Genomic DNA, 72089 nt, shown 5'->3' with positions numbered 1-72089 from the left:
TGTTACGTTTTCAGTTCTATTTGTTTCCATGAATTTTTAAAATTCTTTAATTTCCTGGTTGACCTATTCATTCTTTAATAGGATGCTCTTTAACCTCCATATATTTGTGTTCCTTTCAAATTTTCCCGTGTGATTGAGTTCAAGTTTTAAAACATTGTGGTCTAAAAATATGCAGGGAAAACCCCAGTCTTTTGGTACCGGTTGAGACCTGATTTGTGGCCCAGTATGTGATCTATTCTGGAGAATGTTCCATGTGCACTCAAGAAGAATGTGTATTCTGTTGCTTTAGGATGAAATGCTCTTAATATATCAGTGAAGTCCACCTGGTCCAGTGTGTCATTCAAAGCTCTTGTTTCCTTGTTGATCTTCTGCTTAGATGACCTGTCCATTGCTGTGAGTGGGGTGTTAAAGTCCCCTACTATTATTGTATTATTATCAATGTGTTTCTTTAATTTTGTTATTAATTGGTTTATATAATTGGTTGCTCCCATGTTAGGGGCACAAATATTTGCAATTGTTAGATCTTCTTGTTGGATAGACCCTTTTATTAGGATATAATGTCCTTCTTCATCTCTTATTACAGTCTTTGGTTTAAAATCTAGTTTGTCTGATATAAGGAATGTTACCCCAGTTTTCTTTTGATGTCTATTAGCATGATAAATGGCTCCCCCCACCCCCACTTTCATTCTGGCGGTGTCTTTGGGTCTAATGAGTCTCTTGCAGATAGCAAGGGTCTTGTTTTTTTATCCAATCTGATACCCTGTGTCTTTTGATTGGAGTACTTAGTCCATTTACATTCAGCATAATTATTGAAAGATATTAATTTAATGCCATTGTATTACCTGTAAAGTCACTGTTTCTGCATACTGTCTCTGTTCCTTTCTAATCTTTGTTACTTTTGGGCTCTCTCTTCTCTCAAAGAATCCCCTTTAATATTTCTTGCAGGGCTGGTTTAGTGATCACCAATTCTTTTAGTTTCTGTTTGTCCTGAAACCTTTTTTTTTTTTTTTTAAGGTTTTATTTATTTATTTGAGAGAGAGAATGAGAGCACAAGAGGGAAGAGGGTCAGAGGGAGAAGCAGACCCCCCGCCGAGCAGGGAGCCCGATGCGGGACTCGATCCCGGGACTCCAGGATCATGACCTGAGCCGAAGGCAGTCGCTTAACCGACTGAGCCACCCAGGCGCCCCTGTCCTGAAACCTTTTTATTTCTCCTTCTATTCTGAATGACAGCCTTGCTGGATAAAATATTCTTGGCTACATATTTTTCTCAATTAACACATTGAATATATCATGCAAGTCCTTTGTAGCCTGCCAGATTTCTGTGGACAGGTCTGCTGTCAGCCTTATGTTTCTACCCTTGTAGGTTAAGGACCTCTTATCCTGAGCTGCTTTCAGGATTTTCTCTTTATCTCTGAGATTTGCAAGTTTCACTATTATATGTCAAGGTGTTGACCTATTTTTTATTGATTTTGAGGGGTTTCTCTGAACCTCCTGGACTTGAATGCCTGTTTCCTTCCCCAGATTAGGGAAGTTCTCCACTACAATTTGTTCAAATATATCTTCTGCCCCACCCCCCTTACTCTGGGACCCCTATTATTCTAATATTATTTCACTTTATGGTGTTGCTGATTTCTCAAATCCTCCCTTTGTGATCCAGTAGTTGTTTTTCTTTTTCTCAGCTTCCTTATTTTCCATCATTTTGTCTTCTATATCACTGATTCTCTCTTCTGCCTCATTTATCCTAGTAGTTAAAGCCTCCATTTTTGACTGCATCTCAGTAATAGCCTTTTTTATTTCAGTCTGATTTATTTCTTTTATTTCTACAGTAATGGATTCTCTAGTGTCTCCTATGCTTTTTCCAAGCCCAGCTAGTATCTTTATAATCGTTGTTTTGAATTCTAGTCCCAACATCTTATATCCATAATGATTAAATCCCTGGCAGTGAGTACTGCCTCCTGCTCTTTCTTTTGGGGTGAGTTTCTCAGTCTCGTCATTATGTCCAGAAAAGAATAGATGAAAGAGAGAGAAAATACAAAAATAGCAACAACACCAGAAATATACAAACAAAACAAATCAGAAGAAAACAGAAACAAAAAAAAAAAAAAAAAGAGAGAGAGAGGAAAAAAACAAGAAGTAAAACAGAACACAACAATAAACTAGATCCTGGGTGTATTTTGGTCTATTAGAAGAAACTAGATCCTAAAATAAGAAAGAAAAACATATATATATATATTATATATATATATTATATATATACATATACAAAATAAAATTGAATACAATGAAAGGAAGCAAAAAATGTAAATATATATATATCATAAATGTAAAAGTAAAAATTAAAAAAGACTTAAAAGTAGAATTGATAAAATAAAAAAATAGCTGAAAAGGAAAAAAAAACATGAAAGACTAAAGAATAATAAAAAAAAAAACAATGAATGCTGTAAACTCCCCAAGAGCTGAAATTTTGCAGTTCTCTATGATCAGTAAACTTGGTATTAGCCAGATGTTCCTGCTGGTTTTCTGGGGGAGGGGCCTGTTGTGCTGATTCTCAGGTGTCTTAGCCCTGGGTGGAATTGTACCCCCCACCCCTTGCCAGGGGGCCAGGCTCAGTGTAAGCTGCTCCAGATTGCACTATGTGGCACTGTTTTGCTCCCTGAAAGATTTCAGCACTGATGGGGAGGATGAAAATGGCGATGCCCCAATCTCTAGCCCTGGAGCTGATAGTTTGTGTCCCCTACTCTTCAGTATGCCCTCATAGAAAAGTAATCACTCTTGTCTCCCTGGTTTCTGTCTGCACTCTGTGTTCACCCAGCCTATGACCAAGCATTTTTATCTCAGGCATGTGACCCCATTTTGAGTCTCCAAACTTTACAGACTCCTGTGGTGTGGACCCACGCTGTTCCTCCCATGGGAGGGAGGGGGCTCTCATCATGCTTCTGCCTTTTGCTGGGTCCCTGCTTGGAGGGTGGTTGCCATACTGTGCAGCTGTTTGGGGTTTATAGCAACACCAAGCAGGAAGCTGACACCTAGACAGGCTGTTTGCAGCCGCCTTTCCTGCTCTGGTGTTTGGGAACTCTGCCATACTCAGACACCCTCAATCTTTTTGTGACCCCAGGGATCCTAAGACCACACTGTCTCACCTGGGATTCTGCCTCGCTTCACCACCTGAGCACTTTTTGGGCAGGGACATCCCTCACCAGAGCCAACTTCTAAAGTTCCAATTTTTCACATTGCTGCTTGTATCACTTTCCAGTAGCTGGCTTATGGAGGCTACCTTCCCTCACAGTTTATCTTCCAATATATCACCTTAGATTCACTTCTCCTCATCTCCTATCTTGCAAAGTGGTCACTTTTCTATTTGTAGCATTGTAGCAATTCTTTTCTCAGATCTCAGGTTGATTTCACAGGTGTTGAGAATGATTTTGATAACTATTTAACTGAATTCCAGGGACCAGACGAAATTGGTGTCCCCTACTCCTCTGCCATCTTAACTCCCCCCGCTAAGACTTTCTTGAATTTATCCTTTCATATCATTCACTCATTTGATTATTTCTTTGTCTCATTTACTATACTAGATTATAAACTTTGGGATTCAAAATCCAGTGTTAGTTTATTTGCAATTTCTTACAGTCAAATGTATGTGATTGATATTCAGGATCTTTATAATGCGAAACAAAGGCAAATGAGGCTGTGTAAATTCTCATTCACTACTGAGGTAGAATCAGCATTTTCTAGGACTAATGAAATATCTTCTATGTCTCTGCTTATTTTTCACTGCCATCTACTGGTGCCTGATGTTTTTCACTAAAATCCTTTAAGGAAATTTATCATAAGGACTTCTACAGAGAAAAAAAAAATTATGAAGTCATAAAAATTATTAGAGAAAGTTCCTTTTGAAGGAATAACTGCTTTCTTGATAGGTAAAACTACCTTAAATATATGATAAAAATCACCAACTTCTAAAAAGAAAGTTTCCATTATATCTATTACAATATCCCCTAAGCATCATAAGGGCTGATAAACTTACAGACCATCACCTACAACTTTTAAGGCATAAAATAATTTTAATTTCTAGCCAAAAATTCTTATCACAATTGAATTACTGGCAAACTAATATTTTTTTTTAAAGATTTTATTTATTTATTTGACAGAGAGAGACAGAGCGAGAGAGGGAGGGAACACAAGCAGGGGGAGTGGGAGAGGGAGAAGCAGGCTCCCCGCAGAGCAGGGAGCCCGATGCGGGACTTGATCCCAGGACCCTGGGATCATGACCTGAGCTGAAGGCAGTCACTTAACCAACTGAGCCACCCAGGCGCCCACTGGCAAACTAATATTAAACAAATTTAACTAGTACAATACCTCTGGTTGTTAATTAGAGTATACACTTTATATGTGTGTGTTAGGTTCTGAAAACAGAGGAGGACATAAGAAAGCCATGGCTTATCCTCATGGAAGAAAATTGTAAATTATGGAGGAGAGGAGGTGGAAGAAATTTCTTATTTAGATTTTTCTAAGTTTATACAAAACACATCAACAAAATAAATTCAAAATTTACTTAATCTCTATAGTAAAATAGGTATTTTTTGCATTTTGAATTTATTATAGTTAATACAGATTGAATTAACTTCCCAAGGCCTTAATAGGATTTAGACTTTTTGATATATCTTATTACTGAGTCTGTGTTCTTTTGTGACTATTTCAGAGAGAATAAATTGCTGAGGTATTTTTAAAAATCACAGTATGGTTGACATGGTAATATCCTCAGGTTTTTTAGTAAACTATATGAGATGTTGCTGTTCCAAACCTGGACATTTTATTATATAAATACACATATCACTTTTATAAATCATTAAAAAAATTTTCACCCCTATAACAAAATATCAAGTAAAGGATTTTTAAAACATAGAACTAAGGAAAGCAAGGTTAGAGACTAGTTAGCATTAAGTCTAAGTTTACTCAAAGACAAAGCAAAGATGGTATAGACTTTACCTTCATAATTTTCATGGTAACTAGAGAAAGAGTAGATGTTTTGTAAATTAACTAGTTGTTTTAACATATGTAGGATGAATTGTCTTATTTTCTTGTATTATTGCCTTTCAGTTGGTGACGGCCCTTGATACATCCATATCCACATATACATATATGGCATAAATATAATACATATTTAGTGTCAGAGCCAAATACTTTACTTAATGGACTGCAACAGATACTTGACTGCATAGGTGGGGCTCTTTGTTGGTTAAATGACCTCAGAACCATGTTTTATTAGCCAGAGTTTTATCATTTTATCATTTATTACTCAAAGAATTTGAGTTTACTAAATTTCTGATTTTATATTTTCGAAAAAACCAACACATTTATTTTTTTAAAAAGAGATATAATGACATATAACACTGTATTAGTTTTAAGTGTACATTATAGTGATTTGATGTATGTATATTGTGAAATGATCACCATAAGTCTAATTAATACCCATCATCATACATAGTTGTATTTTTTCTTGTAATGAGAACTTTTAAGATTTACTCTCAGCAACTTTCAAATATGCAATACAGTATTATTAACTATAAGTCACCATGCTGTATATCATAACACCAGGACTTATTTACCTTATAACTGGAAGTTTGTATCTTTTGACTACCTCCACACATTTCACTCCCCTCCCCACCATACCCCGCTTCTGGCAACTACCAATCTGTTCTATGTATCTATGAGTTTCTTTTCTTTTTTTCTCCTAATTGAATAAATTTGACATATAACATTGCATAAATTTAAGGTATACAAATGTGTTACTTTGATACATTTATATATTGAAATATGATTGCCATTATATTATTTATCACATTATAGGACAGTATTATTGTCTATATTTACTATGTTTTAGATCTCTATAGTTTATTTACTACTTGTTACAAGTTTGTACCTTTAAACAACATGTCTTACTCACCCATCCGCCATCCCCTGGTAACCACCATTTTATTCTGCCTTTTTACAGGTTTGACCTTTTTTAGATTCCACTTATAAGTGATAATCATACATTACTTGTCTTTCTCTGACTTATCTCACTTAGCATAATGTGCTCAAAGTCCATCCATGTTATTGCAAATGGCAGGATATCCTTCTTTCTCATGGCTGAGTGATAATCCATTGTGTACATATACATCTTTTTTTTCATTTATCTGTTGATAGGCATTTAGGTTGTTCCCATATCTTGACTATTGTGAATAATGATGCAGTAACATGGGAGTGCATTTATCTTTCTGAAATCCTCATTTCCATTGGGTATATACCCAGAAGTGGGATTGCTAGATCATATGGCAGATTTTGTAATTTTTGTAATTTTGTAATTTTTTGGAGAATCCCCATATTATTTCCCATAGTGGTCAGACCAATTTACATTCTTTTTTGTTTTTTTATTTTTATTTTTTTTAAAAAATTTTTTGAAGATTTTATTTATTTGACAGAGAGAGACACAGTGAGAGAGGGAACACAAGCAGGGGGAGTGGGAGAGGGAGAAGCAGGCTTTCCATGGAGCAGGGAACCCGATGCGGGGCTTGATCCCAGGATGCTGGGATCATGACCTGAGCTGAAGGCAGATGCTTAATGACTGAGCCACCCAGGCGCCCCCTTTACATTCTTTTTTTAAAAAGATTTATTTATTTTCATTTGGGAGAGGGAGAGGAGTGAGGAGCAGAGGGAGAAGGAGAGAGAATTCTCAAGCAGGCTCCATGTTGAGCACAGAGCTTTGAGGTGGGGCTCAATCCCAGGACCTTGAGATCATGACCTGAGCTGAAATCAAGAGTCAGCTGCTTAACAGACTGAGCCACTCAGGTGCCCCCCAATTTACATTCTTTATTTTTTTAAAGATTTTATTTATTTGAGAGAGAGAGAGAGAGAGTGAGAGAGAGCTAGCACACAAGTTGGGGGGAAGAGGGTGCTGCAGGCTCTCCAGCTGAGCAAGGAACCTGATGTGGGACTTGACGCCAGGACCCTGGGATCATGACCTAATCTGAAGGCAGACGCTTAACTGACTGAGCACCCAGGCACTCCAATTTACATTCTTAAAACAGTGTATAAGAGTTCCCTATTAACCATGTCTTCACCAGCACCTGTTGTCCTTTGTCTTGATGACAGTCATTCAAACATATTGATATCTCATTGTGGTTTTAATCTGCATTTCCTTGGTCATTAGGGATGTTGAACATCTTTTCATGTGCCTGTTGCCCATTTTGATTCTAGGAATTTATCCATTTCTTCCAGGTTGTCCAGTTTGTTGGCATTTAGTTTTTCATAATGCTCACTTATTGTTTGTATTTCTGTGGTGTTCTCTCCTCTCTCATTCATGATTTTATTTATTTGGGCTTTTTCTTTTTTTTTTTCCTGATAAGTCTGGCTGGAGGTTTTTCAGTTTTACTGATTCCACTCCCCCCCTCCACCCGAGAACTAGCTCCTGGTTTCATTGATCTGTTCTATTGGTTTTTTTAGTTTCTATAGCATTTATTTCTGCTCTGTTCTTTATTATTTACTTCCTTCTGCTGGTTTTAGGTTTTACCTGTCGTTCTTTTTCTAGCTTCTTTAGGCATTAGGGTTAGGTTGTTTGAGATTTTTCTTGCTTTTCAAGGTAGACCTATATTGCCTTAAAATTTCCCCTTAGAACTGCTTCTGCTGTCTTAAAGGTTTTGAACCATTGTTTTCATTTTTGTTTCCATGTACTTTTTTATTTCTTCTTTGATTTCCTGGTTGACACATTATTTTGTAGCACTTTATTTAACCTCCATGTGTTTGTGATCTTTCCAGATTTTTTCTTATGGTTTATGGTCAGCAAAGATGCATGGTAGGACTTTGATCTTTCCAAATTTGTTGAGGCTTGTTTTTGTGGGCCAATATGTGATCTATTCTGGAGGATGTTCCATGTGCACTTGAAAATAATGTGTATTCTGTTTTAAGATGGATTTTTGGGCACCTGGGTGGCTCAGTTGGTTAAGCGACTGCCTTCAGTTCAGGTCATGATCCCAGGGTTCTGGGATCAAGTCCCGCATCGGGCTCCCTGCAGATGGGAGGACTTTTTTTTTTAAGGTAGGCTCCACGTCCAGCATGGAGCCCAATGAGGGGCTTGCACTCACAACCCTGAGATCAAGACCTGAGCTGAAATCAAGAGTCAGATGCTTAACCAACTAAGCCATCCAGTCACCCATAGGATAGAATGTTCTGAATATATGTTAGATCCATCTGGTCCAGTGTGTCATTCAAAGCCATTGTTTCCTTATTGATTTTTCTGTTTAGCTGGATCTGGCAATTGATGTAAGTGGGGGTGTTAAAGTCTCCTACTAGTGTATTATTATTGATTAGTTCCTTTATGTTTGTTATTAACTGTTTGATATATTTGGGTGCTCCCTTGTTGGGTGCATAAATATTTACAATTGTTGTCTTTCTTGTTGGATTGTCCATTATATAATGGACATTATATAATGTCCTTCTTCTAAAGTCTATTTTGTCTAAGTATTGCTACTCTTGCTTTCTTTTGACATCCATTTGCATGATAGGTATTTCTCCATCCCCTCACTTTTAATCTGCAGGTGCCTTTAGGTCTAAAATGAGTCTCTTGTAGGCAGCATACAGATGGATTTTGTTTTTTTCTTTTAAATCCATTCTGTCACTGTATGTCTTTTGATTATAACATTTAGTCCATTTATATTCAAAGTAATTATTGATAGATCTGTATTTATTGCCATTTTACTTGTTTTGTGGTTGTGTCTGAAGATTTTCTCTGATCCTTTCTTGTCTATTATGGTTTGCTGGTTTTCTTTACTAATATGTTTGGATTTCTTTTTATTCTTTTTTTTTTTTTAATTTCTTTATTTGAGAGAGAATGAGAGAGAGAGAGAGAGCATGGGGGGGGGAAGGTCAGAGGGAGAAGCAGACTCCCTGCTGAGCAGGGAGCCGGATGCGGGACTCGATCCTGGGACTCCAGGATCATGACCTGAGCTGAAGGCTGTCGCTTAACCAACTGAGCCACCCAGGCACCCTCTTTCTCTTTATTCTTTGCATACTTAATGGTTTTTGATATATACTTACCATAGGTTTATATATAACCTCTTCTGCATAGAGCAGTCTGTATTAAGTTGATGGTTGTTTAAATTTGAACCCATTCTTTACTCTTCTCCTCCCCATGGTTTAGGTATATGGTGTCATATTTTACATCCTTTTGAGTTCCTTGACTGATTTTTTACAGAAATATTTTTACTCTTTTGTGTTTCCTACCTTCATGCTTGATTTTTTATCTGCTCTTTCCACTCAGAGTTCCCTTTAATATTCCAGGGCTGGTTTAGTGGTCACGAACTCCTTTTTGTTTGGGAATCTCTTTCCTTCTCCTTCTATTCTTAACAATAGCCTTGATGGATAACGTATTCTTGGCTGCAGGTTTTCCTCAATCAGCACTTTGGATATAACATGACACTCCCTTCTGGCTTGCAAAGTTTCTGCTGAAAAATCTGGTGATAGCCTTATGGGGTTTCCTTTGTATGTAACTCTCTTCCTTTGTCTTGCTGACTTCAATATTTTTATCACTATATTTTGCCATTTTAATTACAATATGTCTTGGTGTGGATCTACTTTTGTTGATTTTGTTGGGGGTTCTCTGTGCCTCTTGGATCTGGATATCTGTTTCCTTCCCCAGATTAGGGAAGTTATCAGCTCTTATTTCTTCAAATAAATTATCTGCCCCCTTTTCTTCTGAATTCCTACAACACTACATTTGATGGAGTCACTGAGTTCCCTCTGTATATTCTTGTTTTGCATAATTTTTCTCTCTTTGGTTCAGCTTAATTACTTTCCATTACTTTGTCTTCTAGGTTATTAATTCATTCTTCTGCTGCTTCTAGCCTGTTCTTTCCACTAAACACGTGTCTCATTTTGTTTATTGAGCCCTTTATCTCTGCTCTATTATTCCTTATCTCTGTGTTAATGGTCTCACTGATGTTCTCCACTCTTTTACCAAATCTGGGTATTATCTTTATGATCATTGCTTTAAATTTTCCATCAGGTACATTCCTTACATCTGTTTCATTTAGATCTCCAGCCTGTTCTTTCATTTGGGAAGAATTCCTCTGTGTTCTCATTTTGTCTAAGTCTCTGTGCCTGTTTATCTGTGTAATGTAAATCAGCCATGTCTCCTGTTCTTGAGGACAATGGCTTTATGAATAGGTCCTGTAGTGCCATGCAGTGTAGTGTCCTTTGTTCTCCAGGGCCTGCTGCTTTGGGGATTATCTCCAGTGTATGCTCTATGTGCCTTGCTGTTGTTCCCTGACCACTTTATCCTTCATGTCAGTCGTCTGCAGAGGCTCTCTTTGCCTGTCACAGGTAGTGTTTGGTCCTTGGCCTGAATGTGGTGCATTTTAACTAGGTGTGCTCTTGTCTGTTCATGAAACGAGACCTGTCACCACCACTACTCGATCCAAGGCCTCAGAAAACTTCTGGGTCAGGGCGCCTGGGCGGCTCAGTTGGTTAAGCGACTGCCTTCGGCTCAGGTCATGATCCTGGAGTCCCGGGATCGAGTCCCGCATCGGGCTCCCTGCTTGGCAGGGAGCCTGCTTCTGCCTCTGACCCTCCCCCCTCTCATGTGCTCTCTCTCTCTCATTCTCTGTCTCAAATAAATAATAAAATCTTAAAAAAAAAAAAAAAAAAAAAGAAAACTTCTGGGTCAGAAATTGTGGTGTTGGCAGGGGTTTGGGCCATTCTTCTGGGGGAGGCCCCCCTCTCCCCCCATGCTGGGACTCAGGTAAACATGACTGGGAAGGTGACAGATCATGGTGTAACTTAGGTAGTGAGTGTGGGTGCTGTGCTGGTTCCCACAGACAGCCCTGTGCTTATGCTGAGGGGATGGGTGAAGGAAATGGCTTTGCCAGTTCCTTTGCTCCTACAGAGATCTCTCTGTGAATACTGCCTCTCTGGAATGTGCTTCAAGATGAACAACTAACCTCACTGTGTGCCCTTTGTGCTCTTCATTAGCTGTTTCCACATTGTGTGTCCATGGGTTGTTTGTCCTTCCTTTTCTCCAAGAGTAGCCCCAATGTCCTCCAAGCTCTCCCAGAGCCAAGCATGCTAACCTTTATAATCAAGGTTTTAAATCCTGCTGGTTTTAAGAACTCATGAAATTCGGATCTTCTCACTTTCCAAGCCAATTACTATGGGGATTCACTTTCCCTGTGTGCTAGCGCGTCTCCTGCCCTTCTCCAGGACTATGGCTCCCTCTCCATTGCAGCAGCCACAATCTGTCTCTCTCCCAAGCTGTGTCTCTGCACTTCCAACCTTCTTTGATGTGGCCTCTTTTCTGCCTTTAGTTGTGGAGTTTGTTCTGCCAGTCTTCAGATCGATTTCTAGGGTATTTAGGATGATTCAGTAGTGATCTAGTTGTATTCGTGGGACACAGCAAGCCTAGGGTCCTCCTACTCTGCTCCCATCTTCCCCTCTCCTCAGAGCTTTCCTTTTTCTTAATGTAGATTTTTGATCACTATAAACATATTGGAACTGCTTTTGCTGCATCCCATAGGATTTACTATGTTGTATTTTCATTTGTTTCAAGGCATTTTTGTTTGACCCACTGATAGTTTGATAGCATGTTTATCTCCATACATATATAATTTTTCTAGTTCTCTTCTTGTTATTTTTAATTTTATACCATTATGGTCAGAAAAGATACTTGAAATATGAAACATCATATTTACTAAAACTTGTTTTGGGCCTAACACATGATCTGACCTGGAAAATGTTCCATTTGAGAATGTCTAGTCTGCTTTTGGGTGGTAAATGCTATTCATCTGGTCTAACTTGTAGTTTAAGTCCAATGTTTTCTGTCTTGATCTTTCTGTCTGATCTATCCATTGATGAAAGTGGGTGGGGACTGTTATACCTTACTATTATTTTATTGCTATCTATTTCTACCTTTAACTCTTTAACATTTGCTCTATGTATTTAGGTGCTCCTAATTTGGGTGCATAAACATTTACAAGTGTTACATCCTGCTTGACCCCTTTATCATTATATAATGACCTTGTCATTTATTACAGTCCTTGTTTTAAAGTATATTTTGTCAGATAAGTATAGCTTTATCAACTTTTGGGTTCCGCTTGTAACAGCTTCCTTCTCTTCATTCCTGAGCTTATGTGTGTCCTTAAAACTGTAGTGTTTCTAGTAGGCAGCATATAGTTGGGTCTTGTTTTTTTCAAGCCATCCAACTATTCTGTGTTTTGATTGGAGAATTCAATTCATTTACATTTAATTATTGATAGGCAAGGCCTTACTAATATTGTTTCATAATTGTTCTCTGGCTGTTTTATAGTTCTCTTGTTCATTTCTTCCTCTCTTGCAGTCTTCCTTTGTGAGCTGATAATTTTCTGTAGTGATTCACTTTAATTCTATTTTTTTTTAAGATTTTGAGAGCGAGCACAAGCAGAGGGTGGAGAGCAGAGGAACAGGGAGAAGCAGACTCTCTGCTGAGCAGAGAGCCTGATGCAGGGCTTGATCCTAGGATCCTGAGATCACAACCCGAGCTGAAGGCAGATGCTTAACTGAGCCACCCAGGCACCCCAACTCTCTTTAGCTTTTGTGCATCTATTATAAGTTTTGCTGTGTGGTTACCATGAATCTTACATAGAACATCTTTAAATCCATCCGTCGATTTATGCTAATAATTTAACTTTCCTATAAAAACTTTACTGCTTTACTCTCCTTTTGTGTATCTGATATGACATTTAAATCTTTAGTATAGATTTATAAATGATGGACCCACCAGCATCACATTAGAGTATTCAGAATCTAAGTATATATTTACTTTGGCCAGTGAGATTGATACTTTCATATGTTTTGTATTTACTAATTAATGCCCTTTCATTTCAGCTTGAAGAGGTCCCTTTAACATCCCTTGTAAGGCTTGTCTAGTGGTGATAAATTCCTTCACCTTTTGCTTATCTCTCTTTTAATTCTGAAGGACAATTTTGCTGCGTATTCTTGGTTGGCATTCGTGAGTTCCCTCGTTGTTGTGGCATTGCGCTGGGGGATGGGGTGTATGAGGAGAGTGTGTCATAGCTTCTTCTGCCCAGACGAATGTGGGTTTTTCTCTCATTAACCTGATGGATATGAGTCACTTGGCTAGTGTCTGGATTTCTTTTAGAGGGAATTGTTTTGTACACGGTGTGGATTCAGTGTGTCCATGGGAGGAGCTGAGTTCAGGAGCCTCTTTTCTCACCATCTTCTACTGGAACCAATTCCTTTTTTTTAATTTGAGGATGTAAAATATTAAAATGTTTAGAATAGCAGTTATTTAATAAAGAGTTCTCTATCAGTAGTTAATATAGAACACTTTTTTGTGCACATTAGCACAGATCTTTTTGAATAGGTTTTTGACCTCTTTTTTTAACAGGACAGCAGGTACTAAGGAATGCACTCAAGTGACCAGTGTAACCAAGTGATCAAGATATCATATTGGCTAGTCTGGCATTAGCCTGCAGCCATAATTTGGGTTAGTCACTTCTCACAAAATAGATCCAACTGCTAACAAGCGGATTGGGTGACAGTATAAGAACCTAAGTGCAAATTTAGTGTTAAATATAAAAAAGACTCAAGTGGCTAATCACTAATACTTTGGTGTATGATCAGTAATACATTTCTACTTAGCCTAGTGGCTAACCTAAATTTTCATTACTCTTACTGACAATAAGCTATTCATCAGAGGAATTTAGGTGTATTTGAAAGTTTTAGTTTATGTGTAAAGTAGCATACTACTTGAAAGATTATTTTCTTCTCATCCTCAGAATCAATTATAGGAATAATTATAGGAAATTTAAAATACATTTTGTTAACCTTGTACTATTTAACAACAGTCACGGTGGACTGAATATGTCTAATTTAAGACATCTGAGTTTGGTAGACCTATGGCCTAATTATACAAAAAAAATCTGTCTTAAAAGGGCTGAAAAATATTACCTCATTAAAACTTTTCATATTCTAAGTATCTTTGTAAATGTGTCCCACAGGAAACAACAACACAGCAATTCTGATAACTGTACTTAAGAAAACTCCTGCTTTGAACACTGTTAGAAAACAAAGCATAAATTTAAAGAAAACTTTTACAATATAAAAATAATTTCATTTTCCTTTATCTTAATCATATACCTTAAGTAAAAAAGATATAAAAAATCTTAAATAGAATTTGGGAAAATGGAATAGGTAAGCATCATTAATATCAAAAACACAAACTCCAAACTGTTTTATATAGCCACATATTTAAATATTTAATTTTCAAATACAGTTGCCTGATAGAATACTCTCTAGTCTGCTAGAAATGGTGCTCTGTTACCCAAGGGCAGTTGCACACAAAAATGGTGTTGCTGAGAGAAATGGCACGTTTTACCTGGCACTCTTCAGAGGTGCTCTACTGCACTTACATGGCTGTTAAAACCTTTAATTCTGCCAGCTGTTCTTGAGATACTCAATGACACTTATTTTTGCAGAAAATAGCCTCCAGTTGGATACTGTAGGATAAATATTTAATAGAACTCCCAGTAGCCCTGGCTTTAGAGCCAATTCCATAGGCACATACTTAGACCAAGTTACAGGATACATAATGTTTGCTTTTTTTTTTTTTTACTGCCTAAAATGTTTCTCAGTAAGTTTGGAATTGCATTTATAGGTAGTAGTACAGGTACCTATAAACCTATTTATGGGTTCAGTGTCAGACCTGTGAATTACAGACACTTGGGAGACAGGAACCAACCCTTGGATTCCTTCTAAACATGCTTCAGTGTCCAGCACAGTGGTATTTGCATAACTGGTACATTAATTCAATAAACAGTTACCAAGACTTCTTTAGGTCTTCCATTTTGGGATTATTGTGGAAAGCCAATTTTGAGATTTCTAGGCAGTGAAAATTTAACACATGAAAGGCACTTGCCATTACTAATCATATTTCAAAAAGGTGGTATTAAAGTTAGAAGTGGCAATTGGTCTGTAACTGCCCACATAAGTGAACTGGAATCCAAGGGTAGTAGGACTGAAAGGATTCAACTGAAGCAAAATGGGAGAATATGAGTTAAGGTTAGACTTGAAAATAAAATTTGTCTTTGTAGATACTGCAGTGGTAAAATAATTATCTTTATGAGGAAATATTGGGAAGGACATAGTTACATTAAAAAAATAAAACTCTTCTAATATAATAAAGCATAATCCTAATAAGTTTTTGGGATAACTTTTCAATTTGCTGACCTCTTTTGATCAACTGGAGTTTTTACCATTCCATACACTCTGAATTGTAACTAAACAACTGCACGTTGACATGTTTTGTTTAGATGCAAGGAAAATTTTGGATTCTTTTAGTCCGAACAACTGAGAAATGAAAAGATCCCATCCTTAGATTTATATACTTGATTTTCTTACAAAAATAAGTTCAGTTATGCCAATATTTGTCTGAAAATGGTAGCATTCAACAGCAAACTAATAAATGGAATAACTGCAGTGTCAATATGAACTACAGTGAAACAAAGCTGCAAAGTTACTTTTCCGATTTGAATAATGAAGAAATCAGACTAGTGAAAAACCACAGCTATGGGGAGGTGGAGGGAGGGGAGAAGGCAAATGTAAATAAAGGATCTGTATCAAAACAAAGTCCAGAAGGCAAAACTATAAGTATTAGAACAATACTTCAAAAGTCAATTACTATCACAGGATAAAACTTTTAAGAAAGCAATTCAGAAAATAAATGAACACATATGTTTAAAATACAGACCTCTAAATACTTGATATATTTGAGATATTCTACAGTGCCCAGCTAATAGCTACAAATATTGTTTTCCTCAGGTATTTCTAGATGCTGTAGAAATCTACTGGGTTTATTTATTATTACAAAATCAGTTCAGCCTTTAGAAAGGAAAGAAAATGAAAAATCGCTTCACTATAATACAGCATGAAAATAGGGTATGTTTGCCACAACTTGTGTTTTTTAAATGAAACAGAATCCATTTCATCCAATATTTAGAACAGGCAGTCGACTAAAACCAAGTTATTTCTTTTCAGGCCAGCCACAAAACTTTAAGGAATAGAGTCCAGTTTTGTACAACTTAGACATGTATGTACATAATAGAGCAGGCTCATGTTTGAGCCAGCCAGTTTTAACGTCATTTCCAGGGGTCAGTAATCTGTGGCCTGTTTGTGTATGGCCCTGAGCTAAGAATCGTTTTTGCATTTTTTTAAGGGTTGTAAACAAAAAAACAGAATATGTGACAACTGTATATGGTCTACAAAACCTAAAGTCTTTACGATCTGGCCTTTTACAGAAAAAGCTTGCAGACCTTTTATTTATACCAGTGTTGTACAGAATTCAGACAGTGCAATTACAAGTCCAACATAATGTTCATTTATTCCCACCAAGAATGTAGTAACATCCTAAAAAGATGTCTTCTGATGTCATTTGTTAGAATTCCTTTTCTCCATCTTCAACCATCATTAAAGTTCATCCTACAGTAATGTAAAAAGTGATTGAAAAAGTATGAATTTTTATTAAAATGTTAGTTTAGTATTTTACCTTTTAAAAAATAATTAATGGATCACCGTATGAAATAATAGAAAGGAAAAGGCTATCTCTTAGTTCTTACCTGTCCATGCAGATACTACTAATTACACTTAAATTTAAAAACATACCAGTGTGACTATTTAATTTCAATTACGATATTCTGGTTCATGACTAGTAACATTTTCTACTTCAAATGTTTAACTTGAGGTAAGAGACACACTAAAACCTCTTGAGGAAGCTAACAAAGTCAAAACATCAGAAAAATATTTTTGTAAACCCAAGAAAATAAAGATTTATAACTCTCACTACAGGATGTAAGGATTCTATATTGGAGTCTGCAGTTCTAATATGGTTCTATAAAGCCAGACAGCTCTAGCCCTTTCCAGAAACTGTGTTCTTTTTTGGCCTTCTTTCACCTTATAGGGAAAGAATCCAAAAAACCTCATGCGTGATTTTATTAAATTCCACTCAGAAAGCACTCCAGTACTCTTTGGTCTGTTTGTAAGTATGTCCTAGAATGACAATGATTTAAAAAGGGGGGAAAAACAGTTCTTTCACAGAATAGCAAATGGGTTGCACTGCCTCTTGAGAAATAAAAATTCAAGGAGGGGCAAAGATGAATATGGTTCCAATACATCCTGACTCTACCAGAAGAAAATTTGCTATACAAAATATTTTATGAGGCTCCAGTATATTTATTCCCAAGTCAATGCTTGCTTTATACTTGAACAAAATTTAAATAATTTATGGCCATAGTTTACTATTTTGAGTTAAATGGTTTTACTTGTCCAAATTTCTAAGCTTATCAGTGTATACAGGCTACACTCTGATTGTCCTGTTTTCCAAATTAAGAAACTTCAACTTTACTATTTTTTGAAGCTTCCATTGTACCTGTTTATCTATTCTTACTGTACATTGTATCTATCAATAATGTTTGCCAAAGTCAGCTCTAGATTTAGTCCTTACCTTATCCCTCTTTCCATGATTTTGGAGATTTTTCAATTTTTCATATATAAAGGTAGCAATCTCTTTTGCATCTCTGGCATCTATTTGCTCTCCCCAAATACTTCTCTAAAATTAAAAACAATCCTCTTATAATCTTTAGGTATCTAATCAAAACATGACATTTCCATATAAGAAATTTGATTAAGTATTCCTTAAAAGTTCTGAATGTTTGAAACTCAAATTTCTTCAAGGAAATAGCAAAAGCAGTGAACTCATAATTTACTTAAATACAATACTGTTATGGGAACATGTAAAACAATTCCTTGGAAAAAATGTATTGCTAACTCCAGTTGCCTTAAAATAACTAAACTGTAAAGAAAAGGACCCAAATTGTTCTAATCTAATACAAATCATAGGCACAGTTAAAACCTTGATCAACAACAACACTGCAAAGTAATATATGTCTCCTGGTTCTCATCTGCTCACAGCAGGAAGGTGGTTAAAAAGCAGGGAAGGGGGCAGGTCAATGTATCAGGCTTGTTTATCTTGGATCTGGAATCATTTATTTCCTCCTTCCTGGTGGGAACTCCACACTATATGTTAGGATCTTGTTTTTGTGTGTTACTCTGCCCACCTGATTTGTACTGCTGTTTACCACAATCACTGTTCTGCTTTGGTTTTCAAATCTGGCCTGGTCTTCCACCCCGTCTCTCGGTTTGGGCAGGGATATTTGGAGTCCTAATGTCTTCTGGGCTTCTCTAAACACATGGTAACATCATCTTTTCAAACAGCTCCTTCAATGGCCTGATAATTCTGTGACTGCTCATTATATTGATACTTCCCTAACATCATTCTGAGTGAAGACCCCTATCTATGTCACCTATTTCTCAGCTGTTCTGAGAATCAAAGTACAGTCAATGATTCCAAAGGAATGAAGATTCAGGTACTGGTGTGAGCTCCTTTTACTCTCATTGAGTTCTGCTTACCCCAGGCTGTTCTGAAGACAGAATTAACCTCTTTGACAAATCAAAATCCTTCACTGAAAAATCTAGATGACAATACTAGACTTCTGAAATTCATCATCCAATTTCATTATTTAACTCCAAAATATAATTTCTAATAAATAACATGAGATCTTAAGCTGAAGTTCTTTCTCAAAAAGTATAAAAATATTTGAAATGACTTATTTCAAATGTTTTACCAGAAAACATGAATACATGGCAAATCCTTATTTAATTACAGTTCTATTGTCAAAAATGTCATGCTTTTACTCAGGAAGATAGCAAAAGTCATAAGTACTTTCAGTTAGCAATTATATTGGTTGAAAGATATATGCATATAAATGACCATAGGGGTTATCACCTGAATTTTAAGACCCATCAGTAGATGTCTAGTTTTCTTTGGGGGGGGGGGGGGGGAACATAGTGGCCTAGAGAAGGGAGTTATAACCAAACCAAGGAACCCTATCTTTTATTTTGTAGTCTAAATCACTAATAAATATTTCTCAAGATAAATGTTCTGGTACTGGTCTACTTAAAAAATATGATAGTATTCTTTTAATTTATTTTTCTAAAAGTAGGAAATACAGAACTTCATAGAAAATAATTACCTTAAATTCTCCACTCACAGAAAACTACTACTAGTATTCTGGTATGTCTCTTCAGTAGTTTCTGTAATTCAGGAGTATAAAAATTTTAAGGCAGTGGATCATATAAACTGAGACAGAAAAACCTTTTAAAATCACTTGATGCGTATTACTGAAGCTTCTTTTCACATATACAAATAAAATAAAAAATGACAAAGGGAGAAAAAACTAATAAAAACATTCAGACTAATAAACCTTTTCAACTTGGTCTGCTAAAGGAAAGGCACATATAGGAAGGCCTTGTACGTACCTTTGCTCTTTCGTAGGGAAAAAATTTAACAGTTGGATAGGCTCTGATACCAGCTTTCTGGCATGTTTGAGCATAAGCCTGACAGTCTACTTTTCCAGCTTTCACTTTTCCTTTAATCATCTGAAAAGAGAGAAATATGGTTTGCCATTCTCTGTGGCATAGACTATATTGGCAACCACAAAGCAACATGATAGAAATATTTCCAAATCTTTGTAATTTTAAAGACAAGCTTCATCCTTTCCATCCTAGTAAGATTGCTTCCAACTTTCTACTGGCTCTTTAAACACCTATTTACGCAGAACCACCTCTCCAGAGCAAATAAACTCTTCATCTCTGGTACCCACACCTTGTCCATCACACCACAAACACCTCAGATTCTGTCCTCACCCGCCTTCTTCCTTTCTCTGGCTCACAGGCTGAGGTAGCAAACATTCTTCGTTTTGTGGAAGGCTGACAGCTACACCTATAGCCTCCAGTCCCTCTCTATCAGACCTTGGACTTGCTCTTCAGGCTATGATCTTTTTCATACTGAATAACTTTCTGCTATATTCAAGATACGGTTGCATTACAAAATAAGCTAAATACAAAGGGAGCAAAAACATTTTGTTAGAATTACTAGAGAAAAAGGAAGCATAAGAGGAGAAGATCTAGTAAGTGGAAAATGAATGACCTTCTATTTGAAGGACAATCCAAGAACTAAAATAATCTTTTACGACTCCGGGGAGCTCTGAAATCCCTTTGCTAAAGAAATCTCGATGGCTTGGGATTTTAGGTTTTGTTTTAGGCTGGTGAAACTGGAGCTTTCTCATTCTAGTGAGTGTTTTATAGCCCATGGCAAAGCTCCTCGAAGCAAGGGAAGCTAACAATCTGGATTAACTAATGAGCAGGATGGTGGTGACAGAAACAACAAAAACTCAGATTGCATTCAGCTTATACATTCAGTTAAGTTTTATAAGCATTTACTGAGTTGGACAAGACCTGTAAAACTTGCCCTCAAGAAGCTCAGTCTTATGGAGGAGATTGGTAACTAAATAAATATTTAACATCCATCGTGTAAGTACACCAATGGAGTACAAGATATCAAAGTGAACTGAATGAGAAGGACAGTGAACACAGAAGTGCCAACTGAAGCTGGGTTTTGTAGGATAAGGAGAAAAAGATCCAGATGCCCAAGGTAAGGAAAAGGCATTTTAGAGAGAGGGAACAGCACGTATTTGTTCAACAAATCTGAAGTACTTTGTTGTGCCTGAACTGTAAGGTGTGGGGTGGGACAGAGAAAAAGCTGAAGAGGTATGAAGGGTCCCATCGCAGACCTGCAACCAACGATGCAAGTCCAGAAACTTGTTCACAGGAAGCCTGAGAAAGGAGTATTTCAGAAAGATGATCAGGGCATAACTGAAACATGAGACTAGTTCAAAGGCACACATGTTTAGATGAGATGATGAGGGCTTGAACAGAGAGGCTAGCAGAGCAGATGGAGAGGAGATGACAGATTGGAAAGGCATGTAGGAGACAGATGCCGCTTGCCAGGCCATCAGATGAGTAAAGGAAAGAAAAAGGGAACAAGCAGAAGAAGTGAGGTGTCTGGCTGTTCTGAGTCCTCAATCAAGACAGAGATTTCAGCTAACAGCATTAATAAAGAAGGAAGAAATGTGCGAAGATTATAGTCATAGAAATGAAATGGAGGTTTGTTTTTTTTTTTAAAGATTATTTATTTATTTATTTGACAGAGAGAGACACAGCGAGAGAGGGAACACAAGCGGGGGAGTGGGAGAGGGAGAAGCAAGTTTCCTGTGGAGGAGGGAGCCCGATGTGGGGCTCGATCCCAGGACCCCGGGATCATGACCTGAGCCGAAGGCAGACGCTTAACAACTGAGCCACCCAGGCACCCCAATGAAATGGAGTTTTAAAAAAATTCACAGAAAACTTTTAAGAGAATTGTATTTAAAATATAATTAATCATTTTATCTAATTTTTAAATAACTTATTTTTTTAAAGGTTTTATTTATTTCTTTGACAGAGTACAAGCAGGGGGGATGGCAGGGAGAGGGAGAAGCAGGCTTCCCACTGAGCAGAGAACTGGACATGGGGCTCAATCCTAGGACCCTGGAATCATGACCTGAGCCAAAGGCAGACGCTCAATCGACTGAGCCACCCAGGTGCCCTAAATAACTGTTATTTTATCTAATTATTAAAACATGCATATGACTACAACTTATCTAAGTAGAAAGACAAGACTTACCCTAGCCAAGAGCTCAAACTCTGGAGCAAAATTTTGGCAAGGTCCACACCAAGGAGCATAGAAATCAACCACCCAATGATTTTTCCCTTGTATAACTTCTTCATTGAAAGTCTGAGGTGTTAGATCTATGGATGCTTGAGGTAAAAATCTGTGGCAAGGGATCAAAATTATTTTTCATTACATGAAACCAAAGCAAACATCTAAAATATAATATTGCAGAAGTTTCTAAGTTAAAAATGACTTCCAAGTTATCTTGGTAAATTGTAATTCTTTACTAAGTAATGTAAAATGCTACAGCCTGTAACTACAGACATAAGAGGAAGGTAAATAGCACTGAATCTATTTTATACAATGATGTATATTTTGATTACTCACCCTAGACCCCAAATTCTCAGGGAATAAGCATCTCTATTCCAACCATTGTAACTACTGAAAGAAGAAAAAAATATGTAAGTTGTTAAGTACTATTTTCTATTATTGGATATGTTCAGAAAACCATCTCTCTACAGCAATTGAAAAGTTTAACTTATTGACTACATACCATTTCCCTTCTCAGATACACCTAGCTATAAATGCTGCTTACATGACTTCCCAAATATATTTTTCTCTAGTCTCGATGTTTTTTTTTTTTTTTTTTGTGCTCAAGACAGCCCTGAATGTCTAGCTGCCCGCTAGACATCTCCTATAGACGCATGGGAATGGTAACACTCCAAATGCCTAAGACTTCAGTTTCAGAACCTTTACTCTGGTCATTATGTCTGTCAAATTCCTAAGTACTTTTTAAGATGCATTTCAAAAGCCACCTCATAAATGCAGCCTTTCATGATCTCCTCTCATAGCTGTAATCCTTTCCTCCTATGCAATCCATGGCTCAGTTTTACCTTTTAAATAATATTCCTTATATTCTACCTTGCACTTGAGTTTACTACCTCAAATGCTGTGTGGTATTATAGAAATAGGATGGGCACTGACACAGACTGGGCTGAATCCTCAATTACAAACCTTAGCAGCTGTGGGACTTAAGGTCTGTTAATCAGTTTACATATTTGTATAGGAGGAAGGGCAATAATTCTTATTTCTCAGGGTATATGTGAGGACTAGTGGGAATACCATGAGCAAAGGATCTAGTATAGTACCTGAAACCAACACTGACTTCCTAAATGTTAGTACTTCCTCTGTTTCTCTTCTTCTATACTGGTGTGCCAGCTTCATGAGTACTGGGATCATTCAATTCTTTTTTCATCTTCAGAGGTTCTCATTAGCACATGATCTTAAAACATGGTGGGCTCCCAAAAAATATTTGTTGGGTTATTTAATCTCTACACCCAACGTGGGGCTCAAACTCATGACCCTCAGATCAAGAGTCACATGCTCTTCTGACTGAACCAGCCAGGAACCCCTAAGATAACTTTTAAATTTTGCTTAAATAAATGGTTATAATAAATGTCTTTAAATTTTAGGCAACACTTACTGATACTGATAAGCTTTATTTGATTTTGGGGGGAAAAATCTTATCTCAGGGTATCTCCGAACATTTTCTTGGGCACAAAAAGAATGATACTGTTGGCAGTCTATACTGCCCACATTGATCAGTCCAGTTAATGTCTATAAAAGAGAAAAAGAGGAGATAAATAGATCAAAGTGATTAGAATAAAATTACCTACATAACTATTTATATTTACAATAGAAAAATTATTACTGTGAGATGCTTATTATTTATCAGTGATTTTCACCAAATTAAGGGTTTAAAACATAATAGAACACTTACAGTAATGAACTGAAATTGTAGTTGGAGTTAAGACCTTACTACAATTATTACAGATTGAACAACAGATTTCATTCATGTTCTTTGTGGGGGTAAAATTAGGTATCTCTAAAATTTAGTGTCAGAAACAAGGAATAATGAAGGTCTCTGCAATGGTATTTCAAAGTTATTTTTCAAATAGAGACCTACATTGCAGCACACTGAATCATGCCCAAATTTTAAAATTTTACTGAAAATTCAGGACACAAAATTGCATTATCTTAAATGTTAAGATACTAGAAATCACTTTTAACTCTTTGGTTTGTTCACTTTTTCTTAGAAATATAAAACAGCGATTTCATTTTCCATTCTCTAAAAGTAACTTTTTTCCAATCTTTTATGATTTATAACACTATTTGTATAGAAAATAAAGGGATTTTTGGGTCGACTTGGGCAGAAATTTGGTCAGATATGTACCAAACAAGTGACACAGGAAAAAAAAAAAAAAGGAAGATTATACCATTCACCCAACCAGACAGAAACAGAGTTGAAATCTAACTGGTATAATGAGAACTGTTGTAAGTGACAATCTAGAAGGTGGGTTCATCTCAGTTTCAAAATAGTTCTGTTAAATACACATTCATGCTACATTTTAAGATTTAAAATAAACTACTCTACCCGGGCCATTCTTTTCCATTCTGGCATTAGGACTTGACATGGATGACACCACGGAGAATAGAAATCAACCATCCACACTTCATCACGTTTTCTCTGTTTAACTAGTTCATTGAAAGTGGTGGGTGTCAGGGAGATCACTGAAGGATTCATAAGATCCTAAAGAGAATATAACGTTCATTATAACAGATATAAAAAGGTGTTCCTATATTCTTGGCAAATTGTTGTCGCTTAGAAAAGTTCCTATTTCTGAATAATCAAGATACTTATGGATGTTTAAAAGAAATTATTCCTTGTTAATTTGGGCTTTGCCCATCAACCTTCTTAAATCAAGGTATATTTTTTTCTTATTTCTATGTATCATTAAAATCATCTTAGGTAGGGAACAGAGGCAACTTTAAGGTGACAGTAAATGGGACAAAAAGTTCTAAGAGGTGTCCAGATGTCTACACAGGCCATATAGTTCTGTTCCAGAATCAATGATTGGTTTGGAAATGATCCTTTAATTATTAATGGAAAGCCTATTATTCTATTTTCCTGACAGTCTGATTGGAGATACTGCTCAACCTCCCTAAAAGCTCACTTGCTCTAAATGCTGCTTTAATAAATAATAATAAACAAAACAACACAAAACCAAAAACCATTTAAAAATAAATACCTCTATGAATTCCAAGATCTGTTCAGCAGAGTGATGTCCTTCATATTCATGAACATTGGACTGGTTGAAAACCACTGTTGTTGGATAAGCCTGAATGTTATACTGTTAGGAATGAGAATGCAAATTAAAGATTTTATGCATTTTACCTGTTGGTTTCAAATTTATAACCAGCTTGCTTTTAAGTAACAACAATAACACTTAAAAAACCCATTGCTAAACTGCTGGTGACTGAAAAATTTTAGCCTAGCCAAATTTGGCAAAGAAAATGGATTCACAGTTGCACTGATAAATGACCTTTTTTTATAGGTAGTCCATTAGCCATAAGAATGCATGGGCAGTGAAACACTGAGAAGTGTGCATAGCCACAATATGGCTAATTATGAGCGTGGGCCCTTTTGACTCTGCTAAAACAAGATGGATAAGGCTGTAAAGAGCAGGCTAATCTCTGGCTTGAGTCTTTTTGAAACCACAATAATGCTCCAATTTGTCCAGCAGTAGAAGAAAAAGGAAACAAAGTAGCAAGGATAAAGAAATAAATTAATAATGTGTACACAACCATATTTTAACTTAAGGAATTATGACTCATGTCCTAAGAATATGGTCCCTTTTCATTCTTCATTCAAGATACTGTTTATGGTACAAATACTGTAATTTCCTCCTCAGAATTAACATGAACATTGGCCCAGGAAGCATTTCTTTTTTTTTTTTTTTTAAAGATTTTATTTATTTATTTATTTGAGAGAGAGAGAGAGAGAGAATGAGAGACAGAGAGCATGAGAGGGAGGAGGGTCAGAGGGAGAAGCAGACTCCCTGCCGAGCAGGGAGCCCGATGCGGGACTCGATCCCGGGACTCCAGGATCATGACCTGAGCCGAAGGCAGTCGCCCAACCAACTGAGCCACCCAGGCGCCCCCAGGAAGCATTTCTTTGAAGTTTTAATTTTTATTTTTCTAAAAGTTAGTATATCTATGTGAATTTACTGTAGCTGATCTTCGCATCCTTAAAGTTGACAAGCACTCAGCAGCAAATTAGAATCTTTGATTAGGATTCAAAAATAATTTTTGTAAAAACAATGGAAATCTTTATCAAACTTTTGTAAAATGAGTGTAAATCCAAATAACTCATTAGGGATGACTGTTATTTTGTTAATCTACTTATTAGTGTTTAGCATGTGTTGGGCATCTTTTTAGCACTTACACATGTAGTTTCTTTTCCTAAAGATTTTATTTATTTGAGAGAGAGGGATAGAGAATCTGAAGCAGATTCCATGCCAAGCGCAGAGCCTGACTTGGGGCTCAATCCCATGACCGCGAGATCACAACCTGCGCTGAAACCAAGAATCTGACGCTTAATCGACTGAGCCACCCAGGCGCCCCTTAAACATGTAGTTTCTAATCTATTCTCTACAACAACTCTATTCAGAAGCTAAAATTACCATGTCAACTTTACAGATGAGAAAACAAGGTATTGAGAGGCTATGTGACTTGGTCAAGGTCCACCAATTAGTGGGTAATGACTCCTGGTCTCTATTCCAGGTGAAGTGGACACCACAGTTTTAAATCCTTATATTTTACTCAATTATCTAAAGGATATTTAATAGTTTAGATTAAAAAGTAGAAAAACTAGAAGAATTCAAATTAAGATAATCACTGTTTCACATTGTTTGTATCTTGCTTAGTTTCAATGTCACAAGACATTCAAAACCAAAGATTGTATTTGTTTTTAGTTAAATGAAATTTCAAACAGAACGAAGAGAGAAATCTAACAGATACCCACATATCCCTTCTCGATATTTAAGGAAGTTTAACTTCTTTGTCACACTGGCAGATTGCTTAAGTTCTTTTTCTTGATCCCATTTCCTTTCCTCCCTGAAAGTAGGAGCAATTAATATCCTCAAATAAGTATATATCTAATCCACTAATGTTTTTATACTTTTGTGACATGCATATGTATTCCTAGGCAGTAGAGTGAAATGTTGGGGGCATTAAAAAATTTTCTGTTATTCTATCATACTCTGTAAGCTATTCTGCAACCTGCTTTTGTCATCTTACAATGTATTTTTGAGACTTACCCATGCTGGTAAGGACAGATCTAATTTTAAATGCTCTATGGTATTCCATTATGTAACTGGATAATCTATCCACATACTTGCTATTGTCAGATTTCTAAATTTTTGTTCATTTGATGATGGATTAATTTGATGGATTGTTATAATTTGTACTTTCTTGATGGCTAGCTAGTGAAGTGCAAGATTTTTTGTTTGTTGGATTTCTTTTTCTAAAAAAAATGTTTCAACTTTCTCATTTTACCTATATAAAAAAACTGACCTATAGTCAAATATTCTGGCAGTAAGGTTTTCTGTCAGTTACATGTGCTGTAAATAGTCTGTTGTCTTAACTTCATAGTGTCTTTTTCTTTGGCAATAGTTTTATCATTTAATATAGTCAAAATCATTCACATTAATTTTTACCTTGTGTGTGTGGACTGAGAAATTCTTCCTCACACAGATGCCATAAAGATTTCACTCTACATTTATTTGTTTTTAAAACCTATCATTTTCTTTTTCTTCTCCCTCATTTTTCTTTCTTTTTAAAAATGTTTACTTTTATAAAATATTTAAAATACACACAAAAGCAGACAGCAATAAACTTGCATGTACTCTTGTAGCTACAATAATCATCCACTCACGGGCACACTTACTTCATTTATACTCCCTCCCAACTCTACTCCTAAACCAAGATTATTTTAAAGCAAATTCCAGATGATTTATCATTTCACCCACATTTCAGTACATTTAAAATATACGGATTTTCCCCCAAGTGTAACTACACTGTCATTTTTACACCTAAAAATGAATAATTCCTGATAATTATCAGATACCCTGTCAGTGTTCAAATTTCCCCAATTATCGCTTGCTCACTTTTTTGCAGTTGGTTTAGCATCCAAACAAGACCTAAACATTACAATGATATGTCTTTTGAGTCTCTTTCATCTCTTTTCCCACCTTTCAGTGTATCTCAATACCAATAAATTAGGTATTTGTCCTGTAAGATCCTCTATATACTGGGACTTGCAGATTTCATGCCCATGGTGTCACTTAACATGTTCCTCTGATTCCCTACATACGGACAGATCTCAAGGTGTGATATCCGATTTAGGTTTCAGAGACTTGTTCCAAGAATATTTTATAGGTGGTATTATATACTTTCATGACAAGATATATAATTCCTAGTTATTCCTGGAACTGAAGAATGAGTATTTTATGAATTAACCTAAGAAAATATTTTTATGTAAACAAAGGTTGAAAAAAACTTGTTCATTTTTAAAATTTCCATCTACTAACTATACTCGGAAGACAATTATGAGGAAAACCTGAGACTCAAACTACAGACTGCCAAAAGGTAATATTGAGTCAAAAATTACAAAGATTTTAAATAATGGAAAAATCATGTATTTTATCAAGCAAACAAAATATTTTCCCAAGTTTGATAAGACCATGTTTATATTCAACTATTTATGTTGTCTATTCATGTTTTAATTCATAATTTTATATCATTTTTTGAAATATTTGTTGAAATTATTTGATTAAATAATTTACTACTCTAAACACAGATGTACATCTGAAATAGAGACCTTTGTCAGTGTAACTTAAGAACTATTTTACAGAAGTATTAATTAGAACAAGTATTTTATACATACCATGTTACAGAGTCCCTCGTGAACTGTACAATCTAGTGTACCAAACTTAAGCTGACCGTAAAGATGTTTTGATGCTTTTCGTAACTCTGGCAATAAAGCTCGACACGGTGGGCACCACTATGAAAGAAAAAATATTCACAAGCACTGAGCTAAATGAAACAAAAAACCCCCACAGTTCTGCAACAAGCAATATATACTAAGTAAGATAAACCATACTTAGGGACAAATCTTATGCGCATGTGTGTGTGTCTATTTAATTCTTGGAGGGGCAAGTACATCCCCACTCTCCTAGAAGCAATATGTGATAGAGGCCAAAACTTAGTAACACAATTTTGGTACTCATGGTTCAAGACTATCTAGAAAATGTCTTTTTGCTATGATAAGAGAAAATGTGACAACACTGAAATTTGACAGATAAAAATTACTTACTGGGGCAAAAAAATCAACAAGCCATGGTTCCTTGTCATTGGCAGGAAAATTTTGAGGTCCAAGTGTGGTAACATGAGAATTAACACTTTCTTTGGCAAAGGTAAGTATATCATACAGAATCTTCTTTCCTTTGAAATTGAATAAAAGAAAAATTAAAATCCACATTCTGCCTTTCTATCCATAGAAACATTTCAAAGTTTTTATACTTCAGATATTAAAGAAATGAAGACAAACTTATTGAACACACTAATTTCGGTGAGGGTCTAGTGTTCTGTATACTATAGATAAATGGGTTTGCTCTGCCAGGAGCACCTTTCTTTGCAATGCTCCTTCATCCTTAGAGGCAGAGTAACCACTTTTTTGCAGTATTTGTGTTCTTTATGCTTACCTGAACTACTACTGTGGCCCAACTACTAAATCTATTTCTTCAAACTCAACTTCCCTTATGAATTCAAAACCTGTATTACCAACTGCCCAAAAATACTCACATGGATGTCATACAAACACTTCAAATATATTAAAATTGAAGTTGAGCTATTTCCCCCCGAACTTGCTCCTTTTCTCACCTTCCCTATCTTGGCAATGGCATAGTCACCCACTAGGTGGATCAACATAGTGAGAACTTAAAGAATTAAGAAATAAAATGTCTAAAAAATGAGAGCCAAAGAACACAATAACTGACACTAAAAACACACTAGAGGGAATCAACAGCAGATTAGAAGCAGCATAACGGACCAGATGGATCTGGAAGCCAGAGTTGAGGAAATCCCCCAGGCGGAACAGCAAAAAGAAAAGAGAATAAAAAATGAGCATAGGTTAGGTTAAAGGGCCTCTAGGACATCATCAAGTGTCCTAATATTGATATTACAGAAGGTTCAGAAGGAGAAGAAAGAGAATAAAAGGCAGAAAACTTTGAGGAAATCAGAGCTGAAAACCTTCCCTATCAGGGGAAGGAAGCAGACCCACAGATTTAGGAAGCACAGAGAAGACCAAACAAGAACTCAAGTAAATTCGCACCCAGACACATTTTTAAAATGTCTGAACTAAAGAGAAAAGAGAAAATCTGAAAAAGCAGCAAGAGCCGTGCCAACTAGTTACACACAAGGGCACCCCCATACGATTATAAGCTGGTTTTTCAGCAGAAACATAGCAGGCCAGAAGAGGGTGGCAGGATATATTCACAGTTCTCATTCAGAATTGGAGAGATGGTTTCCCAGGCAAACAAAAGTTAAAGGAGTTCATCACCACTAAACCAGCCTTAAATGTTATAGAGACTTCTTTAAGCAGAAAAGGCCATAGTTAGAAGAAAGTTATGAAAGAAAAAAAAAAAATCACTGGTAATGGCAAACATTGGTAAACATGTAGAAAATGTAGTGGATCCATCACTTATAAGGCTAGTATGAAGGTTAAAGAGAAAAGTAGTAAAATCTGTATCTACAATAGTTAGTTATGGGATACACAAAAACATGTAAAATAGGATGCCAAAAAAAGTCAGCAGGAGAGTAAAACACAGTGCTTTTAAGATGCATTCAAACCTAAGTGACACTCAACTGAAAAGACTACTATATACATAGGTTGTTATATATGAGCCTAATGGTAACCAAAAACCTACAACAGATGCACAAAAAATAAAGAGAAAGAAATCCAAATATAACACTAAACAAAGTCGTCAAATCACAGGAGAGGAACAGAGAGGAACTACAAAACCAGAAAATAATGAAGAAAATGGCAATACATACCTATCATCAGTAAGTACTTTTAAGTGTAAATGGACCAAATGCTCCAAACAAAAGACAGAGGGTAGCTGAAAGGATAACAAAAGCAAACCCCCTCTATAGGCTACCTATATCACTTCAGATGTAAGGACATACACAGACAAAGTGAAGGGATGATAAAAGATATTCCATGCAAATGGAAACAAAAAGAAAAATAGACTAGCAATACTTAGACAAAACAGACTTTACAACAAAGACTGTAATAAGAGACAAAGAAGGACATTACATAATGATAAAGGAATCAATTCAACAAGAGGAAATAATTATACAAATCTATAAATATCAACATAGGAGCACCTAATATGTAGAGCAAGTATTAACTGACATAATGGGAGAAAGTGACAGTAATACAATAACACCTCACATACATCAATGGACGACAGATCATCCAGACAGAAAATCAACAAAACAGTAACCTTCAAGGACATATTAGACCACTTTGACTTAATAGATATATACAGAACATTCTTTTCAAAAACAGAATACATGTTCTTCATGTATTCTGGGGCACATGGAACACTCTCCAAGATAATCATGTTAGGCCACAAAACAAGTCTCAATAAATTTAAGAAGACTGAAATCATACCAAGCATTTTTTTCTGACCCAATAGTATAAAACTAGAAACTAAAACAAAACTGGGAAAAAACACAAACACATCAAAGCTAAACATGTTCCTAACAATGAGTTGATGAAGAAATGAAAGAAGAAAACAAAAAAAATACCTTATGACAAATAAAAATCAAACACAATGTTCCAAAATCTATGGGACCCACCAAAAGCAGTTTTAAGAGGCAAGTGTAGGGGCACCTGGGTGGCTCAGTGGGTTAAGTGTCTGCCTTCAGCTCATCACCCCAACTGAGCTCAGCATCTGGCTCCCTGCTCAGTGGAGAGTCTGCTTCTCCCTCTGCCCCCACTCGTGTTCTCTCTCTCGCTCCCTCACTCTCTCAAATAAATAAATAAAATCTTTAAAAAAAAAAATAAGAGGCAAGTTTATAGAGATATAGGCCTACCTCAGGAAACAAATCTCAATCTAACCTTACATCTTAAAGGAACTAGAAAAAGAAGAAATAAAGTCCCAAGTTAATAGAAGGAAAAAATAAAAATCAGAGCAGAAATAAATGACTCTACTCAAAAACTAATAAAACAAATCAACTCAGTAAAGTAACAGGATACAAAATTAATATACCAAAATCTGTGTTTTTTTTTTGAGGGCAGGGAGGGGCAGAGGGAAAGGGAGAGGGAGAATCTTAAGCAGGCTCCACACCCAGCGTTGAGCGTGATGTGGGGCTCAATCTCACAACCCTGAGATCATGACCTGAGCTGAAATCAAAAGTCAGATGCTTAACCAACTGAGCCACCCAGGCGCCCCAAGAGCTGGACACTTAACCGACTGAGCCACCCAGTTTCCTCAGTCTGTGCTATTTCTATAATATCAAACTATCAGAGAAATTATGAAAACAATCCCATTTAGAATTGCATCAAAAAGGATAAAACACTTAGGAATAAATGTAACCAAGGAGATAAAAGACATTGTTGAAGAAACTGAAGAGGACACAAATAAATAGAAAGATATACAGTCTTCATAGATTGAAGGATTAATGTTATTAAAATGTCTATATGATCTCTAAAAATCTACATATTCAATGCGATCCCTATGAAAACATCAATGGCATTTTTTTTTTTACAGAGTTAGAACAAATTATCTTAAAATTTGTATGGAACCACAAAAGACCATGAAGAATCAAAGCAACCATGAAAAAAGAGAACAAAGCCAGAGGTATTGTGCTCCCTGATTTCAAGATACACTATAAAGCTATAATAATCAAAACACATAGTATTGGCAAAAAAACAGACACACAGATCAATGGAACAGAATAGAGAGCCAGAATAGAGAGAAATAAACCCATACTTATATGGTCAATCTGTGACAAAGGAGGTAAGAACATACAATGGGGAAAAGACAGTCTCTTCAATAAATGGTACTGGGAAAACTAGAGCTACATGCAAAAGAATGAAACCGGACACTTTCTTGTGCCATATACAAAAATCAATTCAAAATATATTACAGACCTAAATATAAGACCTGAAACCATGACTCCTAAAAGAAAACACAGGCAGAAAACTCTTGGACATCTGTCTTACCAATATCTAAAAAACAAAATGAATGAAGAAGCAAAACAAAATAGAACAGACTCATAAATACAGAGAACAAACTGGTGATTGCCAGAGGAGAGGGAGGTGGGAGGAAGGGTGAAACAGTTAAGGGGATTAAGAGGTACAAACTTCCAGTTACAAATAAGTCACAGGGGTGTAAAGTAGAGCACAGGGAACAGAGTTACTAATAATGTAACAACTTGACATGATGACAGATGGTAACTAAACATCATGGTGATCATGGTGATCTGTATATATACACTGATCAGATCATTCTGATCTGATCAATGTATATATAAAAGGGAATTATTATATAACATACCTGAAACTAATACTGTATTCCAATTCTACTTCAATGAAAAAAATTTAAAAATACTTAAAGAAATCAGCAAAGTCAAGGCAGAAAAGTGACGTGAGACTGTCAATTTTACCAAAGGATAATAGAGTAAATGAAGGAGACGATGAACTGGAAATAAAGCAGCAAACACAGAGGGAGGGGAATCTGAATTATTTCAGAGATAAAAAAGAACAGAACTCCATTATTAAAACGTGGTCATTTTTAGCACTTTCAGGAGACAGTACAGTTTAGTGCTGCTATAATCCTAGGCTTTGGAGTCAGACCTGTTTGGATACAAAAATCTACCTTGACTAGTTACTAGTTGTTGATCATAGGCAAATAATTATCCTGAGCCACTGTTTTCTCCCTTGGTGGGCTGTTGTGAAGATAAAAACAGAAAGGGAAATGTAGTGAAGCCTTTAGAAAAACATCTGAATTGTAGAAAGTACTAAATAAACAGGAGTTACTGTTAGGTTCATCTTGCCAAGACTTTGCTCACATAATTCCTTCAGCTTAGCCTCACTTCTTGCTTTTCTCTATTCGCTTTGAGAAACTGAGCATTCAAATGTTATCTCAATTCAAATATCATCTCTGGATCTAAACTACATATAAGTCTCTTTATTTGATCTTATAATTTATACATACTGGCAATTACAATGTTTTTCATATTGTCTATGATCTCCTTCTATCAACCCCACCAGATGATACTTAAAAATTTTTTTTTAAAGATTTTATTTATTTATTCATGAGAGACAGAGAGAGAGGCAGAGGGAGAAGCAGACTCCCCGCTGAGCAGGGAGCCCGATGAGGGACTTGATCCCAGGATCCCGGGATCACGACCCGAGCTGAAGGCAGACACTTAACCAACTGAGCCACCCAGGCGCCCTGATATTTTAAATGTCTTGAGAGAACTTTGCATTCCTAAGCACATAACATCAGTTAATATCTGTTACTCACTTAGCTGTGTTATAGTTAGTAGTTGGTGTGTTTCTTTTGCTACATTTGACTTTTTTCAGGACAGGGACTATGAGGTATCCCAAATCCTCATAACTGCAACTGTACTTACATGAATGCAGAGCTAAAGTCCCATCACAAGCTGAAATGTAAAAATGTAATTATAAATTCAAGAGAGATAAGATAGAAATATTTAATAGTCTAGGGGCGCCTGGGTGGCTTAGTCGTTAAGCGTCTGCCTTCGGCTCAGGTCATGATCCCAGGGTCCTGCGATCGAGCCCCACATCGGGCTACCTGCTAGGCGGGAAGCCTGCTTCTCCCTCTCCCACTCCCCCTGCTTGTGTTCCCTCTCTCACTGTGTCTCTTTCTGTCAAATAAATAAAATCTTAAAAAAAAAAAATTTAATAGTCTAGTGGGGGAAAAATCTGGAAAATGCCCATGGCTGAGATGCTACTTTGGTACACTGGAAATGGAAACTATAGGTGTTGCTTACTTTTATTAATAAGACCCCTAAATTTTGCACTAACCTGACATGTCACTAGCATTCTTGCTGAAACACTAATCAAAATAGCAGAAAAAAGTTATTTTAAAAAGAAAAGAGAATAAAATAACTAAATATAACTCAAAAAATCTTTCTCCAAAAGAAACCTATTTACTAATAAAAGCAAAGTTATTTACAGTAAGTATATTTATATAAAACAAAGTAAAAAGAACCACAAAAGACCCCAAATAGCCAAAGTGATCTTGAAAAAGAAGAACAAATCTAGATATGCTCCCTGACTTCGAGATACAGGACAAAGCTATAGTAAACACGACAGCATGGTATGGCATAAAAACAGACACTTCAGTCAGTGGGACAGAATAGAGACCCCAGAAATAAACCCATGCTTACATGGTCTAATTAATCTTTGACAAAGGAGGCAAGATTATACAATGGGGAAAAGAGAGTCTCCTCAGTAAATGGCACTAGGAAAACTGGTCAGCTACATGCGGAAGAATGAAATTCAACCACTTTCTTACACCATACACAAAAATAAACTCAAAAGATACCAAAGACCTAAACGTGAAACCTGAAACCAAAGAAGTCCTATAAGAAAATATAGGCAGTAATCTCTGACATTGGCCTTAGTAACAATTTTTCTAGACCTGTCTCCTCAGGCAAGGGAAACAAAAGCAAAAATAAACTATCAGGACTACATCAAAATAAAAAAATTTTGCACAGTGAAGGAAACAATCAACAAAAAGAAAAGGCAACCTACTGAATGGGAGAAGTGATTTTCAAATGATACATTTTTTTTTTTTTTAAACTTTATATACAGGGATAGAGAGAGTGCATGCGAGATGGGGGGTTAGGGGCTGAGGGAGAGGGAAAGAGTATCCTTTTTTTTTAAGATTTATTTTACTTATTTATTTTTAAATTTTTTATTTGTCAGAGAGAGAGAGAGAGAGTGAGCACACAAGCAGGGGAAAGGGGCAGGCAGAGGGAGAAACAGGCTCCCTGCCGAGCAAGGAGCCTGATGCAGAACTCGATCCCAGGACCCTGGGATCATGACCTGAGCCAAAGGCAGAGGCTTAACCAACTGACCCACCCAGGCACCCCAGATTTATTTTAGAGAGAGAGTGCGTGAGCGCTGAGCAAGTGGGGGGAGGGGCAAAGGGAGAAAATCTTCAAGCAGACTCCCCGCTGAGCATGGAGCCCAACGAGGGACTCAATCTCACAACCTATGAGATCATGACCTAAGCCAAAACCAGGAGTCAGATGCCCAACCAACTGAGCCACCTAGGTGCCCCGAGAGGGAGAGAGAATTTTAAGCAGGCTCCATGCTCAGCGCAGAGCCCAACCCAGGGCTTGATCTCACGACCCTGAGATCATGACCTGAGTTGAAATTAAGAGTTGGACACTTAAGTTACTGAGACACCCAGGTGCCCCTAAAATGATATATCTAATATCATCAGGGAAAAGCAAATCGAAACCACAATGAGATATCACCTTATACCTATCAGAACACCTAGTAACAAAAAGACAAATAGCCAGAGTTGGCAACGATATAGAAAAAAAGAACCCTCATGTACTGTTGATGGGAATATAAACTGGTGTAGCCACAGTGGAAAACAGTAGAGAGGTTCTTCAAAAAATTAAAAATGCCATACAATCCAGTAATTCCACTATTGAGTATTTACCCAAAGAAAACAAAAACACTAATTTAAAAAGATATATGCACCCCGTGTTTATTGCAGCACTAATTTACAACAGCCAAGATATGGAAGCAACACAAGTGTCCACTGATAGAGGGAGAAAGAAGATGTGCGTATGTACACAGACATACACATACACACAAATGGAGTATTGTTACTCAGCCATGAAACAGACTAAGATCTTGCCATTTGTGACAATATGGATGGACCTAGAACATATGATGCTAAGTGAAGTAAGTCTGAGAAGACAAATATCATATGATTTCACTTATATGTGGAATCTAAAAAACAAAACAAATTAGAAACAGACTCATAAATACAGAGAACTGGTGGTTACTTAGGGGAGAGAGATGGCAGGATGGGCAAAATGGGTGAAATGGCATGGGAGTTACAGGCTTCCAGCTATGGAATGAATAAGTCATGGAGATGAAAGGTACAGCACAGGAATATAGTCAATGGTACTGTGATCGATGCTAACTACACCTGTATGAGCACAGCATAACATACAGAGTTGCGGAATCACTACTTTACACCCGAAACTAATATAACAGTGTGTCAACTACATGTCAATTAAGGAATTTAAAAAAGCAAGGTAAAAAGTACATTTGAAAAACTGCTATTTGAAAATAAATATATATCTTTATCATTTTCTCCCTTCTTACCATGATGGATTTCATATTCTTTGGTTCCTTGTCCTTTAAATACTGCTAGACATGGCTGAAACACATACAGATTACTACAGATGTCTGGTGCAGAGGAACAGTCAAACTTACCAACCTAGAGAATTCAAATTGATGAAAACAAAATCATACGCATTCATTTTTTTAAATATTCATAAAGGAATGACATTGCTCTAACAGTTTCTAAACAGAAATTAACTGGCCATGAAAATAAAAGATAGAAATAATTAATTTACATTTAACACTGAAACTCAATTTTAGTTAAGGAAAAAAAAAAAAAAGCCTTTTAGAAAGTTCAAAAACCTGAGAAAATTTTCCAGAAAATAGGAAGTTGTTTAAGAAATCCACTCTTTCGGGCGCCTGGGTGGCTCAGGCAGTTAAGCGTCTGCCTTCAGCTCAGGTCATGATTCCAAGGTCTTGGGATTGAGCCCCTCATTGGGCTCCCTGCTCCAAAGGGGGCCTGTTGCTCCCCCTGCTGTGCTCTCTCTCAAATAAGTAAATAAAATCTTTAAAAAAAATTCAAGAAATCCACTCTTCTAAAAATATAGGGAATATTTATATAAGCTTGGAATGCGGGAGAGAGAAACGTTTTCAGACCCTAAAAGCAGAAATAATAAAGCAGGGCGCCTGGGTGGCTCAGATGGTTAAGCGTCTGCCTTCGGCTCAGGTCATGATCCCAAGGTCCTGGGATCCAGTCCCACATCGGGCTCCCGGCTTGGCGGGGAGCCTGCTTCTCCCTCTGACCCTCTCCCCTCTCATGCTGTTTCTCTCTCGCTTGCTTTCTAAAAAATAAATAAATAAAATCTTAAAAAAAAAAAAAAGAAATAATAAAGCAAAGCCTGACAATTTCATACACTGTAAGGGAAACAGCATAAAGAATATTAAGAGGGAAATAATAAACCAAGAACAAATATCTGAGGATTTCAGAGGATCCACTAAGAAATAAAAGATAAATATCCTATCAGAAGAGAGAAAATGGGCCAGAGACAGAAAATAGAGAAAAATCATGATTTGTTAATAATCACAAAAAAACTTTTTCAACCCCACCAGGAAGCAAATAAGTGAAAATGAATATTATTAATATATCACTTTTGGCTTATTAGAATGGTTATTAAAAAATTGGTAATACCATGGCTGGCACAGGTGTGGAGAAATGGTTACTGACATGTTGTAAGAATATAAAATGATATAAACATTCTGGAGGACACTGGTAATGAGGACAATTTAAGAAAAAACAACCTTGGTTAAAAAAATTCTTCATATTGCATTTTTAGAGTATGTATTCTTGATATAAAAAATAATGCAAATGATGTTAATAAAAGAGGATTTGTTAAACAACTATGGTGTAACCATATAGTGAAATACTACCTAGACTTTAGGGAGGATGATATCTCTAGGATGATAATATCTATATCATATGTGTTTAGTAATGTATTTAATATATTTATATATATGTATATATTTACCATCATCTCTAAAGACCAAGTAGTGCTTCATATACATATATATACATCTACATATATACATATTCGTATACACAACACACACACATATATATATACACATACACAAACTAGCATATAAGAAAATATCTGATATTGTCAAATGGATAATTCTACACAAGAGAATACAGCAGTTCCCCCCTTATCAGTGGTTTCACTTTCCACAGTTTTGGTTCCCACTGGTCCACCTGTAGTCCAGAAGCATATGATTCTCCTTCTCAGGCACTCTCAGGTCAGGAGTAGCTAACACCACGTCACAGTGCCTACGTCATTCACCTCACTTCATCTCATCATGCAGGCATTTTACCATCTCATATCAATTTACAAGGGTGAGTACGGTGCAGTATAGTAAGAGACCATTCTCACATAACTTTCATTATAGTATATTATTGCAATTGTCCATTTTGTTATTATTGTTAATCTTTTACTGGACCTAATTTATGAATTAAACTCTATTATGGATATGTATGTATAGGAAAAAAACAAGTATATATAGGGTTTGGTACTATCTGTGGTTTCAGGCATCCACTGGGGGCCTTGGAACATTTCCCCTGCAGAAAAGAGGGACTACTGTATAGTGAATCCATTTTTTGGGGTTTTTCTTTTTGTTTTTAAAGACTGATTTATTTTAGGGGGAGAGAGAGAGATAGAAAGAGAGAGAGAGGGCGAGAGCAAGAGCGGGGAGAGGGGCAGAAGGAGAGGGCAAGAGCAACTCAGACTTTACACTACTAAGGGCAGAGCCGGACATGGGGCTCAATCTCATGATCCAAGACCTGAGCCGAAACCAAGAGTTGGACACTTAACCGATTGTGCTACCCAGGCGCCCCTATAGTGAATCCATTTTTATTAAAAAAGTTCATAAATAAAGTTACAGGTATGTCTGTTATAATGGCCATTACAATATGCATTTATGTACACACATATCCCTATGCCCACATACTAAAACATATGCAAAAAAAGTTTAAAAAATTACACAGTAAATTTATAGTAGGGCTATTAACAGTTGTGAAAATACTAAGTATTTTAATTTGTTTTTGTGCTTATTTATATATCCTAATTTTTAAACTATGAGTACAAATTATTTACATAAATAAGAATTTTAAAAAGGTATTTTTCTATGGTATGTCATTCCAGAAAACTGTCTGATACAGATATATCAGATGGCATCTACTAAAGAGAAATGAAAGTTAACTGTTTTCAGATATCACTGTAGATTTTTAATAGAAAAACAAAATCACAACAGAAGAACAAAAGCACTTAGGGGTTTCTTAACCTAGAATTTCAAATAAACATTTTTATGTTACCTAAAATATAATTTTATATATTAAATTAATAAGAAAGCACACTAGCAGAAGGCTAGGCAGAATGCATTTTTCTTACTTGAATATGTTCATTTTTAAGTAGAGTTTTTAGTTTCTTCAACTCAGGATCATTGGAATTTTCATGTTTTCCAAAATTAAAAAATATGAGCCACCGATGATGAGCCAACCGATCCTTAGAAGTGATAAAAATAATGTCAGAATCAAGAAATTCTAAGGGTTCTATTCTTTATTTCTTTGACTTAAAGTTAATTTTAGCCACCATACCCATTACTTCAAAATACTGCCTAAAATTCAGACCCATTTATGCTTATATTTTGTATTTCTTTGGAATAATGCTATGTAAATCAATCCTATATTAAAGGCTAAAAATCACTAAATTATAAAATCCAAAAGCAGACAACTGTTCCAAAAAAAATACATAGTTTTAATGATATATAGCTAAAAAGTTGGGGGTAGAGAAGTAAGCTTTTTCAGGTTTAGCAGAGTTGGATAGGGATATAGACTTAGCTCTGGGATCACTGAGTAGAAAAGAAAATGATTTTACTACAAACTGAGTATTTCTAAAGCTGCTTCTTAGTTCTCAGTGAACAATATAAATAGTTCTGTAAGCAAGAACATAAAAGTCCACATAAGATCGAAAGCTGCTTTGTGATCAAAATCTTTTTTTTGACACTCCCACTGAGGCCCCCATTCAGGACTGGTTATGTTGTCTTGAACTCCAGACCCACCCTAAAGTTGCAACTCCAGCAATTAGACTTTAACCTAGAATAGCTAACATATATACATTAATATATAAAATCCTCTGAAACTGCTTTCTAGTGATGAATAAAACAAATGCTGATTTTAAAATGTTAAGACTTGAAATGTTACCAACATTTACTACCATTTATTATTATTAACAGAAATATTACCTCTAGTGTGTTTGCCGAAAGTAGTTCAAAATCTGGAAGATTATGCATTATTTCCAAATATATTTCTTTAGCATCCAATGAATTAAGGAACTAAAATAAGAGAATCATATTGTAATCTTTTAATCAACATCCATTTGTGTCTTTTTTCCATAGAACTCTCTTAAGAAAAAAAAATCACAAAAGTTAAAAACAGTTTTTGAGCTATTTATTCTAAATGTTTTTTAAAAAGTATATTTTGGCAATTAATAAAAAATTGTGTAACAGGGCTGTTTCTTAAAAATATTGATGTAAAATTAAAACTTCATTATCTGGAATTTTCTTTTAATTGTGGTGTGCATTCTATAATAATCCTCACAATAACCTGGAGTAACCTCTGAATTATTGGGGAAAAAACTGTATTATGTTCAGAGCAACTTTAATGCTCATCATGTTTTGCAGAATGCCAATGCTTTACAAACTTTTAAAAGAATTATTAATTAAAACACTAGACTATTTGATGACCCAAGACACTGCATACCCTAACCAATAACTAGTAGGAATTCAGAACTTATAACTGGAAAATTGGAATACTCTTTATTATAGAGGTTTTCAGAAATAGAGTCCAAAAACCTAAGCACCTAGGGGTTTGGCAGAGTTAAACATCCTGATAAAGACCTTATCTTAAAGGTTTAAAACACAAAAGTGAAAAAGGCACATCTCCTTTCTAACAAATTTCCTTTATTTCTGTCCATATTTTATCTTTAGCATATTTTTCTCACTCTCCCTGCTCATGTAATTCTCAAAGAAGCAGGTGTTAACAACAAAGAATAAAGTAATGGTCACATCAGGAAAATGTATTTGGGGGTTGACAAAACAGAGTTTAATTATGAACCACCTATGCCTGATCATTCAGTATTACTTGAAAGGCCTGAAACTCCATTAAAAACTTATAGCAACTTCCATGGTATTCAGAGCTTAATTGTGCCCAACATGAGAATAACCAAATGGAGAGAAACAATGGGTATAACGTAAGAATAGAAAATGGTTTTTCTTAAGTTTCTATTCTTAAAACTTGTTTTTGTTCTTTTTTCTTAAATCTTTAGCATATTGTTAAAGATCTATATGAAATATTTTCTGTTACCAAAGGGCTTAAAAGGCCCAAAGTACTACATGCCATAGTACTACAGGTCATTGACATCAGCCACATTTATTAGAAAGATTTTATTACATACTCCTGATTATTTACTCCGGTTCTAGTGGTAGAACCTCATTATAAACCTGTTTGTCATAGAGTAAAAGTAAGAGTAGTTACACTTACAAAGGATACTGTCTAACCTCTGAATTTCTTCCTTCCTCCCTCCCTTCCTCTTATTCTTTATACACAGAACATGTCCCCTATAAAATGTACATGTAAATCACTTTTAAAAGGTGTAATGTGGTGAACATTTCTCAATTATAGAACATACTAAATCAGCTGGGACAATAACTCTCTGCCTCAAAATAACCTAATTATAGCACCCAGAGTTTTCTTTATACCTATTGCAAAGTTACATACCTTTTTGGGGGATTACCTCCCAATATGTGTTTGGGGAGACAGCGTTTTAACAATTTAATATAACTCCACTATATTACAGTCACTTCACAATGAATCAGTTTATTACAGATTGAAATCTTTTTCATTATCGATGGAATACAAAAAAAAAATACTGGGTACTTTTTTTTTTTTTTTGGGCGGATAACCACAAAATTACCCTTGATAGTATACTGGGTTTTAGAATAACATTAGGATATGAATGGTGTAAAATGCTGTTGTAAATAATACATCCCAAAACAATGGGGCCACACTATAATGATTCACTATACTATAATGATTCACTATACTATGTGGACTTTTATCTACTTTTCTTCCCAATTACCCAGTACAATTCTGTCCACAGTAAGGGCTTGGTAAATAAATGTTTGCTGAATATACTGACTAGGAAAGAGCGAAGAGATGGATCTCCTCAAATGGATGTCAAGTATTACAACTGGAATTTACCTGGGAAAGAGAGCGTTTAAGGAAGACATAAACTACATTAAGACATACAAATAAATGAACTCACATTCCAACAAAACAAACCATTAAGCAGAAAAAACTGCCACTGGAATAAACAAGGCACGATTTGCCAACAGCGAAAATGGAACGGACTTTCAGAGATAACCAAGATGTTTATATTAGACCGTACCTTTTCTCACCCAATTCAGTTTGAGGAGACCAACAGATGTCTTACTTTTCTAAAAACTTGAATGCTTTTAGAAGCGACAAGGACCATTCAATTCATCACTCCCTGTAATTACACTTCCAGTATTACTCATTTATGTCTCCTAAGATTGCATCTGAGTTTGCAGTTTTATATCAAAAAGCAGAAAGATCTCACTAAAATATGAGACTGTAGTACTGAAGACAAGAACTTCTATTAAGGGAACAGGCATGCTCATGAACTGTGGGACAATATAAACAGAAATTTTCTATAGGGGCAATCTGGCAAAACAAACTGAAATTAAAACTGCCATGGCTATTTCATCTAAACAGGTAACTAAAGAAGTGCACAAAAATGAACAAACAACATTTTCATTACAACATTACTTATAATCATGAAAAAGTAGGTGAGTTAAATACCAAGGAGGACTGATTAAGTAACTAAGTATGTCACATTTAGTGAATGGATTGTTACTTAGGGATTGTTGATTTATCTATTTATGTGTATGTTTAGCTCTAGCAGATAGCATATAATATACATAGGCACTATATATAGTGTCCACTTCTGTGCCAGATAATCTTCTAGGGATTTGAGATATAACAGTAAAAAATATTCAAACTTAAAAATGCATTGTGGGAGAAAAATAAAAATACAAAGATAATATATTAGTGTATATTATAAGGTGATAAATGCTCTAGTAGCGGTAGAAGTGGATTTTAGAAAGAATTTAATGACAGAGCCACAGATTCTCCCAATGTAAGTTATAGAATATAAGAAAAAGAAGAGTCAACAATGACTCTAAGGTATTTGACCTGAATGATAAAGGATGGATTTTTTTATCAGCTGAGATAGAGAAAACTGTGGGCAGAGCAGATCTATGGGAGAATATCAGCGGTATAGTTACGGAGATCTAAGTTTGAAAAATCAGTTAATATCCCAGGGGAGATGTTGAATAGGCAGCAGAATATGTATGTCTGGAGTGGACGTCAGAGGTCCGGGCCAAAGACAGAAGTGGAGAGTTGTCAGCATGAAGTCATAATTGCACGTATATGTAAGTAGAGATCTGGAAGAGTATTTACCAAGATTTGATGGTGCTCATCTGTGGGTGATTTGGATTTAGAAGAATTTTGCATCTGTCTTTATACATTTCTATACCCATGTATGAATTTCTATAATGAGTATGTGTTATCTTTGTCAACATCAAGAAAGCAGAATTAAAATACAGAAATAAAAACTAATGAAAGTTTGTCTTTTATTATTTTCTTTTGAGGTTTCCTAGGAACCTATTCAATATCCCATTATTTATCTTAGCTCCTTGATAACTAGCTTGAACCTCAGTCTCCTCATTCACAAAATTAGGGAGATGAACCATACAGATTTCCAAACTGAGTTTACAACCAGAATCTAACAGGGTGGTTTAAAAAAACAAATACTGAGTCCCAGCCAAATGTACTAATGATCTACATTTTAACATTAGAAAATATACACATAAATGGAAACCAATGAAAATTCATATAACCTAAGAATGTTTCCCATACTTCTGGGTTGTAAAGGGTAATAGTTTCTACCATTATAAAATAATCCTTACAAGCAGATCTTACCATTAAACAGAATCCCCAAAATTAAATACTTGTTCTAAATAATAACATGTTTATTGTAAATGGATTCATTTCCTTGTTCACTGTTTATAAAATGATGTATTATGTTTGAATGTATGTATTCACATATATATAAAGAAATTAGTAACTCATACCAAAACACTGCTTTTCTCTTTGTTACTTAAGGTGGCTCCAGGAGGAAAATAGGCAGTAGTACTTGTTGTAATATCCAAACTTTTACAAAGGTTGTCCTGGGTGGCACAGTCCATCCATCCTACATTAACAAGACCATCCTACAGTGGAAAGAAACAAAAAACAGGTCATGTGTTGAGTAAAAGAGAAAGTTAAAGGAATTTAGCTTTATTTAGAAACCCCCAACTTTTCTACTGTAAATTTAAAATGTTTTTTAAAAGTTTACACAAAAAATAAATGATGCAGATAAAATTGGTCTAATAGATATAAAAATTTTACCTAATATATGCAGAAAACATATTTTTGAGCACACATAGATCTTTCACGATTTTCATAACTGATAAACTCCCAGGCAGCAAAGGGAGCTCCAATGAGTGTTAAAGTATCAACAACATACAGATTATATTCCCCAACCTTAGTATGATGAGAGCTAAATATACAACAAAATAACAACAAAACAAAAACAGTAAGAAATAAAGTTTGGAGGTGACACCAACACTAATATGTACCTCTTTGATTAAAGAAGAATTCATAATTATATTACAGGATATTTAGAAGTGAACAACAATGAAAGCACCATATGTCAAAATTCTAATTAGTTAGGAAGAAAAGTTTTATAGCTATGAATATATTTATCAAAAAAAAAAAAAACCTTACAAATAAGTGAGTTAAGGAACTACAAAGAAATACTTAGAATCAATTCTTAAATGTCTTTCTTAACATGGCCATATGGCTTTACAAAATAATTGATGCTTACCAACATGCCACTGAGCCTGAGTCGTGTCTGTGAAGTCAAACAATCTAGAGAGGAAAAAAAATTATGACATAACTTTAGCTTTATTAAGTCTGTACTTTCATTTGCCTTCCCCCCCAAACTACCATGTTGACTCTAAGGCAACTGACTGGACTCCACTGGTAAATAGTGACACATACACTAGGTAGATACTGAGGCCAAAATCTCATTCCACACACACAAACACACATGTACGCACGCATGCATGCACATATTTTCCCATTTTCTCGCTAGTTTCCCAGGATTTCTAGCTAAAGGGAATCTCTTTAGGATCTTCCTCTCAAATCTCTGCTCCTATCAACAATCCCCTTGATCCAATGAGATCCAAGATCTCATAATTTTGCAGAAATAAAATGTAATGGCTCTATCTGATAAAAGTATATAAAGAATCTTTAAATTTAAAATACAACACAGTCTTTTACTTAATTTTAATTCCAGTAGTTAACATACAGTGTTAGTTTCAGGTATACAGTACAGGGATTCAATAATTCTATATAGTACTCATCATAGCAAGTGTACTCTTTAATCTCCATTACTTTTTTCACCCATCCCCCCACCCACCACTCTGGTAACCGTTAGTGTGTTCTCTATACTAAGAGTCTATTTCTTGGTTTGTCTCTTTTTCTGACTGACTTATTTCACTCAGAATAAAAGTTTTTAGATCCATCCATATTGTTGCCAATGGCAAGATTTCATTTTTTATGGCTGAATATTTCATTATATACATATATGCCACTTCTTTATCCATTCATCTATTGATGGACTTTTGGGCTGCTTCCATAATTTGGATATTATAAATAATGCTGCAATAAACACAGAGGGATATAGATCTTTTTGAACTAGTGTTTTCATATTCTTTGGGTAATTACCCAGTAGAGGAATTACTGGATTATATGGTAATTCTATTTTCAACTTTTTGAGGAACCTCCATATTGCCACAGTGGCTACACCAGTTTGCATTCCCACCAACAGTGCATGAGGGTTCCTTTTTCTCCACATTCGCACCCACACTTGTTTCTTGTGTTTTTGATTTTAGTCATTCTGATAGGTGTGAGGTGTGAGATGCTCAACATAACTCATCATCTTTCATGTGTGTTGGCCATCTGTGTGTCTTCTTTGGTGAAATGTCTATTCATGTCTCCTCCCCATTTGCAAATTGGATTGTTTTTTGTATGTGTTGAGTTGTGTAAGTTCTTTATATATTTCCCCATTCCATACATTGCCTTTTAGTTTTGTTGTTTCCTTTGCTGTGCAGAAGATTTCTATTTTGATGTAGTCCCAATAGTTTACTTTTGCTTTTGTTTTCCTTGCCTCAGGAGACATATCTAGAAAAATGCTGCTATGGCTGTTGTCAGAGAAATTACTGCCTGTGCTCTCTTCTAGGATTTTTATGGTTTCAGGTCTCACTTTTAGGTCCTTAACTTCATTTTATTTTTGTGTATGGTGTGAGAAAGTGGTCCAGTTTCCCCAACACTATTTGTTGAAGGGACTTTTTCCCACTGCATATTCTTCCTTCTTTGTTGTAGATTAATTGACCATATAGGCGTGGCTTTTTTGGGGGGCTATCCTGTTCTATTGATCTGTGTGTCTATTTTTGTGCCAGTACCATACTTTTTTGATTACTAAAGCTTTGTAGTATATCTTGAAATCTGGGATTGTAATACCTCCAGTTTTGTTCTTTTTCAAGGTTGCTTTGGCTATTTGGGGTTTTTGTGGTTCTGTACAAATTTTAGGATTATTCTATTTCTGTGAAAAATGCTATTGGTATTTTGATAGGGATTGTAGTAAATCTAGAGATTGATTTGGATAGCATGGAGATTTTAACAGTATTTTTTCTTCCAATCCATGAGCATGGAACATCTTTCCATTTGTTTGTATCGTCTTGTTTCTTTCATGTTTTATGGTTTTCAGAGTATAGATCTTTCACCTCTTTGGTTAAGTTTATTCTTAAGTATTTCACTACTCTTGGTGTAATTCTAAATGGGATTATTTTCTTAATTTCTCTTTCTGCTGCTTCATTATTAGGGTATAGACATGCAACAGGTTTCTGTATATTGATTTTGTATCCTGCAACTTTACTGAATTCATTTATTGGTGCTAGTAGTTTTTGGTAGAGTCTTCAGGGTTTTCTTTACTAAGTATCATGTCATTTGCAAATAGTCAAAGTTTTACTTCTTTCTTACTGATCTGGATGCCTTTTGTTTCTTTTTCTTGTCTGACTGCTGTGGCTAGGACTTCTAGTACCATGTTGAATAAAAGTGGTGAGAGTGGACAGTCTTGTCTTGGCCCTGATCTTAGGAGAAAAGCCCTTAGTTTGTCACCATTGAGTATTATGTTAGCTGTAGGTTAGTATATGGCCTTTATCATGTTGAGGTATGTTCCTTCTAAACCTACTTTGTTCATGAATGGATGTTGTACTTTGTCAAATGCTTTTTCTGCATCTACTGAAATCATATGGTTTTTATCTTTTCTTTGCTGATATAAAGTATCACATTGATTGATCTGCTAATGTTGAACCACCGTTGCATCCCAGAATTAAGTCCCACTGGATCATGGTGAAATGATTTTTTTAATGTATTGTTGAAGATTTTTGCATCTATGCATCTATGTTCATCAGAGATATTGGCCTATAGTTCTCTTTTTTTGTGTGGCGTCTTCTGGTTTTGGTATCAGGATAATGCTGTCCTCATAGAATGAATATGGAAGCTTTCCTTCCTAAAATACAATACAATCTTAAAATAACTTCTTCACCATTTTCATGAAAATCCTTAAATAGGAATGCTAGGATACAATGAGACAGATTTACAAGCAAGGGAACTGTAGTACCACAGAGCCTATAAAGAGAGGTAAAATCAATCTACCTGGGGTGAAAAGTAAAAGAATGTCAGAAAGTTAAAAAGTTTTTCTTAATGTGTGGGTGAACAGAAATCTGTGCATTAGGCCAAAATGAAACAAACTCCCTCAATGATAGACTAATTTAAGGGTTATTTTTGCTTGAAGGCAATACCTTCCTAAGATGGGCCTTATGGGATAGGGTGAGTGGTTGATTTTAGCTGTAAGGCAATTCGTTCTCAGTTCAGCAGCATGAAGTTGATAGGTAAAGTCCGGGTTAAAGACCCATGTTGGGATTAAACATATGAAAATGTGTTAATGAATTGGGGGTATTCTGTAATAAGGGGGCTGATTTTTAACCAATCTCATTGTTTGAACAGAGTTTAATAGTTTGTGGTTTGGTCCCATAGAGTATTGAATTCTCAAATTAATTTACTCGTGGAAAGGTTCCTAGAAATGGAAAATTGTCATCTTCAAATATCTTAAAAGGCAACATGTATACATTTTTGATATGTTAAGTATGAGACAAAGTCCATAATACCAAAAAAATTATTTTGGGAGGGTTACATCTGTCAGCAACTATTTTTGCAAACTGCCAAATACACCTGTGGTTACCTGAAGGTACTAATTATAATGAGAATTATTATGCTGAAAAACTTGTCCACCAAAGTCATAAATGAATTTTTAACAAATTAATAATTTTATAACTTAGGTGTAAATTAATAAAAAATGTAAGTATTCATTAAATAAAAAATTGTAATTGAATATAAATTGTAGCATGAAGTACTGAATAATCAATTATAGTGGCATACTTAAGACTGACAGCTAGTCAAAGGGTACAAACTTCCTGTTATAAGATTAACAAGTTCTGGGAATGTGATGTATAGCATGGTGATAATAACCAATAATACTAGATCATACACTTGAAAACTGCTAAGAGAGTAGATTTTAAATGTTCTTACCATGAAAAAGAAAAGGTATTTATGACAGGATGGAGGTGTTAGCTGATGCTATGGTGGTAATCATTTTGCAATATGTAAGTGTATCAACAGGTTGTATACCCTGAAGTTACATAATGTTATTTCAATAAAAAAAAATCTCAATAAAAAAAAAAAGACTGGCACCTAAAAATTAAATATCTTGGTTTGTTCATCATAACAAAATAACAAAATTACCTCCTCCTTTGGAACAAAAAGTGATCAGCCAGCCAACACCAGCAGCAAAAGCAGTTTGTATGGAGTTAACAAAATTTCCTTAAAAGAAAATAAAGCAAATTTCTGATTATTATTGGAATTCAGGAATTCATAAAAATCCTCCTGAAGTATATCAAATTCCTACATTGATTTTCCATTGTTTTCATCATCTAAAATCTAAATTCATTATTTCATTAAGAAAGAAATTGGTGACGGGGCGCCTGGGTGGCTCAGATAGTTAAGCGTCTGCCCTTGGCTCAGGTCATGATCCCAGCATTCTGGGATCGAGCCCCGCATCGGGCTCCCTGCTCAGCAGGGAGCCTGCTTCTCCCTCTCCTTCTGCCTCTCTCCCTGCTCATGCTCTCTCTCTCTCTCTCTCTATCATTGTGTCTCAAATGAATAAATAAAATCTTTAAAGAAAAAAAAAAGAAAGAAAGAAATTGGTGACTAATTGGTAACTAAGGCCCCTGTGATCTGAGCTTTGTCTACCACCGTACCCCACTGCCCATCTTTTTGTTAGATTCATGGCGAAGTACTGCTAGTTTACCAAGTTCACAGTGATCTCTGAAGGCTTCCTCTTCATTTTCATGACAGATTGGGTCTGACTTCATTCAAAAAGTATTTTCTAATCCTTCCACTTTTCCCCATCTGAGTTCTTTTATATTCTTCACATTTCCCTAAGATTGCCTCTATCATAATAGTTACTACACTGCATTAATGGTTTACTAATGCCTTCCTTCACAGACATAACTTATATTCAGTGAATGATGTGAACATCTTACTAGATGTGAATACTATCATTTCATGGGTATCAGAGTATAACCCACCTAAAGTCATTTGATCAATCAGAAGTCTAAGATTAGAGGAAAGAGTTTTTAAACTTAAATTACGCTAGATAGGCAGGAATTGACTGCCATACAGTACAGTTATGAAAGCAATAAAACACTTGGTTAACTAAACATTCAATTGCACTTTGAAAGCTGCCATTACACCTAGCATCACATTGTATTCATTTCCCACATCTTAACTGTTTTAGTTTCTATACAAATATGATTCATTTGTTATAAATACCAACTATTTAGCAGAGCTCAGGAAAAATCACTAAATTCCCTTCTAAAAAGATACTTTAAAAATTTCAATATTATAACCAACATTTTAACACTATTACTGAAAAAAAATTAAAATACCAAATTCAAAGCATCCTTGAAAATCAAACAAATGAAGAAAATAAAATTACCTGTCCATAATTCTGTCACAGTGCTTCTAACATGCTGCATGGCGAAACTCACTAAACTTTCCTTTGATCTGTCACCATGATATTTCACTGCACCCTATTATTTTTTTTTTATAAAAAGAGAAACATCTTTTATTCTTCTTCTAAAAAGTCAGTAAAAATAATACCAAATGCTTTTAATTTTACATTATTTTGAATACAATAAGATTTATCTCTCAATAGTATAGTGTATTTCCAAATGATACGAAGATCTCAATTTTACAGATTCCACAAAAGACATTTTAATAACACTATAATAGTTTTCTAGTTTCAGTTTTATCACTAGAAAAAAAAAGGGGCTATCAGAACTTTATATTCAATGAGACAATGCAGGTAAAATATTTTGTGAACTATAAAATAAAATATGCATAATGGTTAAGACAGAAACCAATGATAAACATTTAATTTTGAAATAAAGAAAGGTCAAAGTAATGGCATTTAAAGTATCTGACTAGGCTCTAGTCAGATGGCACCTAAAATCAGATTTAAAAATCAAAACAATCTACAAAATCACGTATTGTGTTTTCTCTAGTATCTTCCTTGCCATAAAGTTCCAAATTAAAAAAATGCCAGCTTTACCCCTTACCATTCCAGACCTAAAAATGAAGAGGCTGGGATAACTGTTGACTCCTTTCATTCGGCAAAGCATTCTATCATCACCGCAGTTAACAGCACCAATTCGAAGTAATCCATCCACTTCTTTAGCAAAGTCTCTCCACTATGAGGAAAAAAGCACAGGTATTTCCCTTATAAGATAATTTTTCTTCCCTTGAACACTCTTCAAGCTATACATTCTTAAAGGAGAATATTTTTATCAAATAAAACCATACATATATGAAAGTATTTGATAATTGATAGTTATCATTACTATTAATAGGAAAAAATCCTAATACATTAAAAAAAATACTCAACAGATTAGAATAAAACTTTAACAATCAGAATGTAAAAAATACATACTGTGGGAGCTAAATCATGGCAGTGTGAACATCCTGGGGAGTAAAAGTTCACAAACCACAGTTCTCCAGAATTAACAGCAGCATCTAAAGCAGATAAAACCGAAACAACTTAGAATTATTTACTAAAGGTTTGTGCATATTTTAGTTAAAATTCTGTTGTCTTATGTCTTTCATGCTACCTTTGTCATTTTCTGTACAGGTTTTTCTATAAAAAGAGAACATACTACAGGTGACCCTTGAACAACTTGGGCTTGGTTTTTTTGTTTTTTGTTTTTTGTTTTGATACAGTAATGTATTTTCTCTTCCTTATGATTTTAGTAATTTTTCTCCAGTTTACTTTACTGTAAGAATAACAGTATATAACATATATACAAAATATGTGTTAATCAACTGTTACATTACCGCAAGGCTTCTAGTCAACAGAAGGCTATTAGTAGTTATATTTGGGAGAGTCAGAAGTTATATTTGGATTTTCAACTGCGTGGGGGGAGTCAGTGCCCCTAACCCTGCATTATTCAAGGGTCAACTGTGTACCAACTGTCAAACTAACAATATCTTAAAAAAAATTTCTTTGGGCACATACTTGAATAAAGAGCAACCCTGAGCTGCAACACACTCGTCACCATGAAGCTGTGAGAAGTGGCACAAGGAATCAGCAGCCAAACCTCATACAGGAGTTTGTGTGGATAAGAGAGATGAAGAAAAGAAACACTGAGAGAGATGGAAATTTAAGTTCATCTACTATCTGAGGCACAGGTAAAATACCTGGTTCAATCAGTTCTGACAGCTACTTCAAATTCTGAAAGAATGAAATAAGAGAACTACACAACATAGTAAGGGCTGTGGAGATTATATTTAATCTTTGCCCTTAAATAAGTCATTTACCTTGGAAAACTCTATTATTAGAAAAACATTAGATCAAGGTTTTTAACAGTTTAAAACACAAATACATATTTGCTAATATAATGATCTGAATACATGATATCCAGCCAATAACCTATTATGCATTATAATCTATAAAATGACTTGATGTACACTCTAAGAAGAGAACATAGGCAGTAATTTCTTTGACCCCGGCTGTGGCAATACTGTTTCAGATCCGTCTCCTTAGGCAAGGGAAACAAAAGCAAAAATAAACTATTGGGACTACATCAGAATAAAAAGCTTTTGCACAGCAAAGAAAACCATCAACAAAGAAAGCAACCTCCTAAATCGGAGGAGATATTTACAAATGATATCTGATAAGGGGTTAATATCCAAAATACATAAAAAGTTTATACAACCCAACACCAAAAAACCCCCACATAATCTGATTAAAAATGTGCAGGGGATCTGAATATTCTTCCAAAGAAGATATACAGATGGCCATTAGACATATGAAAAGATGCTTAACATCACTCATCAGCAGAGAAAAGCAAATCGTAACCACTATGAGATACCACTTTACATCTGTCAGAACAGCTAGAATCAAGAAGAAATAACAAGTGTTGGCAAGGATGTGAAGAAAAAGGAACACTTTGTGCACTGTGGATAAGAATGTAAATTGTTATGGGGAGGTTCCTCAAAAAACTGAAAATAGAAATACCGTATGATCCAATAATTTCACTGGGTATTTACCTAGAGAAAACAAAAACACTAATTTGAAAGATAACATGCACCTTTTTGTTCACTGCAGCATTATTTATAATAGCCAAGATATAGAAGGAGACCGAGTGTCCATTGATAGATTAATAGATTAAAAATGTGGTATATATACAATGGAATATTAGCCATAAAAAGGATGAGATCCTGCCATTTGTGACAATACAGATGGACCTACAAAGTATTATGCTAAGTGAAATAAATCAGAGAAAAACACCATATGATTTCACTTATATGTGAAATCTAAAAAACAGATGAATGAACAAACAAAAAGTAGAATCAGGCATGTAAGTACAAAATGATGGTTCCCAGCGGGGAGGAATGTGTGTGGAAAGGGTAAATGGGAAGGGAAGTGGGAGTTACCAGCTCCCAGTTATGGAATAAGTCATGGGAATAAAAGATATAGTTACCGAGAATACAGTCTATGGTATTGTAACAGCACTTCAGGGTGACAGATGGTAGCTACACTTGTGATGAGCACAGCATACCTACAGAGCTGTTGAATCACTATGCTGTACACCTGAAACTAATGTAACATTGTGTGTCAACTATACTCAAAAAAACAACAAAAAAATTTTTTTTAACTCTGCAGGGATGCACTCTAACATCCAAGACAAAAAAGTGAAGACAATTTGCTTTTGGTTGAAGTGTTTCTGTATAATTCCATATCAAAATCAGTTAATAGGAATTTATAAATAAAAGTTTCATAAATTATGTAATTTACTGTAAGATATTAAACCAAACATACTATTTTAAATATGTATAACTAATTCACGTTAAATAGAAACATGTACAAGACTCAATATCCACTTTCAATTACAAGACACACAGATCTGTGGAAAAAAGTTAATCTGTACATTACTGGTAAAGTGTAGAATTTAGAATTTTATCAGCTGTTCCCTGGCAATGTGTAGGAAGTCTGACCAACAGATCACTCTAAGTGGCTGAAATAATTGCCACATTGACTTAGACCACTAACTGGTAATAATTTAGGTAAAATTTTAATGAATTTAGTGAAGACTCTAACAGAAATGGGGTTATTTCATTAGCTATAAGTAATGAGATGGGTTTTTACATATAAAAAGATAAAGCAATGATTAGACAAAATAGGACTGTTCATAAGTCTTAAATAAAAGTATGATATACAACAAATCTGAATGGCATTTAAATTGACACAAAACTTCACAGTGAAAAAAATCTCTATTTGGTACTTTGTTTTCATAGAGCACTTCTAACGTATTTACATAGTTCCCACTGCTGTTGAGTAAAATTAAAAATATTTTTTTTTTTAAAGATTTTATTTATTTATTTGACAGAGAGAGACACAGTGAGAGGGAGTGGGAGAGGGAGAAGGAGGCCTCCAGTGGAGCAGGGAGCCCGACGCGGGGCTCGATCCCAGGACCCTGGGATCATGACCTGAGCCGAAGGCAGACGCCTTATGACTGAGCCACCCAGGCGCCCCAAATTAAAAATATTCTTAATGTTGTGTTATTGAAGCTCAATGTTTTTATAAAATCCAGCAACGCAGAATAAAACAAGTATATTTCAAAACGTAACTTTCAGCTTCTAAATTCTACAATTACAGTAATGTCCATTAATATCCACACAACTACGGCTAATAACTTGTTAGCCTAGAAAAATGTAAAAATAGGATGAGGTCAGTTAAGAGCATAAATTAGTAAAACTAAATGTACAAGTATAGGGTATACAGTCAATAAGACAACTGATAAATAATGCTAATGCTAACAGGTTTATTTCATTTAAGAGAAAAAGAGCAGCATGAGCATGGGTTTTAAGAAGAACCTGAGTTGAGCATACGTCCTGTCTCTGGTACTGTGTCAGTCAGGAAAGGTTATGCTATAGTACAGAAAGGATTCCAATTACGTCATGGGCTGGCAAGCAAGGTTTATTTCTATCATCTATTACATGTCTATACTGAGTTGGCTGCAACTCTCCTCCATATCACTTCACCACTCTCTATTTTCAACAATGCTCTCTCTCCTGACAGAGCAAAATGGTGAACCCAATGTTGGCTCTTAAAAGTTTTTGCCTAGAAGTGACATACACTACTTCTGTTCACATTTCACTGGCCAAAGCAAGTCATGAGATCAAGCCTGAACTCTGAAGAGTCAGATGTGTAATTCTCCATCACAGAGAAGCACCTCAAGGAGAAACAATCAACACGGACGAGTATAGTAAAATATACTACAGATATCTATTAGCTGAACTTAGGCATGTAATTTTTTTTTCTGAAACGCAGTTTGTAATTTGTGGAAAAAAACACTACTATCAATATTGATGTTTGTTGTGAAGATTAAATATGATAAATATTAATTGCCTGGAATAGGAACGGACACTCATAAACTATAGCAATGTTTTATTATTCTCTTCCACTTACCTACAAAACATTCTTATAATATGACCACATATTATTTGACAACTTGGTTATAATAACTCACAAAGAGGCAGCACGGGACTTGCCGGCAGACAGCACGGTTGTGAAATCAACAACAGCTCCATGAAACTGCACATTAAAAAAAATTCTGCCACAATTTTTGTCCCTCAGAATGAAGCCTTTTAAGAGGAGGTTTATTTATTCATTGATTCATTTCAGTTATTGAGAAATAATTCACTCCCTGATGTGAATATTATGGAAATAAATTAGGAAATTTAGGATATTAGTTAAAAGAAGTTTGTGTCATTATTCGCAATGGTAGAATTTCATCTTTCTTAGCCCAAGGAAAAGGGTTTCAAAAAAAGTCTCAGTCAATGGGAAGCAATCCAGTATAGCCCATGTTCCTGAGAGTCCCCAAAACCTTACTAAGGATCCAGTTATTGCACACACTCCCGCAAACATGGCCCAGAATGTTCAGAAGTTCACCCTATGTGGGCTGTGCTTTGCATCATTTCAACACTGAATGGGAAGTTTTGTTAGATGCCCTTACGTCTTGTATTAACTAGATAAGTATGTCTGGTTCATAATAACAAGACCCTGAAATTAACAATAACTACTCTCCAAAGAAGAGTTTCCTGACAAAGTCCAATTGAACAAAATCCTAGATTGCATTTTGTTAGCAGATGATGGAGATAAAAAAAAAAGAAAAGAAAAAGAGGCAGAGGTGCTGTGAGCTCCTTTGTAATTTCTTGAGCTTGTCTTCAAAAGGATGCCTGTATTATGCAGGTACTATTCAGAATGACTAGTAAAAGTGAGAGATGTCCTCTGCTTTTGCAGATACCGTCTAGAATTTGCTTATAATGACCGGTATCATACTTTCCTGTGACATATAAAAAGACAGTATGCACACGTTTAATGGGAAGGATGAGAACATTAAGTGGAGTTTACTAATCATTTTCTCTTCTGTACTATAAACTTTCTAGAGTTCACTCCTGATAAAAGTGAACTATGTAATTTGGACTAACTCTCCCACTACAACCCCAAAATTGGACAAAATATAAGACTTCTGTTGAAAGCGTCAGACAATTACCAACACAGTGAAGAATTAGGGGGCCAAAGCACGGGAGGAGGTGGAAATCACAGAGCCAGTGTTTTTGAGAAAAGGTAGTTGATTGGCAAGAAACTGAGCAGAGCTTTCAATATATTCATGAGGCCAGAGGGACAAAAATGGAATACACGGCACATCTAAGAAAGGGTCCTCTAAACAAAGATGAACTGGAAAGTGGCCAGTCCTCTCAAAGTCCAAAGCTCAGCTTTTGAATCATTTCAGTCTCTATTTGGATAAAACTGATCTGAGGTTGTTAGTGACCCCAGCCAGAAGAAAGCATAACTCCTCTGGAGAAAGAGAACATACATAACTTTAAAATATCTTTGTAATTATATGTATAATTAGTTATACAAAAAACAGGACTAAGTAACCCAAACCAAGAGAAATAACTGGTAATAGAAAGAGACCCACAACCAAGTAGGCTAATGTGATATTTACACGATTGATTGATACTATCTCGCCTCAGCTTCTTCAATTAAAACATCAGGATCAGCTTGTTTCAGCCCAGTAACAGAGTATTGTCAGAGATCAGATGCCATGGTGGCAACTATGCACTGAACCTATCAGTAGTAGTTTATTATTTCCGAAAAATTATCTCTAAGGTTTTGTGGCTGTATTTTTAACTACTCTTTGGGGTTGTACATGAACTACTAGCAGTTCTTAACTGTTCCATAGTGACACATCTGAAAAAGTTTGAACCCATATGCAATATAACCATCAGGAAAATCTCTCATTTTGGGTCAATTCATTAATTCGTCAGCTTGCAAGTTTTGTTCAGTTCCTCCAATTCTATCTCTGATTCCAGTTTTCTGCCCTACTGGTCCCAAAACACTCACTGGCAGACTAGCAGATGAGAGATAATAACAGCCATACAGGAAAGCTATAGGTTTATATAACTACATGCAGTGAAGTTATGATTCTGCCAGCTTGTGTATGAGTAGTAGTTCAAGTGTTCACTTGTTCAAGTGTTCATGTGTAAGACTACTGATAGAGTGATACACCGAATACTGACTTTGTAGGCCTAAGCTCACCAACAGGACGTAGAAAATAAGAATAAATGCAATTCTTGGTCAGAAGAAACTGTTCAAAATCAAGTGACTAGAACACATCTTTGATAATGATAATATATGAGAAACCTATATGCATTATTTTTTGCAGCTAGTATGCTATTTTTGTTTTCTAAATTAAATGAGATTGTAATAGAACAAAATAAAATTGAGATTTGAGGTAAAATATATTGATTTGAAATAGAAAAGAAAGAATAAACTTATTATACCTGTACAACCTTTGAAAGTATAAGAATCTAATCCAATAGTTAAAATTTTCTAAAATGCAATGAAAAATTATAATAGAACTGTTATTTTTATATCCACTTTCACATAAGTCAAAATAAATCTGCTTCCAAAATAACCACAGTTACCCGAAACTCTGAAATCCAAAAGCTCCAAAACCGGGAGTTTATGTGCAAGTTTGCAGCAAGCTCCCGTGGCATCCAAACCTGTCCTGAACTTATCTATTGGCTACATATTATTTTTACTTTCTTTTTTTTTTTTTTTTGGTGTACATACTTACACATTTCTCTGCAGAAATATTAATGTTTTAGAAAAAAGTATACAGCCCCATGTTCTGCGAAGAACATTTAATCCATAGTGTATACTATGAAAATTAATAAAAGGAAACTTCACTAGAGTTGGAGGCTAGAACGAGGAGCCATACCTCTCAGCATCAATTATAGTAAGAATTGTCAATTACAAACCCCAACAGAATCATCATCAACAGAAAAGATGATCAATTACAGACTGTAGATCAATTAGAAACTGTCATCACCCTGAACTCTTGCTTTCCTCCAATGGATTTTCATTCAGAACAACCCTTCCCAATTTCCTCCTTCTTCCCCATAAAATAACATTCCCCTCTGCTGTTTCTTGGACTTGCCTATGTCTTTGCCCTAGATAGCATGTCCCAAACTGTAATTCCCTGCTATTCTTGAATAAATCCATTCTTTTGCTGGTAAAATATTTTATTTTTTATTCTATTTTTTTCTTTTTGCTTTAGGAAAAAACCTCTAAGAAATGGGGTACCAGTCATCAAAATGCTTTGAGGGCATCTCCACCTCTAGGACCTCAGCCAGTTTTATGTTTAAAAACTATGGTCCTTCCTCATGCATATTTCTAAATAAATGGACCCATTTAACTAAATGTAATTTTAGAACTTCAGTGACTATTATGGTGAACTTTCGATCTCCCCAAACTTACTTTCCTCAAAACTGAGCTGGATAGCCATGGCTCTACAGTTGTCGAAACTGAATGGGATGCCTATATTGCTTGGTATTTTGAAGCAACCAACCGTTACCAGGAACCTAAACTTGCCTCTGCAAAATACAATTTTTCACTAAATGAGGCAAACAATTAAAAAAAGACAAAAAGGCTTCCAAGGGCTCCTTTCCCCCTCCCTGATCTTGCCTCAGGACGTGTGCAGCCCCTCACACTCAGGCCCCACCACCTCCACTGCCATCATCCTCCTTCCCTTCTGCACAAGCTCCGCCTCCTCTATGCCCTTGGTTTCCTCATTTGAATTCTCTCATTTAACTTCTCTGTTCCTTAGAACCTCTCCCTGCTCCCACCTCTCCTGGACCTACTAAAACCTGCCCCTTTAGAGACTTCTGAGGATCCAAATAACCCCCAAATTTCTTAGGTTCCCTGGACTAAGGCTGAATTACAAGCCATAGTTAAAAGAGTTTCCTAAAGTGAGTGAGGACCCCCATAGGTCTGCTGAATATTTTAGCAGAGTGATTCAAACGTGCCAACCTGGTTTCTCCGATATTTATCAGTTAGTCTACATGCTTGTTCACAAGGGCCAGGCCAAACGCTGGATGAAATCAGTCCAGGGGGAACATCCTGAAAGGGATTCTAAGAAACAGACCCCTAACTTTTGGCAAGATGTTAGAACACTCGGCTGGAAACCTCCACTGAGCAATTATAGTAGCCTTTCCTAAGCCTGTTGACTGGAACAAAATTCAGGCTTGCACACAAAAGCCTGATGAGCCTGTTCATGATTATTACAAATTATCTTTAAAGAAAATTCTGATCTTGCTGTGCATGTTGAATCCACACAGGTAGCATTTAACTTTATGTTTATTAGCAGGCTGAACTGGGGTCTCTCTCTTAAAAGAACCAAGACAAAATGGGAAACCGTGTCCCCTTCAGATTAGATCTGGCAAACCAGCTTGCTCACACCCTAGATGAGTAACCTGAAAGACAAATCACTACAATTCTTAATTTTCAACTCCAGCAAATGAAAGCCCCTAAGCAAAACCAAAACCTCCTAGTTTCTGCTGTTGTTGCAAAGAGTCAGGACATTGAATAAAAGATTGTTACTCTCTTAAGTGCTTCAGATGTCTTCAGCCTTCTAGCGACCTTTCCAATGCCCTCCTAATTCCCAGTAATGGGGCTCCAAGGAACTACCAGGGGTCTTCCCAATCTTCCCACTTAATCAGCTTGGAGAAACCACTCTCCAGATTGGAAATGAATTTTTCCCTGTCCTTGACACCAGAGCTACAGTCTTGGTGCTCAACCTCACTGCTATAAAGTAAACTTGCCTCCGAGTACTAAAACAGTTCAAATAGTGGGGGTCTCTGATCAACTTCAACAGGTTCCTATCTCTGAACCTATTCCCTTTTGTCTCGGCCCTTTAAGAAATATGCACCTTTCTCTCCTTAGTTCTGCCACCCCATTGATTTACCAGGTCGAGATTTCCTAGAAAAATATGCCAGAATTCCTTTCTCCCAAAAGGGGGAAATAATTTTACAAGTTGACAGTGATAATTAAAATAGCCAACCAGGTGAATTAAATGACCCTTTGACATCTTTTATTTGCTCTGACAGCAGCATAGCTGAGTCTGGGGATGATGATCATTTGTTCCTATTGGATCAGCTACTGTCCTCTTTTTGGGCAAGATCTTCAGCTGATATTGGCAGAATCCACGGTGCATCTCCCATCAAGATTCAAAGAGATCCCTCAAAAGCTCTCCCCAGAATTAATGAATACCCTATAAATAAAGAAGCCCTTCAGGGCCTCATTATTCCCTGCACTAGTACCCATAACATACTTATTTTACCTGTAAGAAAACCTAAATAATCGAGGATGGAGGTTTGCTCAGGACCACCAAGCAATAAATAACATTGTTACCACTTGGCACCCTGTTGTTCCTAACCCCCATATGCTACTGATCTCCATTCCCACAAAAGCAAATTTTTCACTATAACTGATCTATGCAGTACACATTTAGTATTCTGGTTGATAAGGCCAGCCAATTTATTTTTGCTTTCACTCTCGAAGAACAGAAATACACCTGAACAGTAATGCTCTAGGGTATCACAGAAAGACCTTCTTACTTTTTCCAAACCTTAAAAGCTGATTTGAATGATAAAAAGTTTTCTGCAGGCTCTACTTTGTTACAATAGTAGATTATTTACTTCTCTGCTGCCCTTCTCGAACCTCTTCATAGGAAAACAACATCTATGCCTTAAAACTTTTGGACTTAGAGGGATGTAAAGTCTCCAAAGAAAAATTGCAGTTTGCACAAATTCAAGTTCTATAACTGATCTCAGAACAAGGGCTACATTTGGATTCAGGTAGGCTTCATTGCATCCCGAACTCCTCCTCCCTCACCCAAATCTAAAACTAATCTCTAATTACAAGGTTTTCTTGGACTGACCGGACACTGTTGAAAGTGGATTCCAAACTTTTTTATTCTAGCTCAACCTCTATATGCTTTACTAAAAAAGGACAAACCTGACCCTATTATTTGGAAAGAGTGGGTAGACACAGCTTTTGGTACTTTAAAGAAAAACCTAATAAAGCCCCTTGCTTTTAGACATCCAACTTCCCTTTTTCCTCTTTGTATGTGAGAGAAGGGAAGGCTTTGTCTGCATTTCCCAAACCTTTGCAACAGGGAGAAACCTCTTCTTTTGATTATGGCCTTTTGGAAATAGCCTCATCATGATCCTGTGATCAAATTAATTCTTTACTTGTTTTTTTCTGAAGGTTTAGAAGGTTCAGAATTCACAAGTCTTTCTTTCACCTGATGTATTATCTGACTCTGGAACTCTTTTTTTTTTTTTTTTTAAAGATTTTATTTATTTATTTGAGAGCAAGCAAGAGAGAGAATGAGAGAGAGAACATGAGAGGGAGTAGGGTCAGAGGGAGAATCAGACTCCCTGCTGAGCAGGGAGCCCGATGTGGGACTCGATCCTGGGACTCCAGGATCATGACCTGAGCTGAAGGCAGTCGCTTAACCTACTGAGCCACCCAGGCACACCCCCCCCACCCCGGAACTCTTATCCAAATTCATGGTCTCTGAATTTGCAAACCTGACAGGCTGTAGTGTTAGATAACATTTGTTTCCGAAACAGTTTTTTTGACATAACAATACTGTTTAAATACATCTTTGAGGATTTGCTATTTTTTGCAACAAATACATTGGCTATTGCTTCATGTTTATACTTGCACTGTATCATCCCAAATGCACTTGGTTAATTCAGTGTGCTCTTGCAGTATTCACTGCTTTGCTTTCATGGCCACTTTAAACAGGGACTTCCAAGAGGCATTCATAACTCTGAGTCTGTTTCTGTTGGGAGAATTTTCTCCCCTAAGTTGGAGTAAGTGCCAATAAATATTTTCAGTTAGTTACTTTCTGATCTAGGGTCTTGGTTTAGAACCATCATAAAATTTGGGAATTAGGTTACTTCTGTTTTTGCATAATATATTTTAAGTTTTGTATTTTGTTGCCTGTCAAATTTTTGTAAAAATCACGTACCCAGTAAGGAGATGATCTCCAATGCTTACAATCTTGACAAATATGAACTATACATGAGAAGTGCCTCACCTTCCTTGTTATTCAAATGTGGCCCTAAGTGGTTTCTGGTATGTACTTTCCTCGAAGTAGGATGTGAGGACCAGAAAAGGTCCTTCCTGGCATTAAGGAACAAAATCATTAAATATGGAAAACCCGACTCTTGATCAGAGGTGCTTTCAGAAAAAGATCTTGACCAAAAGGGGGAAATGTGAAAATAAAGGAAAACCTCATTAGACTGGGGAAGCTGAAAGGGGGAGCCATACCAATCAAAGTCAATTACAGGAAGAACTGTCAAAGGAAGACCCTAACAGAAGAATCATCAACAGGAAAAAATGATCAATTACAGGCCCCAACAGGAAAAGATGTACATTGAATCCTCTATAAGAAACTCACTACCCCTGCAAATCAGCTAATGAGAAACTGTTATCTCTTTGAATTCTTGCTTTTCTCTAATGGATTCTCATTCAAAACAACCCCTCCCAACTTCCTTCTCCATAAAATAAAGTTTTATTTGCTGGACTTCCCTGTGGTTTTACGATAGCTTGCATGTCCTGAATTACAATATTCTGCTATTCCTGAATACACCCATTTTTGCTGGTAAAATAACTATTTTATTTTAAAAGTTAAAAATACTACATTACCATGTTAAAATCCAAAAAAATTTCTAAATTCCAAATACATCTGTCCTTAAGAGTTTTAGGTAAAAGAGTGGTCTTGGACTAGTTTTAGAAAATCATATGATCATGAACTTACCAAATTCTCTTCTATCCAATGTTATGATTTCAGGATCATCATCATAAATACCTAATTTAAAAGTAAAAATTATAAATTAATGGTTCACCATAAAAACAAATTACCATATAAGAATAGGTTACTCTTGTTTTACCATCAAAAATCAGATTACTGTACTAAATCTCAAAGTTGAAGAATGTGCAACAAACTAACAAAACCCGAGAGTAAATAATACCACTGGTGATGCATCTAAACAGTGATAAAAAACAAAAAATTCCGTTTCCTGAGAGGGACTGTCATAGTTGTGTATAGGAGTTCCTAATATTCCCATAATATCTCCACAGAAAACTTCTATTATTTGTTTATTTTGCACGAGTTATAGACTCACAGGAAGTTGTAAAAATAGACTTCTATGTACCCTTCACTCAGCTTCCCCTAATGGGTAACTTATGTAGCTTTAATAAAATATCAAAACTAGGAAACTGACACTGATACGTTACTGTTAACTAGACTACAGACTTCCTTCTTAGATTATATGGTTTTTTAAATAAATCGTATCACTAAAATATTTTATTTTTTAACAGTCTTACAAGATTTACAGAAGTAGAGACCAACTTATTTAGTAAATATAAATTTTATAATTAAAACCAATGTGAGAAAATTTCTTGTTACTATATAAAATATCAAAATAATACTAGTGATGGATATACACCAGGTGTTAGCAAACTTTTTCTGCAGAGGCCAGTTAAATAGGCCTTGTGGGACATATGGTTTCTGTCATAACTATTCAACTCTGCCCCTGAAGTGAAAGAAGCCAAAGACAATATGTAAATAAATGAGCCTAATTTTACTCTTGTAATTATCATGGTCTCATAATTCTATGATTAATAAATCTCTATTTACAAAAAGAGGTGGCAGGCCAGATTTAGCCCGTGAAACATACATTGCTGACATCTGATACATGCTATTGCGTTGCAGTGAATATAACTGAAAATGCTATTTTGAAAAAAAAAAAATAGTCTTGAGAAACAAATACTCCAATATTAATTTAAAGTATTTTACGTGGTCACTACAAAAGCATACCTCAATTCTTAGCCTGCATTTCAGGGTAATTAAAAACGAAGAGAAATACTGGGTAAGTGAATGCTCCCTCTTGCTTTGATACCTGTGTTTATTTTATCTCCCCCCCTTTTGAATTCTGCTCCAATGTTATATTAAAAAAAAAAAAAAAGAATCAAGGTGATACATATTAACTACATAAGCTTAGTAGTGAAACAAAATTAATTTTCTAAATTTACTCAAATAAAAAACAGTATTTCATACAGAGTATCGTATCATCTTACCAAAATCATAACGATAATAATTCCAGCTTTCATACTGGCCTCCTTCTTGATTATCTGCAAGTCCCTTTTCTCCGTATTTGTCATACTTTTTCCGCAGATCTTCATCTTTGAGTACTTCATATGCTCTATTTATTTTTAAAAAATCACTATGTGCGTTTGGGTTATTCTATTAAAAATATTAGATATAACATTTGTTTTAGGTACACGATCAAGTCTCTTCAAAGCCTATATGAAGATTTAATCTTGAGATTTCTGGGAGAATAGATACCAAAGTAAGGTGGAGGAGTACGATAATGAAATGGGTTATCATGGGTTAAAATAAAGTATTTCTAAAGAACTATAATCTTCCAAAAAAAAAAGGAATAAGGAAAGTAACATAGAAATGAGAATTGATGCCTCCAAAGGCTGACAGATATGGTCTTACAGTATGTCATTCCTTCTAAGAAATGCAACTGAGAAAAACTAACAAAACCTTGGAAACATTTAATTTTGTAAATATTATACTACCCCTAAAACAATTACAAAGAATTTTGTAGGTTATTTTTCCATTTGAGGCAAAACCAACATATTAACTAAAAACAACAATAACAAACCCCAAAACAAAAAACAAAAGGTATGTGCCCAATCTATCAGATAATTAAATGAGACTAATATCAGAGTAAAACTCAAAACTGGATTAGAAATGTTCATTTGTTACTGTTTCACAGAACTGGTTTTTGAAGAATGCTTTCATCTAGATAATAATTAGCTATAAAAGGACTACCATCTCTCATATGGAAACTTAAAAAATCATATTCTGAAAATTTAAAGAAAAATATGAAAAATAAAAATTCTAAATAGAGTGCAGATCTCAGGAAAATAACCAATAAGAGTTCTACTGCTAAGTTTTATTCAATAAATAAATAACTCTATTTAAAAAATTCTACACAGAAAACAGAAAATTTTAAACCACACCTTTCTTCTTGATGAGTCAAATCTCGTTAAAAAGTTACATAAATTATTAAAAATACTGTAAGTATTAAAACATTTAGTTTTGAAAAATGACATTGAATATATAATCAAATATTTATGACTGGAATTAACTGGATTTGGCTGCTCTTAAGTTTTAATTTATAATAATTTCTGACTCTGGTCTGGGATTTGTACGTGGGAGAAAACAGTGAAAGTTGAAGCGCGTTATTATTAGCTATTACTGCCATTTTTAGCAAGAACCTTCCAAGTTCTAAGGAAATACTTTTTCTGTTACAGTTATAAAGTAGTTGATCTTAACTTACTTTTTCTTTTTTAAGATTTTTTTATTTGTTAGAGAGACTGAGAGAGCGCACAAGCAGGCAGAACGGCAGCCAGAGGGAAGGAGCCCGATGCGGAACTCGATTCCAGGACCCTGGGATCTTGATGTGAGCCGAGGTCAGACGCTTAACTGACTGAGCCCACCCAGGTGTCCCTGATCTAACTTACTTTATTAAAAAAACTACTTAAACTACTCCACAACATTACTGTCGGCTTTGGAATTAACACCTGTAATGGAACTGTTGTAAATCAGTTTTCAAATTAAGAGGGAATTGAATTTTTGGTATCAACATTCCTTCACACTGTTCTCAACTAGACTATTTTGCTGATTCTTAGTACAAAAACTGAATTGTGATTTTTGCCATGTGATTTTCTTAACCATTTTGAGCACTTATTTAAAATTTAAATATGTAGCAAAACTTTACTAAAATACATTAGAGATATTTAAAAAAATTTTACCTACCGGGTTTTTATCAGGATGTAACTTCAATGCCAATTTCTTGAAAGCTTGTCTTATTTCTCTACTGCTTGCAGTTTTGGATACTCCAAGTAAACTGTAAAAATCCTGATCTGTGCCCACTAAAATGGCCATATACACTATTAGAAAACAGAGAATGACCCTTTTCAAGTCTCTGACATAGTCATTTTTATTTAACCAGACTCCCATTCTTTTTCTTAAACAAGTTCTGATTTAAGTGAACAATAACATACACCGCTGGTTCCAGTTGATACAATATGCAAGTTTGAGAACTTCTGTTCACATTACTCCAAGAGTGAATCAAGCATCATGAAACTGTCTCCCAAAATGTCAATCTAAAGAGAGGAAACCAGGTGGTTAAAAATACATTTAAAAAAATAGCACTAACACTATTAAATAATATGGCCAGTAATACAGTCTCCATTCAATGGCAAATCACGGTGAGTGCCCAGGCTCTATTCTTTGGGGGCCCTTTCACTGCTTCCATACCCAATTTGTGAAACCACTCAAGACAGGAGATAAAAGGTAAAAGGTAGCAGGTAGTTGTAGCTAGCTGGAACACTTTAAAAACAAACAAATTCAACTATTTGCTCTGATCAGCATCAGAACACAAAGTTGGGAAAAAGCTGTTTCCTTCCCTTTCCTATCTAGTTTAAGAACTGCTCTTTTGTAATACCATTTCCTTTTTGACTTTTTTTTTTTTGCCACTTAAGGCTACACCGTTATCATTTTAATCAAGTTTTCACTTATAGGAAATATCCTTTGGAGGGACTAGAAGTATAGGGTCCTTTCAAAGGGTATTGTTCATATAACTCTTCCAAGAATGGCATGAATTTATATTGTTATAAGAGACAACATACTTGGTATGGCCGTTATTTTCTGAGTTTCCTCAATAGTTGCTTACACTATACAGAGACTACTTTATATAAATAGCAGAATAATAACTACAAGTTAAGAGTGTAATTTTATTGCAAAGTTTACGTTTGAGATAAATGAAAATAGGAAAAAAGAGAAAAGGAGAAGGAATCAGTTATTTTGACATGCTCACCTGTATAGGGTAAATAATCTCCACTTCATCAGATCACAAAAGATCTCAAACTGCTTTGAAAAATCTAACCTTCTTAGCATTCTGTTTCTCTTTTCTTCATTTAATTCTAAATGTCTATTTCTAAATTTTTCTCCTTACCTGCGAATGGTCTTTGGCTCATCTCTAACTCCTCCTTTTCATGCAACTGAAACATACCCTTGTAAAGTATAGTGATGGAGAGTAACTAATATCTAGACTAGAAAACAAGACTAGAGAGAAACAGAGAACATATATTCTTAAACACCACTTTGGGACAAGGGGTGTTCCCTGCCCAGCGGTCGTTCTCAGCGTGGGTGTGGCTGACTTGATCGCGCCGAGCTTCGGGTACAGGTGGAAGCTGCAGGTAAATCCAATACGAAAGCTTTCTGGCTGCCATCACTCCAGAATGGGATGCGGGAGAAGGGAAAGATGGGAGACCTTGCGTGAAAGAGACTATCAAGTGCTGTTGGTGCGTGAAGTCTCCGGCGGGACATGGGAGAGAGGAGCCTGAGGAACTGAGGCTTAAGCGAGAAATTGGGAGTTAGAAGCAGGGAACCGAGGTCGGAAGAAGGGGGACGATGTAGGTAATTGGAAAAAGATGGGGAGCGAGAACACAATAAACCGGCCGCAGGGGCGGAGGGGAGGGAAGGGAGACTGAGGTGCACAGGCATTTCTCTCTCCCTTCCTGGAGAGCCCCGGGCCCCGGCCCATGCCCACCTCGGTGCAGCGGGGTCGCCTCTTGTAGCTACTCCCCCATCCTCAGTTCCCGGCGGCGGACCCCACCCGACCGAACGCAAGCTGTGCGCGCGCGAACGAAGCACGCCGTCTCCGACCGCCCGGCCGCCGCGCTCGGGATGGGGGAGGTCGAGCCGCACCGGCAGCAACCAGCGTAGCAGCTCCAGTCGGCTCCTCGCGCCCCGGTCCCCACGCCGAACCGGGGCGGGGCCTGGCGCGGGGCACTGTGGGAAAGGCGTGGAGGACGCGGCCTGGGAGGACCTGCGGCAGGCTCAGCGGCCGCGGCGGCAGCAGGGTGGGGAGGGCGGTGTAGGTTTAGGTTGACGTGGCCGTCCGCGCGGAATCCGGCTCCGGCTCCGGCTCCGGCTCCAACCCCGAGCTCAGAAACCCGCTCGACCCTGGACGCCCGCGCCCCCGCACTAAAGCGGCTGGCGCACGCGGCGAGCTGGTCGTAGGACGACGGAGCCCGCCCCTTCCTGCTCCAGTTGCTATGGTGACGGGGAAACCCGGAGGGCACGTTTAGGCGTTCAATTTCCGCGTGGCCCTGTTCTTAAAGGGAAGGCAGAGTTATGGAGCATTTTTCTGGTTGGTGGGTGGGTGTGGCAGAGAGGGGAAATTTTGTGGAAAAAGGGTAACTTGGCCAAAGTGACACTGATTACAGGCTGAAGAGGAAACTTGGGAGAAATAAGAATATTTGTGTGTGTGTGTGAGAACAAACATTTGAGCATTCTACAGTATTGTCTGGTTTCCTAGTCATCCAAGCTAGAAACTAGGGAGTTATCCATACTTCTCTCTCTCACCTTAAATTTAAATGATGTACAAAAACTGCATTTCTGATCTCCAGCAACATAGAACAGTTGAAGTAGCTACATTTGCAATCATCAAAAGAAAAAAAAAAACATTGTGAAGATGCCTGCTTAAGACATTAACCCTAAAAAAAAAAGACATTAACCCTAATATGAAATAAGTTGTAATCGGTAACAATTTCATGGTAGTAAATCAAATGTAAGTTTATAAAAAACTGATGACTGTATGGAATCCATAGCTGAACTAATACATTGCAAGAAAGAGGAGAAAGGAGGTGAACAAAAGTAGAAATATTAGAAGAGCCTAATGTAATAGTAAATATGTGCCAGGAACTGGTCTAAGCACACATGTATTAATTCAGTCCTCCAAATAATCTTATAGTGACTATTATTATACCCATTTCACAGTTGAGGTAACTGAGGTAAATAATGTGATAGACATGGGAGTCACACTTAAGCAGCCTGGCTCCAAAGACTGATGTTAATCATTATGCCACACTGTGTATGAACCAACAAAATCTTTAGAGTAAGGTGGAAAGCAAAACAAAACTGGAGAATCAAGCAGGGACCAGATCACAGTGGGTTTTACGCAATGATGAAAACACAGACTTTATCTTTTTGGTGATGAAAAAACTACTTAAAGCTTTTAAGTAAGGGACTGAGATTGTATTTGAAGCTATTGGAAAGTGAATCCAAAGGAAACCGAAGAGAAAGGAAGAGCATTAAGGAGAATGCTAGAGAAAGTAAATTTGGTAGGAAATGGTGATTGGCTGGATATGGGAAATAAAGGAGAGGAAGGATCTAAGGTTACTTCTGGTTTAGGTAACTGAGTACATCCCCTGAAGGAGAATCTCAGGGAAAAACAAAGTGTTCTCATTTGGATATATCTGTTTCAAAATTCCTACATTATGTCCAAAATAAATACATCTAGCCTAAAACTCATGGAAAGTGTCTAGACCGAAGAAAGAAAAAGGGAATTATCAACTAATCTTTGGTAGTTGGAGCCATGAGTATAAATAAGATCACCCAGAGAAAGTAGCAGAATAAAAGCTGTGAGCCAAGGATAAAATCTTGGGGAATTCTAATATCAGGAATGTTGCATAGCAAAGGAAACCATCAACAAAATGAAAAGACAACCTATGGAATAGGAGAAAATATTTGCAGATCATATATCTAATAAAGGGTTAATATCCAAAATATATAGAGCTTATACAACTCAATAGCAAAAAACCCCCAAACAATTCAATTAAAAAATGGGCAGACAATCTGAATAGACACTTTTTCAGAGAAGACATACAGGTGGTCAACAAGCATATGAAAAGGTGCTCAGCGTCATTAATCATCAAGAAATGCAAATCAAAACCACAATGGGATATCACTTCACACCAGTCAGATATTAGTCATAATATCAAAAAGACAAAAAAATAAGTGTTGGCAAGGATGTGGGGAAAAGGAAACCCTCATACTGTCGGTGGGAATGAAAACTGGTGCAGCCACTATGGAAAACAGTAGGGAGGTTCCTCAAAAAATTAAAAATAGAACTACCATATGATCCAGCAATTCTACTTCTGGGTGTTTATCCTAAGAAAGTGAAAACACTAATTAGAAAAAATATATGCACCCTCATGTTTATCACAGCATTATTCACAATAGCCAAGATATGGAAACAACCTAACTGTTGAATGACAGATGAATAGCTGAAGAAAATGTGGCATATATGTAAAATGGAATATTATGCAGCCATAAAAAAGAATGAAGTCTTGTCATTTGTGACAACATGGATGGGTTTTGAGGGCATTATGCTAAGTGAAAAAGGACATATAGAAAAAGACAAATACTGTATGATCTTATATACAGAATCTAAAACACGCACACACACACAGACTCACACACACACACACACGCACACCACCAAACCTATAGAGGACAGATTGTTGGTTGCCGGAGACTGGAAGTGGGGGGTGGGAGAGATGGATGGTACAGTTTTCCAGTTATAAAATATATGAGTCCTAGGGATGTAATGTACAGCACGGTGACTATAGTTAATAATACTGTAATGCATATTTGAAAGTTACTAAGAGAGTAGATGCTGAAAGTTCTCATCACAAGAAAAAAAATTCTATAACTATGTATGGGACAGATGTTAATTAGAATTATTGTGGTGATCATTTCACAATATATACAAATATCAAATCATTATATTGTATATCTGAAACTAATATAATGTCAATTATACCTTAATAAAAATTTACAAATTAAAAAAAAAGAATGTTAGCTCTATGAAAACAGGAATTTTTGTTTGTTTGAATTACTGTTGTATCCCTAGTTGCTCCTGGCACATGGTGGGTACTAAATAAATATTTCTTAAGTGAAACAAATTAATTTGAGAGCTGGGCTGAAAAAGAAGAGCTCATAAAGGAGTCAAAAAAGAGATGATCAACGATGTACAAAAAGAACTAAATGTCAAAGAAGTTATTAAGAGTGATTCAGGTGAGACAGAATAGGAGAAGATATTTGCAAATGACATATTAGATAAAGGGCTAGTATCCAAAATCTATAAAGAACTTACCAAACTCAACACCCAAAGAACAAATAATCCAATCAAGAAATGGGCAGAAGACATGAACAGACATTTTTCCAAAGAAGACATCCAAATGGCCAACAGTCACATGAAGAAGTGCTCAACATTGCTCGGCATCAGGGAAACCCAAATCAAAACCACCTCACATCAGTCAGAATGGCTAAAATTAACGAGTCAGGAAATGACAGATGTTGGCAGGGATGTGGAGAAAGGGGAACCCTCCTACTCTGTTGGTGGGAATGGAAGCTGGTGCAGCCACTCTGGAAAACAGTACAGAGATTCCTCAAAAAGCTGAAAATAGAGCTACCCTACAACCCAGCAT

General features: G+C 36.0%; 1 protein-coding gene across 4 annotated transcripts; it reads right to left on the bottom strand.

The window, feature by feature from the left end:
- Nucleotides 1-14261: 14261 nt before the first annotated feature.
- Nucleotides 14262-68815, bottom strand: DNAJC10 (DnaJ heat shock protein family (Hsp40) member C10). 4 transcript variants are annotated; one of them, XR_010410240.1, is made up of 24 exons: nucleotides 68363-68815; nucleotides 66565-66914; nucleotides 64812-64977; nucleotides 63490-63540; nucleotides 51738-51820; nucleotides 51367-51498; nucleotides 50745-50838; nucleotides 49490-49567; nucleotides 45447-45490; nucleotides 44653-44790; nucleotides 40681-40770; nucleotides 39828-39941; nucleotides 36928-37042; nucleotides 28849-28976; nucleotides 28420-28536; nucleotides 24722-24823; nucleotides 24067-24222; nucleotides 23116-23249; nucleotides 22020-22073; nucleotides 21645-21792; nucleotides 19403-19522; nucleotides 19117-19177; nucleotides 17529-17633; nucleotides 14262-16507 (listed from the first exon to the last, which is right to left on the bottom strand). XR_010410240.1 is itself a non-coding variant. In XM_064586787.1 (23 exons), the coding sequence occupies exons 2-23, from the start codon at nucleotides 66766-66768 to the stop codon at nucleotides 16496-16498; spliced, it is 2325 nt and encodes a 774-aa protein (XP_064442857.1). In that variant the 5' UTR covers nucleotides 66769-66914; nucleotides 68363-68814; the 3' UTR covers nucleotides 14262-16495. The 4 variants fall into 4 exon arrangements, 3 of the variants coding, with proteins under 3 accessions (XP_064442857.1, XP_045724357.1, XP_064442858.1); XM_064586787.1 differs by lacking the exon at nucleotides 19117-19177 and having other exon boundaries at nucleotides 36928-36982; nucleotides 68363-68814; XM_045868401.3 differs by lacking the exon at nucleotides 19117-19177 and having other exon boundaries at nucleotides 68363-68813.
- Between the last annotated feature and the right edge of the window lie 3274 nt (nucleotides 68816-72089).

This window comes from Mirounga angustirostris, unplaced genomic scaffold (assembly GCF_029215605.1).
Source record: "Mirounga angustirostris isolate CCGP_5_RB_7025 unplaced genomic scaffold, mMirAng1.0.hap1 SCAF_3, whole genome shotgun sequence".
Classification (NCBI taxonomy): domain Eukaryota; kingdom Metazoa; phylum Chordata; class Mammalia; order Carnivora; family Phocidae; genus Mirounga; species Mirounga angustirostris.
Note: the sequence above shows the minus strand (reverse complement) of the source record. Positions and strands in the feature narration are given on the sequence as shown.

Coding starts and splice junctions, on each gene's coding strand:
- DNAJC10 (XM_045868401.3), bottom strand. CDS start 66,768: ATGGGAGTCTGGTTAAATAAAAATGACTATGTCAGAGACTTGAAAAGG. Junction 51,499..51,737: donor GCCATGATTTAGCTCCCACA/GTATGTATTTTT, acceptor TTTTCCTCATAG/TGGAGAGACTTTGCTAAAGA. Junction 21,793..22,019: donor CTGAGAATTTGGGGTCTAGG/GTGAGTAATCAA, acceptor CCCTTGCCACAG/ATTTTTACCTCAAGCATCCA.